Source organism: Ammodytes marinus, assembly GCF_949987685.1.
Source record: "Ammodytes marinus genome assembly, chromosome: 3".
Lineage (NCBI taxonomy): Eukaryota > Metazoa > Chordata > Actinopteri > Uranoscopiformes > Ammodytidae > Ammodytes > Ammodytes marinus.
The window spans coordinates 22815855-22887943 of NC_137232.1; the positions used below are offsets into that span (position 1 = coordinate 22815855).

The window sequence follows — 72089 nt, forward strand, 5'->3', positions numbered from 1 at the left end:
GCAGACCATTTCAGTAAGAGCATCCTGGCAAAACTCAAAAATTGAGTACAGCTGATGCAGACTCAATGTTCACAGAAAGGTCAGCAACAGACAGCAAAGTAATCTAATTGTTAAAGGTGATGCCAACATCAGCAGCAATAGCTGGGGAGCTTGGGCTAAATAGCGTGTACCAAAGCTACACACAGTGCTTTTGTTTCGTCCAGCCGTAGAACTCTGAACAACAAAATGAACAGAATTAATGCAGCTTGAATGCAATTTAGGTCACATTAGCCACTTTTTAACAGGAGGCCTGTTCAAAAGCTGACTTGATACCCAGGCTTTGACAAAAAAAATCATTAATCACACTTAATGGGAACTGAACGGCATTGGCGGCAGCAGAGTCATGTTTATTGCCGACTTTATTGTTCATGCTTTGAATATTAAGTTTATCATTGCGTCAATCTTGTTTTCCAGACACTGCAAAGCACGGACACCTTGTTCATGAGGTAACACCTTTATTGGCATTGATTTCAGTTTACAAACTGAGTTTTATGGAGTACATATGGGCTTCAGATTTCATCTCCCTCTCCTGTACATATTTATTTTTTCACCCAGGCCCACAAAAATGTTGCACACATGTATGCACATTCTTAACAAAAATCTTATTCACTTATATCATATGCACAGTTAACACACAAAGTTAGAGTGTGGAGCCAAATCATCATAAATATCACATAATAACATTAATATTAGCAGGCAATATATTTCTAATGTAGTCTAGGTGAAACACGAGACATGATACATGATAAAAATGAAAAGAAAAAGGTGTAGAAGCACAGACCTTCAATACTTGGGATACAAATAACATAATCACATTTTTTGTCTCTTACACATTCTCTTCTTGGTCTGTAGCCCATGTCTGGTGAGAAGAGTTCATTGTTCGGTCAGCTCCCTGAAGTCAAGTGTTTACTGTTTAACTATAACCAAGCCCTGTAACTACTGGTCTCAGCCTCCATGCATAACTCATGTTACGTCAGCCTATACTGTAGGTCTGGTTATGCCACTGCTGGCCTTTTCAAAGCTGCAAGATCTGCTTAGTCTCTACAGTATGCCAGAAGCTCGGCCGCCCCAAGACAAACACAGGGATCCCGATGGAGGGATGACTATTTTTCATCATCAAACTAAACTATGGTCTGGTCTGCATCTGCTCCTTTGCCTGTTAGTCATAAATGACCTTATTTAGCAACTCCTCTTGTGACACTGTAAAATAGAGGACACCATGTCTTTAAGTCACAAAATGCTGGCAAAGCATGAGAAATTCTAGCTTAAATGGATGTTGAGCAGTGTCTTATTTCTCCTGGACACCTAAGACAGGGACCATAAGGCATGAGGGGTGCAGGTGTTAGCTTGTGGGTGAGAACAGAATGTCAGGAAGTGCTACAGCAGTTGATTAATAGCAGGAACTGTCAGAAATCAGCTCCTGGACGTAGCTCTGGACACAATCTCTCTCTGGCGACATGGATAGAGGTAATCTTTCAGGTGCAGGCGCACCTTGCTGTGCAGCGAGGCGTAGATGAAGGGGTTGTAACACGCAGAGCTCATGGCCACTAAATGACAGCACACTTGTAAGACGTTTACGTAACGCTTCCCTATGATGTGAAAGTCTGGGTCCAGGTCCAGCAACAAGTTCAGCACCTGTGACAGGCAGAAAATATAGAGTATGTTGTTGCTGTGAATCTGTGATGACTCAACTTAAAGGCAACATTTCTTCTTGCTTGTTGTTACGCCAGTCATTAATCACAATAAATGACAGCTTGCAACCTCTTTAGCCTTGTAGGACTCGCACAATGTATCTACAATGAGCATGAAGTAACGGCAGTACTGTTGATTTAGTTGACACAATTACCTGATTATGAACTTCCGTGGTTAGGGGACAGTTCAAGCTTCTCTATTTTTCACTTAACTGCTACTGAGTTTATGATTTGCTGGCAGATACTAGCTGTAAACTTGATATCCCTCCCAAGCTATACTCCAAAATCAAGAACTACCTCAAATTCAACTGAACAGGTTAAAGGTGGAGTCAGCAATTCTGGAGAATGTTTTAGACAAAATCACCTTTTGTCAAAAGTATGCGGTGTATCATTAACTGTGTGTTTTTTGTGTGCACAGGTAGCGGATTGTGAGGAGATATTCAATGATTTTGCCCCCCAAAAAATTGACAACAAACAGTCTACAGAATTGCTGACTTAACCACCGTTAAAGAGAAGACAGATTTGAAACACAGAAGAAATGGCTGGCGGTCTGGCTTTAGTTTAGACTCACCTGCAGGGGCAGCCAACACAGGGCAAAGGCCAGCACTGAGGCCACTAGCAGAGAGAAGGTCTTCTTCCTCCTTTGGCTCCAGCGCTGCTGGCTATTGGATGGCTCTCCAGGTACTGAATAGCGCTTTAGGCTGACAGTAATGGCACAGTAAGACACGCTGACGGACAGCAGCGGGATCATATAGGAAGCTATGAGGATGAAGCATGAGTAGAGAAGCCGCAGGTTGCCACTCTTTGGCCAGAATTCCTCACACACTACAAGGTCCATGCCACTGGGTCGCAGGTCAAGATAGCGTGTGTAGAGAGATGGGGGTGCAGCCAGGGCAAGAGATAAGAGCCAGACACCAAGAGTCACCGCACCACAACCCCACGCTGAGATCCTTCTTCGCACTGGGTGAGCTGAGGCAGAGAAAGATAGAGACATAGCATCAGGAAATTGATCAAAGCAGTACATTATTGCACTTCACTTTTTATAGTTGTGATGACATTTTAAATTTGTGTTCTAATGGCATATATTTTGTTTTAAAGAAAAACAAATAAAACGTGAATTGTGAAAATAACTGCAGTCTCAGTGTTTATTTCAGCCCATTCAGCTCTGTTTTGCAAGGTTGAATATCAACGGCAATTCATTTTCATGCAAGTTAATAGGTTAATAGGACAGTATTTTTTCTATTCCCACACGATACACACAGTTTCATTCTACACACAGTTAATCAGTGACCCCTAATTAGTAGAAATATAACTTTAAGTCCCTTACCTACAACGATATATCGGTCCACAGCAATGGCAGTGAGTGACAGTACTGATGCGAACACTGTGGCACATTGTATCAAAGGGACCAGGTGACAGAGGGGTCTCCCAAAAGCCCAGCCGTGGCTGTCGAAGGCATACGACACGGTCAGTGGAACACAGCTCAAACACATCAGAAGGTCTCCAGCTGCCAAGTTGCCGATGAAAACGTTTGTGGCATTGTGGAGCTTCTTGTCAGCCAAGATGCAAGCCAATAGGAAGGAGTTTCCAACACCAGCCACCACCACTATGAGGCTGTAGAGAGGCAGGAAGAGGGGTTTGAAACGTAGAAGAAGCTCCATGCCTATAAACATCCCCATGGTGTCACTGTAGTTGAGTCCTTGGCCTTCGACACCTTCTAGTCTTTCTTGTCCTATTTCATGGCTGGTGTTACCGGTCTCACTGAAATCCTCATCCCTGAAGATATCCATGTCTCTGGAGGCCAACCTTAACATAAGGGAGAGCATGATACAAAAAAAAGTTTTACAGTAATCCTGTTTTTCTTCAATAAAGGCTACTTCAACATGGATAAAAACAGTACAAGTCACACAAATAGTGTATAACTTACATTTGAAATAGTTGTGGCCTCAAAAGAAGAAGATATATATGAGATTGTTTTGGTAATTTACATATTTTTTTAACCAATGACGGTGATGGTTATTTCTTACAATATTATATTACTGTTGTTCAGATCTAGCTTTGTCTCTTTTTTTCGGCCTTTCAACTGTCAGTCTGGTTGAACTTTAATGCAGTGTTTTGTTGTCCATATACAAAACATTACATACTCTTCATACAAAATAAATCCTATTAAAAGCATGAAAGACCATTCAACTATACAAAGTAGTTATTTCATTGTTCGATATCACATTAAATCAAGCTTTTGTGGAAGGTATTTCCAAAACATTTGCATGGCTACATACCCTAAAAGATAAACACTTAAACACTTCCCTGGGGACTGGGAAAACCAAGGCTGACAACAAGATAAGTGGTGTCTGTTTTCCATAGAAATCTGTGTGTAAAGAGGAAGTATAATGTTGTTATGAAGTAAGTTTGAAACTAGAGCCCTGTTGTGATGACATGATTACTCTCAGGAAAGTTCTGGGGATGGAGGCTATTTTCTATAGTTTCTAAGCAGAATTGTGGAAGTTTTTTGGCAATAGATATGGTAATTCAACTATGTCACTCTGGAAATGCAAAGTTAGACTAAACATATACAACATGTCAATGTGTTCAGATTTGAGTCATGACTCAGGGAAGAAGTATGAATGTTTACACCCACGTAGATCACTTTAAGCTGCAGCTGGAAAAGTCTGCTCCAAAACTCATCCATTTTGATAGTAATTAATTCTGATCTCAAAAGAACTCTTGTTAATTAATGTTAATAAATGCTAATTTCTACTTAAATTCCAAATACCACAAAAAAACACAAAATATTTAATTTAATTCATCATGAAGTCTCATCTGTAGAAGTTTTCTGAAACTGTTCAGGAAAGAGATACATTAGACCTTAACTTATTTGTTCACAGGGTCGTCATGGATGGACAATCTTTTTGCGCGCCACTGCCTTGTGTGATATATCATGTTGTGGAACATTATGCACCCTGGTCCCTTTTCCTTCAAGTTGCTGCTAAATCCAATTTCTGACTCCATCAGTGTAGCCTGATGAGGTAGGAGTCAACAGCTTAAACAATCTCTCTCTCTCTCTCTCTCTCTCTCTCTCTCTCTCTCTCTCTCTCTCTCTCTCTCTCTCTCTCTCAACTGGAAAACATAAACTGATTGTGACTGGCTCCAGGACTTTCTGACTGCCAGGGTCCCAGTCTGTCAGGATTGGAAATAGGACTAGCCAGCATCATCACAAACATTGGCATGCCACAGGGCTGCATGCTCAGCCCCATCCTCTACACCCTGTTCATTCATGACTGTGTCGCCTCCCACATAGACAACACTATCTTGAGGTTTGCGGACGACACCGCAGTGATAGGACACATCACGGGAGGGGACGAAGCGGCCTACAGGAGCGAGGTGGCCAGTCTGGTGTCATGGTGTGAGGACAATAACCTTACCCTCATTAACACGGACAAGACCAAGGAGATGATAGTGGACATGAGGATCGAGGAGCTTGAAGTAGAGAGGGTGAGCAGCTTCAAGTACCTCGGCGTCCACATCAGCGACAACCTCACTTGGACACTCAACACCACACAGCTGGTTAAGAAAGCACAACAGCGGCTGTACTTCCTGAGGAGGCTGAGAAAGTTTGGCATGTAGCCTGAGATCCTCAGAAACTTCTACAGCTGCTCTGTTGAGAGCATCTTGACCAGCTGTATCACCGTCTGGTACGGCAGCACTTCTGCTTTGGACCGCAGACCACTGCAGAGAGTGGTAAAGACTGCAGAGAAGATCATCAGAACTCCACTGCCCTCTTGCAGAGCATCTACCACCGCAGAGTCCACAGGAGAGCTGCCTCCATACTCAAGGACCCCACCCACTCACAGCATGGATTGTTTACACTCCTACCCTCAGGACGGAGGTACAGAAGTGTGAAGTCCAAAACAACCAGACTAAATAACTCTATCTTCCCCACTGCCCTCAGACAACAGATAGGAGTCTGTTGTTATTTGTATTATTCTACCTCAGGACTGCCGCCAATGTTTACATTTTTGTACATTTTGGTTATGCACAATGGCACACTTTCTTGAAATTTGCACCATTCCGTTTTATTTTATTCTAACTTAAATGTGTTGTTTTATCTAGTTGCTGCTCTTCTATTTGCCTTGTAAATTGTATATTCTGTATTGTTGTACAACCAGACTAAATAACTATTTCTTCCCTACTGCCCTCAGACTCTTAAACAACAGATAGGAGTCTGCTGTTACTGTTGTTATTGTTATTATTCTACCTCAGGACTGCCAACACTGTTTACATTTTTACATTTTGGTTAAATGTGTTGTTTTACCTAGTTGCTGCTCTTCTATTTGCCTTGTAAATGGTATATTCTGTATTGTTGCTGCTTTTTTTCTATTTTACTTGTATATTGCATATTTTCATGTTTCTTTCTTGGCATTCAGTCTGTGGAAAACAAATGAAGAATTTCATTGTGTGACTGGGAACATGTTTCTTATTGTGCATGTGACAATAAACACTTTGAATCTTGAATCATGAATCTCCACATACCAGAACTGATTTCAAGGACATTTGATGGTATATTTAAGGATTGCACAGGGAGGGAAATTATTATTGTGAGCAAATAAATGCAAAAAGGTACTAACTTGTATCAGATAGTAAAATATGAATAGCCGTTGATTACTTTACTGATTGAAACTGTAAGCCGCCTTACAGTTCACACACAAGTACAATTTTAATATTTTCACTCTCTATGCCTACCAACTTCCTTGAGGGAAAGCAAAGGGGTAAACATTACTGTTTTGTATTAATGTGAGCTAGCTCCAGGGCTGAATGAACAATGGCTACAAAGACAAATCAAAATATCTGCTGCAGTGGAAAGTTAAATGTCAAGTCCTCATCACTATTATAAAGATGAAGGCCTTTTTTTCGTTTTCGTTTTCAACAACACCACTAAAGCATGTTCAGAGGCTTTTAAACAATCACAGGAATAAAAATAAAAATTGTGAGGAATCCAAATGCCAGAAACTCTGTAAGTCATGAGAAAACCTATAGTTTTGGAGACGCTAGTGGAAGAAAAAAATAGTTTCAGCTTTGTCTTTGTCAGCACATATATTACAGAGTGGGACTATTATTGCTATCCAAAATCGGTAAACCATAAATCACTGAATGCACTTCAAAGGTTTTGACAGCAAATATTTTAGTTGTTGTCAACTTTTCTTTCTTCAAAAAAAAAAAAATCCTGGACACTTTTAAGAGCCAAGTAAAGGTATGGCTGAGAACTAACCAAAGGTGCAACCACCTCTAAATGTATGCTGTACCTTATAAGTTGGGTAGTAATTGTGTATTTGTTTAACCTACTAATCCTACTAATGAATTATCCTGTTTTTATTTTCTTTCTTTCTGTTTCTCCGTGTCTATATAGCAAATGTTTATATTGTATATCTTTTTAATTTTTATTGTAACATCAACCTGCCTAATGGACTACAGATGGAAATTAGCCCCGGGCTACAATCCGGCATTTTTACGTGTACCGCTGTACATGTTCATTATTGTGCATTGTCCTGAAATAAATAAATACATCCAAAGATGTAAGTGTTTGTATAGAATTGTGGACGGATTGATTTGCTTTTACCTAAAGGATCTTTTGTTGTTTTTTCCATTAAAGTTCTGTGTGGAAATAGAGTTGAAAGTAAATATTGATTGAAATGCCTTTCAAGATCCATTTCCTTTATATATTACTTAGTGGTTCTTCTATTCAGAAATAAGCTCATGAATGCAGTGCAGTTTTACAGTCAAATCTCTGATGTTAGATTAGTATTACAAAAGCACATTGAGAACCAGCAACCCCTGAACATTCGGGTCGACCAATCCAGCATTCCTAATCTGCAGGAAACAGGTGTCCTGTGTTTAAAAAGATTTATGATGAGCTACTGTAAATTGGTCTCTTGCATGAAGGAAATACTCTAATGTACTGTGGGTATTAATGTTGTTATATTTTTGAACCCCTAATAAAGAGGAACTGAAGCAGTATATTTAGCAAAGTGTGATGGAGTGTTAATGGTAGATAACATTGTCAAAATGGTTCGAGTAGTTTGTCATGTTTTTTATTCCTTAGAGGGAAACTCACATTCCCTTAGGTGCTCTTGGGGACGTTTTTGTCCTTTCGCACTTTTTTTACGCTCTTTTTTGTGTATAACTTTGGCTGTGCTTATGTTAACTGAAATATTTTTGGCCAGGGATTTTTTTTTTCAAATATTTTGTTTATTTCTACTCAGCAACTTTGTACCATCCATTATAAAGGCTGTACACTTTTTTGTTCCTCTCAGCTCCCTAAGGACGTTTTTGTCCCCTATTGACTCCCATTCAAAATGGCCTTTTTTCACCAATTTGATCCTGCTGTCATTACAGCATAAAATATTTTTTTCAATGATTTTATGCTTTCATCCTAGACACAAAGCATCAAAATTTATCATTTTCAACACCATCAAAATTTTTAGCCATTTCCCTATATTTGGCATAGGGTTGAATTACAAGCAATTTTCCAGGTTGTCGGTCCTGCCCCTCACAGTGCAATAGAAAAAAAAATTCAACCTAAATGGTGTGAGTGTGATGGAAGGGATGTTAGTGTGTGGTGCATATGTGTGTATTGAGAAAATATAGTGTGTGTGTTTGTGTACACACAGCCAAACTTTACAAACTCAAACGTGTATGGAAAAAATGGCCCAATTTAAACTTTATTTTTTCAAACCATAGCCATGATGACAAACACATGTAAATGTGATGATATTAGGCAATAATCTAACACTTAAGACACCAAAATTGCTTTTTTAGCCCTACCTAGCTCAATCATTTATTTTCTTCAGTTTTTTTTTGAGGATCAAATATGCTCCCTAAAACCATTTTTGTACTTTTTTGTAATTTTTTAGAGTTGCAGGCCTAAACATAAGAAATATGAGAAATTAATGGAAAGTGTGGATCCATATGGATACCTTAGGGTTGTGTCTGTGTGTGTGTTGTGAAATTACTGTGTGTGTATGTGTGTGTGTCTTTGTGCGCATGCATATGTGTGCAGCTGTAATGTGCAATTTGTGGGTTTTCAGGTGGCTGCAGGTTTACTTTGTTACTTTGTTGACATCATCAAAGAAACTGGAATTAAAAGGTCAAAAGCAACTAACAATGAATTAATATTTGATATATATGTAAAGAGGTCAAGTGGGATAAAAGGTTTTAAAAAAAAAGTAGAAAAAAATATTACTGTATAATGTGTTTAGGGCAGTTTATAGGGAGGTCATGAGAGGGAGTATTTATTTGCATCTGTGACTGCACAAATACTAAACATGTATCAAAAGCAGTTTTATTGCAAATCATTAACATATCCTAGAGTCTAATTATCCCACTCAAAAAAATCCACTTTGCATCTATTATATGAGAAATCTTTCAATTATTGTGTTTTTTTTAAATAAAACTGGCTCACGTCATCACATAAGCTTGCATGTAAAGGGTTAAAAGCAATTACAAATGAATTAATATTTGATATGTATGTGAAGAGGTCAAGTGGGGTAAAAGGTTTTAAAAAAAAAAGTAGAAAAAAATATTAATGTATAATGTTTTTATGGCAGTTTATAGGGAGAGGACGTTTTTGTCCTCTAAGGTCATGAGAGGGAGTATTTATTTGCATCTGTGACAGCACAAATACTAAACATATATCAAAAGCAGTTTTATTGCAAATCATTAACATATCCTAGAGTCTAATTATCCCACTCAAAAAAATCCACTTTGCATCTATTATATGAGAAATCTTTCAATTATTGTGTTTTTTTTAAATAAAACTGGCTCACGTCATCACATAAGCTTGCATGTAAAGGGTTAAAAGCAATTACAAATGAATTAATATTTGATATGTATGTGAAGAGGTCAAGTGGGGTAAAAGGTTTTAAAAAAAAAAGTAGAAAAAAATATTAATGTATAATGTTTTTATGGCAGTTTATAGGGAGAGGACGTTTTTGTCCTCTAAGGTCATGAGAGGGAGTATTTATTTGCATCTGTGACAGCACAAATACTAAACATATATCAAAAGCAGTTTTATTGCAAATCATTAACATATCCTAGAGTCTAATTATCCCACTCAAAAAAATCCACTTTGCATCTATTATATGAGAAATTTTTCAATTATTGTGCTTTTTTTAAATAAAAATGGCTCACGTCATCACATAAGCATGCATTTAAAGGGTTAAAAGCAATTACAAATGAATGAATATTTGATATGTATGTGAAGAGGTCAAGTGGGATAAAAGGTTTGTAAAAAAAAAGTAGAAAAAAATATTAATGTATAATGTTTTTATGGCAGTTTATAGGGAGAGGACGTTTTTGTCCTCTAAGGTCATGAGAGGGAGTATTTATTTGCATCTGTGACTGCACAAATACTAAACATATATCAAAAGCAGTTTTATTGCAAATCATTAACATATCCTAGAGTCTAATTATCCCACTCAAAAAAATCCACTTTGCATCTATTATATGAGACATTTTTCAATTATTGTGTTTTTTTAAAATAAAAATGGCTCACGTCATCACATAAACTTGCATGTAAAGGGTTAAAAGCAATTACAAATGAATGAATATTTGATATGTATGTGAAGAGGTCAAGTGAGATACGTAAAAGGTTTGTAAAAAAAAAGTAGAAAAAAATATTAATGTATAATGTTTTTATGGCAGTTTATAGGGAGAGGACGTTTTTGTCCTCTAAGGTAACCAAGGCGTAGTCAAAGTTAAGGATACCCAAGGGTTAATCCATCTTTGCCATTTATGTTCTTTGAATGAAGTATCACTCCGATTACCTTTAGGAATACTTTTGTACCTTCTGGCAGGAGCATATTTTTTGAAAAGCTGAAAGCAGAAAATACCACATGCTCAACTTATGATCTTTCACAAGTCGGTGATGACCTGCTCAGCTACTTATTCTTACAGCACAACCTGACTGACTCAAAGCCACATACCCAGTTCCAGCCACATATCTCTCTGAGCATACTGAGTGAAAAATCTTCCAGGGGGCCAGACATGTCAGGTCGGACAACAACAACAACCCAAAGCCTCCCTCTGTGTTCTAAAATGACACAGTATCCAGATGGGCAAAACTGTTTTTTTTTGGTTTATTTCCTCAGAATGAGAAGCCAAAACACATATGCATCATAAACATTACTGGTTATTTAGGAAAGCGACTGGTACTTGTGCTTTCTCTGGTACAATGCTAGTGTGAAGAAATCTTTCCTCTACAGTGGGGAGATTTTTTAGTATGATTACTGACGATAACTATTGGAAACTAAGATATTTTGCTTTGCTTGACATAAAGGAAACAAGACGCCTTTATTAAAATATTGCAACGGGATGCATTGGTTGGAGAATGTATCCTAAAGTGGCATGCACACACTACAATTCAATCCAGGAAATCCAGTTGGGCTTAGTGATTTTAAAGGCTTGTTAACACGATTTCCTTGGCTAATAAGCTATTAAAAAAGTACAGGCGAGGCTGACGGGAATCTCATTATTTTCTTAGAGTTCGTATGCAGCTGAAAAATTGAAAACATGACCTGATGGATAAGAAACAAATTAGTTAATCTAATTGTTTTAATTCTGTGGAAGGGAGGCATGAATGTATCAAAGTTCAAGTCAGGCCATTTAAAAGTTCAGAAATCTCACTCATAACCACAGTAGTCAACATCTTGGTGGTCCTAAAGGGAAAGGGGATAACCAAAACTATAAGGACTCGTCCTCTGATGGCCTTGAATATTGATTGCAGATGCTTGTAGGGCTGAATGATTTTATGAGTATGAAAGGGATGTACCTTCCTTGTCACCAGGGGCCTCATTTATAAACGTTGCGTACGCCCAGAAGAGGGCGCACGCCAATTTCTAAGCAAATATTGGGATTTATAAAAACCAAACTTGACGGGAGATGTGCGGTCCTCCACGCAAACTCTGACCCATGCGTACGCACAGAAAGTGGAGAAAGGAGAAACGGCGACTCCGTCGGCACATGTATGAAGTGCGAGAACGAATGTGTTTGTGTAAAATTTATCCAGATAGGCCTATTATAAGCCATGTAGGTCTATCATATATTGGGAGTTCCTTTGCAAAACGGATGAAGCCATTCTTACAACTAATGAACAAATGCCTCCACGGATTTTTCCATGGAGTGATACCAACAAAAACAAAACGAATTAGGATCTTAAATAGCCTACAAACGGAGACATATGAGTGCAAATAAAAACAAAATAGCAACGTTCGAATAAGCTCTGCAGTTATTAAAGAATAACCTATCTGCATGTTGTGGAATTAATTCTGATAATATTGAGGTGGAATACAGCCCATTACTTTTACACTGACGCTGTTCTCGATGCCTCAGTCAGGCAGACAGGAGTGCACCTTTTCATACACTAATGATAAGCCATACTGTACATCACATAGGCTACTGTGATTTTTTTCACGGCTTTTAGTCCGTTTTATTTATGTGTTTTTCTTTGTGTTTAAGCACGTCGCGATTGTGTTTTGAAAGGGACTGTGAAGTTTATTATTAACCCTCCGCCGCCCGTCACTGCCCCGGGATGAATTCTCCGAATCTGTACGTATCTCATGGGGGGGTCTCAGTGCCCCCCGCTCGTGGCACAAACACTGTTGTGTGAGTGAGGATATGCACTTGTTTGCGTCCACTTTTATGTCGGATCACTTCTTTTTATTTCGGCCACAGCGTTCACAGAGATCGCCACAGGCTGCACTCTATCGCCCTTACGCTCACACTGCCACCAAACTATATTTTCCCTGTTCGCCACTTCTCCAACGGCTACTTCGGGGTGACCGCAGTGATCCACACCGTGTGGAGTTTATTTTTCCATTTCCCTTTCAGTCGGCGATTGCCACTACCGCCTTCATGCACTCAGTAAATGATATTAATTCGGGCGTGTCGATGACTATGTATGGGTAAATATGGGCGGTACGTGAAGCCCGCAAAGGCTGCGCCACATTTAGAGTTGATTGTGATTTATAAAGGGAAACAGGCGTAGGACGTGAGTGCGCACTGTTTTATAAATCCGAATATTTTTGTTCGCACGTACATCCTACATTTCTTCCGTACGCCAGCTTCCACGTGAATCCCACGCAAAGCTTTATAAATGAGGCCCCTGGTCCCCACCCAATTGAAACGCAGTGGGAGACATTCAAATGGTCGATATCAGGTTGTACCAATTGTATCGAAATGTTTTTTCAGAAATGTTTAATTAATATGCAAATTTGGAATTATCAAATTCATTTTGCAAGTTAAAATCCGTACAGAGCAGAATTTGGATACAGCCTTTTTTCATTTTATAAATCAAAAAATACTATGCACAGATCTGAAAAATTTATTTTCTGCATTGTTTTTAAGAACAAAATGTATCATTAGTCAGACAATGAACAATTATGAACAAATCCATCGTTATAACCTTCAGAATAGTGCTAAAATATATTATGGACATTTCAGTTGATGTAAGTGCTTTATAAATCGCGATTTTTAGTTATAATTGGATAATTGGACAATTTAGTTAGTATGTCACCGGCGATAACTTTTAGTCAAATAAACAACTTAATATGCCTTTTGGACCTTTTTTTAATTCTAGTTTGAAAGAAGACATGGTATGGCAGCAAAATAGCCAAAAATTTACCTGTGCTTGAAAAAAACAAAATGCATATCTTGCCTTAATATGGGTTGAGAAATACTTCTTTCCATCCCAACACTGTTTAGATAAATTAGTGCAATAAGTTTGACGGGCATGTTTGAACATTTTCCATGACCAATTCAAAACCTGTTAGTAGCCATTACTTGCTCGGTGGCGCTCTCCGCTTCAGAGCTTGCGTCTCCCGATGGCAAACCACATTCAATCTCTCATTTGTAATTTGTTATGCAGGTGTTCTCAATCAACAGCAAGAATTAGTTTTCCGATCCCATCTGGTCTCGCGCTGTCTTCCTTATCTGACAGCTTGAAAGAAACCCACCCTTGCCTAGTAACGCTGTTGCCATGGCCTTTGTGGTAAACCATCCAGACCTTGCAGCTAAATTGTGAAGCGTGATGTGAATTGAGAACCCTCAAAATGCAAAACAGGGAGGAGCACTCATGATGACACTCTTTCAACCTTTTTCCATTTCTTTCAGTCTATTTTAAAACTCTCTTTGACTCCACTGACTTCTCCCAACACAAGCATTTCCATACTTCTGAGGTTGCAGAGGCACCTGGGGAGAGCTGGAGGCAAAGGCTGGACAATTGTATAGCTCAAAGGAGGTCAGCAAAGTTGACCGTATTCAATTCTGGGGAAGTGACCTTTTGGCACCTTATAATTTCAATTGGTAATGCAGGAAGCCTGCTGCATTTGAGTCTGAGTAATTCCCACATGAAATAAAAAAAGGAATTTAGTGTAGAAAAAGAAAAAGGACTTTGTGTTCTCTTATACTTTGAATAAAACATTTTTTTCAGCCAAAGTACCATCTCAACAGCTGAGATCTTCTATATACATTTATAAAGTACTGCAGTCATATGAAAGTCTGAGCCTGGTATACTGGGAGATTGGGGGGGATTCACTGCAGGGAGAATGTCTTTCCTAGTCTGCAGGGCTAATGATCAACTGCTGGCCAAATGTTGTTATCCCCTGCTGACCCTGTCATTAAGAGGTCAAAGTCTCTCTCTAATAGCACCGGCTCTGCTCAGGTATAAACCCCCACAATTTAAGTTGTACAGATTTGTACAGGTACAGGAAATACAAACAATCAGGTCAGGAAGTTGTTTGTGGTTGTTGATGCAGCGGGCAGCAATATGCATTCATGGGTTAACTTACACAGAAGAGAGAATAGAGCTTTGTGTCTCGGCAAACTACCGTTCTCTGCCTTTATTAATGCTAGAAGCTTCAGACTGTGTTGTTGTTTTACTTCTTGGTGTGAGGTTCTAACAACAGGGCTTATAAATGCAGTGGTGTCAAGCTTTCAGCTCTGTAATTCTGGCAGTGCAACCCTCCCGCCTGGTTTTCACATATGCTGACAGGATGCACACAGTGGCTTAGTGCGACAGATGCTACAGAGAAGCCTAACAAATTCCCTTGGTATACATTGGATAAAAGGTGTAACAATTAATAAAAAATGTAGCTTTAAAAATCTAGATAACTTCAAGGTTCAAGGATGTTTATTGTCATTGTAATACACAACAAAATACAGTTTGGCACTCTCTAGCAGCAGTTAGTGTTTAAATGGTAAATGACAGAAAACACAAAAATACAGAATAAAACAATGACAAATAAGACACTTGACACAAAGACAAGGACCAAATGACAGAAATTGTTAAAAACCTATATACTGTATATTAATAGTGATATGATTAAAAATGATCCCTGTACAAATTGTGTACATATATGCAATCCATATGTTGATTAAAAATTATGAATGGTTAAAAATTATAAAAAATGTAGATTAAAATTGATCCGTGTACATATTGTGCACGTCAAGTCCAATCTGCGATATGTGTGTGGTCACTTTGTGATCATTATGGTTTGGGCAGGTTACATAGTTTGAGAGGCCACGCCCCTCACACTGTAACTCCGATTGACTTGAAATTTCTCACTCAGGTATTCTTGAGGGTGCTCTAAAAGAATCCTCAGGACCATATAAATCTGCCAATGAATTTTTTCGCTAATTAGCATAAAATGAAAAACATGTTTTTAACCACAACTTTCTCAAATATCACTGTATCGGATTTCTCACAAAGCCTCAGGGGACCAAGATACACATGTCCATAAAAGATTAGTAGGATAGCTTTAAAAACATGGCCGCCATTGACCTAAACGTTTACGCAGGGGTGGGGCTTAGCAGCTAATTGGCCATAACTCGTTAACCATAGGTCCTATCATCATAACTCTTGCTGGATATGTGCAGAACACCTGTGGTGGCATGTGCCCCAAAGCTTGTTGGGATTTACCCATGGCCGACATTGACCAAAACGTCTTCGCTAGAGTGACCCTTTGCTGCTGCTTTACGACGACTGAAACTGTCCGATCGGCCCCAACTTGGGACTCGCATTCAGAAAACGAGTGGTGGCAGTTCTGCGAATGGTTTGGAGCCGGGCCGACAGGGGAGCGCCGCTGATGCGGGGTTGGCGGTCGGGGCCGGGGGGCCTGTACTTTTAAAATCTCTGCAGGATTTTCTAGTTTTGCTGTTGCTGTGTACCTCTTTGGCTTTGAAGACATTTAGGGATTGGGTCTAAATCTATGTCGGTGTCCTGCCCAAAAACCTTCATCTATGTATCCTTATATCCTATGCATTTTATTTTTATTCTGTAATTGTTGCCTGTCCTTTTTTGGTAGTATTTGTCTGTATTTTTTCTTTAAAATCAAACGTGAATTACTAATTGAAAAATCCTTTGTTGTAAAATGTACTATACATGAAAATATGAAAGAGACTGGGTTGAGATGTTGTCTTACATGATCACACAAAAGTGTAGTAACTCATATCTCTAACACATTTGCATATCATATATACGGATACACACGAGATGATTGGACTGATGCACCTGCAGCTTGTTCAAATATCCTTTTGTCTCTTGGTAATCAATGGTTGAGTTGATGCTCCTTTAAACACTCAAATCAAAGTGCTGATTGCCAGATCTCTCTCGTAGCCAACATATGCTGTTTATCAACAGTCATCCTAATTTCGTCCACTTTAGCAGTGTTTGTAATTGTTATTAAGTCATTTAAGCCAGTCATTTTCCATCCGGTGATACATTATTTTGCCAAGCATCTGTGTGTGAATCATAAAATGCTGCTTGTATTACATAATTCACTGCAAGTTGACACATAGATAATTATGCACATTACACCATGTACTCAATTGGACTTTTTAATGATAAACAATGAAAATGTATGTACAGAGTAAACATTTGACATTTTTATGCTATCTTTGTGTGCATGTCCTTACTTGTGTTGATGTCTCTCTTTAAATTGCAAAGCAGGTAATGAATGAGCAGACAGATATTAAGCATCTTACCTGCTCAGATGTTTAAAATCGTAGATCCTGTGAATATCCCAGATTGGTGTCTCTTTAGTTAAACAAATGCGCTTATTTTCTTCTCCTTTCTTTGTTGTCTTCTTTTTTGCTCCCCTTTTCTTCTATCTATATATCCTAAATCTCATAAAAAGTATCCTCTGTAGCCTTTATAGAAGCTCACAGTGGTATGAGGTGTCAGGCAGGGAGTCAGTGTTGCCTGAGTGAGAGGGACAGAGGGAGAAGGAAGAAAAGGGACCCACATACCCCTCTCTCTCTCTCTCTCTCTCTCTCTCTCTCTCTCTCTCTTTCAAAAGTCCTCATAATGGGCAACCTCCCCCAATTCTCCTTTATTTCGTCTGAATCCACATTCACAAGCATCCAAAAACACATGCTTTTGCATGAATCTCTTGCAACAGGCTGTGAATACCTGTGTAACAACCTATTATTTGACAACTCGGGGGAGAGGGTTACTTACTGTTTTTGCTTTTATTTGCTATATGAAAGCCTTTGATTACCTGCAAATTATTCCACATCTGAAGTTGAACAAGGAGCAACCATGTGATGAACAGCACATCATCATTAAGGGCATTGTCTCCACGGTGAGGAGAGGTGTGGATAACTGAGAAAGCTGCAGCTCAAATACACTTGCTGCCCCTGCATTATTAAATAATTTTTAGAAGAAATGTACATATCTTTGCAAAAAGCCAAAATGGTCTTAAATACAAAATCTACAAGCACAACATGAGACTGAGACTGTCTAGACCAGGAAACGCCTTTAATGTAACAGGCTTTTAACCAATTGATCTTAGTTCTGCCCTTTATAAGGTAATGCCACCCCAGAGGACCCCCTGCTGACACATCGACGCTTACAATGTAATCTCATCAAATCATGTTCAGATTGGTATTTCTCCTAACTTGTTCCCTCTTCTGACTCTCTCTACCTCACTCTCTTTGGTAAAGACTGCTCATTATCACTAATGTTGGATATATGATGGGGATTTGACAAGTCAGAAATCGGATCCCCAGGTTATTTCCAACTATTTCATATTGTGTCAATCAGCGGACAAATTGAACACAGTCAAGTCAGACCACTCAATGGAACCCACAATCCTGTCAAACCCATGAGAGCTATGAGCAAAGAAATTAAGAATACAAAGACACAGATAGAGGGAGAGCAAGCAGCAGATATGGATTGCTAATGTCAGGGGGGTTTTACGCGGCATGGTCTTTTTAGTAGGAGCCGGAAAGGAAAGTGAATATTTGATTGATTTGACTCCCTGGTGTGAAAGGGAAAAAGCAGAGGTTTTCAGGATATTTTGCTGTAAGTCTGAAAGATGAATTAAAAAAAAAGAAAAACACATGCCATCAAAGGTGTCACTGTTGGAGCTGGCACAGATGGACCCGAACGCATAGAAGGAGAAGAATGAGATAGTTTTCATAGAATCAACAGGACTTAACTGACTGACTGACTGACTTACTCACTGACTCAATCACTCATTGACTGACTGGAGCACAGGAAGACTCAGGCAAACAAGGGAGGTAAACTAAACAGGTAACATAGCAGTCAACACAACAGTTTCTGTTTCCCTGTCCCCACGAAATACGGATTTACAGTACAGAGATGTCTAAAATAAATCTTCACTTTTTAGTTACTCAGACCAGAGTTTTCAAAACTGTCTGGACACGTTAAAGGTCCTATATTATGCAAAATGCTCCAGCCAGAATTCTCTCAGTTTCTGATGTCAAAAACGGGAAAGCCACCTCCCCCCACATTAGTAACCAGAAACTTCCACCGTGCAGTAGTCTATAGCCCCTTTTACACAGCCAGTGAAAGCCGGGAATTTGGGCCCTCCGCCCTGCTGTGTAAATGCGACCGTTACAGAACGGAGGAAGAAAGGTGCGAGAGATTGTTCCGGGAATTTTACTACCTCGGGGGGTAGTAAGATTGCAGACACAATCTGTTCCGCCTCTCTGTCTAAATGCGGCCAGCTTGTTGTTGCGGAACAGGGGGGGCGTTTGACGTTCCATAGCCTACGTTCTAAACATGCGACCATGGTAGCAGTTGAAGGACGTGTGTTTAACATTAACCACGGCGGCCTGATGTCCCGTAAAAATCACCAAATAAAAGGAACGGCGTATAATCTAGCTGGTCATAAGGTCCGCTGCTCAATCCAAACCCCCGCGCTTCATTTTGCAGAGTTTATGAGTCTATTTCTGCCCAGGGAAAGTTGTACAAGGGGAAAGCTAGGCTAGGCTAAGCTAGGCTAAGCTAAGCTAGGCTGCGACCGGATCGCCGCCGCTATTATTATCCTAAGTCTGAGCGTATATCCACACTATATTTCTGTCTTTCTGACTTCACACACTGTATGTGTATGTCTGAATGGCAGAGCACTGCCCTCAAAGAGACTCGCTCACAGCCAACCTGTCACACAAACACACACACACACACACACACATACACACACACACACACACACACACACACACACACACACACACACACACACACACACACACACACAGACACACAGGTGAAGCAGTGAGCGGAGTGACTTTGTCAGTTTGGTTAACAGTGCAGTGATGTTGGACTCAGCGCGTAGCGAGATCAACAGGCACATCACGGGGACAGTAAAATACGGCCCTCTTAGTGCAAGCTCCAGCACTTCTGCTCTTAATTCACCGGCCAGTGTTGTTGTTGTAAAGCAGCTGACCGGCGCGGCGCTAAATGTTTACGTCACACCTGACGCTGTTTACAAGCACCTCTTTCATTCCGGAACGCTGTGTAAAATGGGCTACTGATGCGCCAGCAGGCCGGCGTTGCTTGGTTCTGTGTAAATAACACAGAAGCAAGCAAAGCCGGCATATTGGAGTGATGTTGTTCGTGACACTCACATAAACAACCAACGTGATAATGTTAAGTCTAGCAGTAATCATACATGCTCATGGTTTAAAAAAGCACTGCATAACATTTTGAATTGCACTACTCGTAGACTGTAGAAGAGGTGGGAAAATCTGCTACTACAACTGCTAATAGGGATGCTAACGGAACACGAGCGGAGAGGTGTGTATCTCCTGCTCTGACCGCAGCTGGGAGTGGCTGATGCGCGAGGACCGGGCCGTCTGTCAGTGCTCTGTGACGGGGGAGGGGCCCCCAAAACAGTTAAAAGTGATACTTGCTTTAGCGAAAAAGTCACCAATTACACCAGAAAAAAAGCTAGATTTGTCGCTGTTTTGAAAAAAAAGTCGCCAGGGGGGATGAAAAGTTGCTAAATATAGCGACAAAATCGCTAAATTGGCAACACTGCGTCAATATGACGCAATCTCTGTGTAAAAGGGGCTTATGATAACCAGTGTTGCCACAGTTACTTTGAAAAAGTAATCCGATTACTGATTACTAGTTACTCCTTAAAATAGTAACTTAGTTACTTTACTGATTACTTGATGTTAAAAGTAACTAAGTTAGATTACAAGTTACTTTAAACGTTACTTTACAGGTTTTGAAACCCATATATCTCAATTTAAAACATGCACATATTAAGAATCATTGAACATATATAAAATAAAGCTTGTAGGCTAGTAGCCTATAGGCATACTGTTTTCAAAATAATAAAAATTATGGTTTGAAAATTTTAATAAAAAAAAAACCTTTTTCCCCCCATGAAAATAAATGCATTCCTCCAAAGTGCAAAGACAGTAGCAGTGTCTTTAAACTTAACGTGCTTGGCCCTTCACTCTCATGCATTCATTTGACTTTTCTCTGCGATGTCTCATGTGTTGATAGACTGGGTGTGTGCGGCCACCGGTCGCCACGTGACTATACGTTTCCAAGTTTTAAACACTTCTATCTCTTCAACGTCACCGTACCCGAATCCTAAATAATATCCCCATAGCAGACGCCAGACGCTATATTTCATGGGGCGGGGGACGTTTGTTTTGTGCCACAGTTCAGCTTAGACTCGGCCGTAATGCTGCTGCACACACACACACACAGACACCACACACACGCTGCATGTAGAGACGAGGGGCGCTACCAAAAAGACGAGAGGAGCAGTTGGAGCGTTTAGAGACACATGCGCGCACATTTATTTACATTAAATCGCAATCGCAGTCATTTGTGCAGTTATGTAAAATGTTTCACTAAGGAAAATGACAGAAAAAGTAACGCACAGTGACTTTGATGAGTAACTTTAATCTGATTACTGGTTTGGAGATAGTAACGCGTTAGATTACTCGTTACTGAAAAAAGAGGTCCGATGCCGGTAACGCGTTACTAAGTAACGCGTTACCGGCATCACTGATGATAACCCTACCCCCCTATTTATCATTGTTCCACGGCCCCTAGATCCTCTGGAAAAATATTCCTTCCCCGCCATGTTGTTTTCCCCGCTAAGCGACAAGATGCCTGTAGTACAGCAAAGCATGCTGAATGTTGCATAAACCAACACAGAAGCCGATTGCTCATAATCCACTAATCTCATATCTTATCTTAACCACAGCAATCAAATGCCTCGTTTTTAATAACAATGGATAGGAAGCTATTTGTGCTTTTTTTCAAACGGTGAAACTAAAAGAAATGTTTTTATTAGTATTTTTGCCTGACTGGTGCATAGCTATTAGCTTTGGGACAAGCATCCAGATTTAGCTCACACTAAGCTGTCTAGTAATGCTTCGTTTTTAACAGGACAAAGTATTGGAAGCTAATAGTGTAGAAGTCAAACTTTGAAACTTATGTTTTCACTGATTTTTAGTGGTATTTTCTGAATGTTCAATATAATTAAACATGTATTAAACTTGGTTGGTGTTTCACAGCTATCTGTGTTTTTGACTAATTTGACTCTGTGAAAGGACTGCGTATTTTGTAACTGTGCATTAATTGGTAGAGTGTGTGTGTGTGTGTGTGTGTGTGTGTGTGTGTGTGTGTGTGTGTGTGTGTGTGTGTTCAGTTAACTTTACAATGAGTTATTATAAGGAGTTTGGCTTTGGCTCAAGATGCTCCTAATTATGAAAATGAAAACAACTTCCAAGCTCTGGGGTGAAAATGTTCCTATTGGTGTGCAGATGGAAAACATCTACAACAACAACACACACAATGTAGCCCATGTCCACATGTACACAGTTATTTAGTTCCATTTGCAGGGAAATTCCTGTACACAGGACGGTATTTTAGAAAACCTCTCTGTTCACACGACAACGCAAAAAGAGATTGAAAACGCTGATTAATCATGCCAGGCTATTAGGTGGAGATCATGTCCATAGAATAACATTGTGAGCATATGTATTGAGCGTCTCCTTGAACTAGGTTGCCGCAGGCATGCTCAGTAGATATAAACAACAATTGATGCCAGGGTTTCTCTAAACATTTACAAAGCCATTTCATAATACAGTTTGTGAATTTTTTTATTTTCATTACCTCTGAACTCCACTGTTTTGGGGGTGTAGCAGCACAGCACGTCCGCCAAACTAAATGTTGATGTCTGTCAAATTTTTATTCTGTGCCCTTCAAGGACACTGTTAGTTTAAAAAGCACTCACAGTAGATTAGCTTGACTTCAGGTGCCTTTGAGTGTATAGTAGAAACGGAAGATAAAGCAAATGGAGCGTAGCGTTAGTTCAGGGAGAATACGGAGTCAAGCCGGCCGTCAAACTCTCCATGTCAGCTAACAGCCAGCTTCCGCTTCCAGCATACCCCATTGGCCTTACACTCAAAGTGGCGTCTCATTTAAGATGCTCTAGCCTGCCTACTGGTGTTGCTTCCTCTGCACATTTCTTTCGCGATACGGCTCGATACGGCTCATTCTCTCAATGTCTCAATCGTGCCAAAACCCCTAGATGTAGTAACGCTGCATAGCCTATTACACAATGTGTTGTCAACATGAGTATGTGCAAATACTATCTGGAAATCTAGACCCACATCTTGGAACAATATCGGGGATGGCAATGAGCATAACCAAGGAAAGGCACCAACGCATGTGTGTCAAATACCACTGCACACAATTGGATAGCATATAACCAATCGGAGCAATGAACAAAGTGACAAAAGGGTAACTGGTAAATTAAATGTAGTGTGGGATTCCAACATATTTATGTTATATTAAAGAGAAGTTAGCAAGGTTAATGGGTTAAGCATAACTGCCTCACAACACATACCGGTCAGGCTGACTTAGGCCAGGATGACCTTTTAGCTCACAAACTGCCACACAGCAAAATATAGGAACACGATTGCAAGACCTGGCGACGAATAGACTATCATCTGATTCTATTTAGAAGCACACTATTGCTAATAAGGCTTGATATAAGATCTGTCACACACGCACTCACATGCACACTCTTACATACACACACACTCTCACTCACACACACACACACACACACACACACACACTCACACAGTCACCCACAGACACACATACACACACACTCTCACTCACACACTCACACACACACACACATGCACACACACACACTCACACAGACTCACTCACACACATGCACACACAGACACACACACACACACTTGCACACACACACACATTTACACAGACACACACACACACACACAGACAGATAGTGTATTTAAACCAACCGCCTTGACTAGAGGGGCGCCTTTACGCCCGGGGAAGAAAGCTGCTTATGGAAACTCTGTACCCCCAATTGTCAAGAGTAGGGCAGGGTAACTTAAGATCTGATCTATTGTAACGTATAGATAATACCTGCGTTGGATAGTACAAGTTGTCTACTAAGCTGAAACCTGTTATGTCAACCTTTGAATAAAGAATCCTGTTAGACCGATCTCCTTCTCCTCCGTGTCTATCTTGAAGCCTGTTGAGATGTCTCCTTCCTCTCTAGTAATATCAAATGTAGTGGAACAATGGCCCACTCGGCCACGGTCAACACCTCATTGTTTTATTACAGTAGCCGTATACGGCCTAGCATATTGTAAATACATATTCTTGCTAATGAAATATTTGAATGCCATCTTCTGTAAATTTTTTAAGGAAAGCTAAGTCTGAATCGTAAAGTGTCGAGTGATCTTTGTTGTTGGTTACTATCACGATTTCGAAGACGCAGCACTGTCGTCGGCCGCCCGCCCATATCGGATAGTACGATTTTGATGGGTGACAATGGCTTGTGCCCAGGGTAGCCAATTAAGTCTGTATTCGGCATAGATCTGCGATCTGCTGCTGCTCCCTCACTGTGAGGGTCACCAAGTCACTCAACTAAATCAGACTGTTTGTGTCTTGGCTCCAAAATGGTGGAATGAGCTCCCCATTGACATCAGGTCAGCTTCCGCTGCAGGCTTAAAACATATCTCTTTAGACTGCACTCTAGTATTTGCGTGATTCTTGCTGTTCTGAGTTTGTACCTTCATGGTTGAATGCACTTATTGGAAGTCGCCTGGATAAAAGCTCCCGTGTCAACGCTCAAAGCTTTAGGCTGTGGGTCTTCGTCTACCTATAAACATCACCTCCGGTCAGGGCCTCAGTATAATCTACGCTCAAAAGCATCCATGGGTGCCATGTTATTGCTGGCTCATTCAAATAATTAGGGCATATCAGATTTGTATTTGTGTTTCTCTCTGTTAGTCTCCAACTTTCCACCCTGTTATTCAATAACTGTTATCAGCATTTTGTATAGATTTAAGTATAGCCTCACTAAGGTATTTTAATCCATCTGTCTTCCTACTGAGTGCTCAGTCAGTGCCTCCTGTCGGCACTCTATGTAGCTCATGGGGGGCAAGGTGTCCCTGACTCTGGCTCAGGTTTGCTCATCAGCGGTGGGGATGTGCTGTACCCTCCTTAAGCCTGGTTGTCCACAGAGGGGCAGGGAGGTGCTGTCTCTGCCCGGGCTTGTGCACTCCTATAGTCAGGGAGGTTGCCATATGGTCGGGGGGTCCTTGCTGCAGCTCTCCACACCTTTCAGAATTCCAGAGGGATGGCTCTCTCTGCCTTAAAGTCTTCCACGTGTGGAGGGCGTGGAGATCCCAGATCAGAACCATACAATAATTACTGCAAATTACTCTGCTAATTGAAATAATTCTTCTATTTTGACTGAAGTATTCCTAACTGAAATTAATTTGAGCAACAATCAAAAAAATAAAACAATAAAGAAAGCACAACAGAGTTTGCAAGGGTCAGTGATTGACAACAATTAGGGGAAAGAATATTCAAAATAGATGAGAAGAAGATGATAGAACTTGTAAATAGAAGTAGCCTAAGTAATTTTCTCTCAATAAATCTTAATTGCAAGCTTGGATGTGGCTCTCATCAATCAAGCAATCCAGTGATATAAAAAAAGTCCATAGCCAGCCTCTCCTTTCTTGACTCAGACATCTTCCCACATTTTTTTGTTTTCCTTCAGAAAAACAACAAAGGTGATTTGAAATGGCTGATTGATTTATAGCTTGCTTTTTTTGCTGCCTATCAGTGTTGCAACAGTAAACCAGTTTACTGTACATGGACCCTTATCAAAGCCAAAAGAAGAAAATATAAAACTGTATGGCTCTATTGAAGATAAATTACATATTTATCCTCTTAAGTATTGACCTGAACAGTTTCTGATGTTGTTTGTGGTATCATTGTAATCCCTGACCATGAAAACATAGGGGTAGACATCACTAGTTATGTGTTATTATGTTTGGGTGTTGTGATGAAAAATGCACAATTAGGCTATAGCGGGAAAGTAAAATGGTCGCCACGGCAACCATGATTCAATTTTGCAATGGCTAAATATCTGAAAATGTTCAGGGCCCCAAACTGTATAAGTGTACCAGGTTTCATGCTTTTCTGAAAAGGTTAACAATTTGGCACATATCACTTCTTCCATAAAACAGTACTTTAGGAAGCCGAAAATTGGCATAAAGAAAACCCTTAGAAAATAACTTTCCACCACATGGATTCCTTAAGACTTTTATTATGTTATTATTTACATGTTCACGAGTTAAAAATAGTTGGAATGGTTTCTGTTGAATTTATTTTAAGGTCAGGACTGCCTGGACTACTAACCCTGAATCCTGAAGTGCTAGGGTCAGGCTAGGGTCGCTATCTCCCACTTGGAGAGTCTTACAAGACTAGCACCTTCATCAATCTCTAACCTGAAACATGTGACAAAATAATATCAACGGCCATTGATATCTGTAATCTACATGTTTTCCTTTATCTTTATGAACCATGATGTACCTGACATATCTATCAGACTTTTTAAATCCCTGTTTTTATTAGTAGTAGTAAAATGTGATGTAATGCAGTTATACTAACCATGCTATTCAGAAAGGGAGCAGAGTGTACTGCACTTTGATTTGATTTGATTTGATTTACTGCACTTTGTTCTTGTAATGCACTGATCAAAATACATGGAACTTTCCTTTATTTATGCAAGTGTGTTATGAAGACAAAATAATATGTAAACATCCTCTAACCATTTGCTTGAAATACAGTGACTCTTAATGATGAATAATGGATGGGTTTGTATAGCGCTTTTCAAGGCACTCAAAGACGCTTTACAGGGTTCCAGGTTCCATTCATTCACACACAGTCATATTGGTGGTGGTAAACTACCATAGTAGCCACAGCTTCCCAAGGGCAGACTGACGGAAGTGTGGCTGCCATTCAGCGCCTACGGCCCCTCCGACCACCACCTCAAAACATACAGCAGTCGCACACATTCAAACAGCAACGCTAATGTATAAAAAGGTAGGCTATTGTTGCTGATTAAACTGTCCATTTGGATGATATTTACTTACAATAAAAGACAGTGGCAGTGACAGTGACTTGCAGTAACTGGACAGTAACTGGACAGACTTATTACAAAGTGCTTAGAAAAAGCAAACACAAGAATTAAAAAATGACTAATAAACAGCTCCTCTAGTTGACCTAAGAGCTACTGCAGATTGTTTAAAGCTCTTCTTCCAGGCTTTATACTCCCAAAGTAACAACACCATCTTGGAATACATTTTAAAATTGAATCAATTTTGAAGGCACTTCATTGCCTGGCTGTTACTAGAATTTAATTTGCTTTATGATTGTATAATATTTTAATGCTCAATACATGCTTTCTACCTGTTGAACTTTGTCCCAGTAAACTAACAGCCCCAAAGTGTTTTGCTAAGACAAAAGTTGTTGTTTAGCCTTGAAGAAGAAACTGCCTAATAAGATTTTGGCACATACAAAGGTATGACGCATTCATGTGCACAGTAGTTGAGGAGAAATGACTCCCTTTATTCTGTTATCAGACATTGTATGAAGAATAACACCAGCTGAGATGAATTTCTGGGAATATCTACCTAATTAAAAACATTTCTGCTTTCGCCAGCAAAACAAGGGCTGGACACACCAAACCTAGTATGTGTTTGCGCACACACCACCTTCTCTTGCATATAATCCCATGTACACTGTTCATTTCTTTGTATTCAACCATGTACCACCCAGATACATTGTTGATTCCCTTGCTGCTGTCCGCAAGTAAATTTCACCTGCTCTGAAGCCTGCCTTGACTCAAATTCTTTTATTACAAACACTTGGTTTTTAATAATTCCTTTAACAAATGGTCCTTCGAGCCGGATCCAATATCCTCATCCTCTGGACGAGAAGAGCCTGCACCGTGAACGGGGGAGTCCAAGATCTCTCGACAAAAGACCTCCAGTAAACAGAGCTACAAAAGAGGCTGTCTGCAGACTCGACTTGGACGGAGGAGGGGTGACGGAATCCAGAGCCAAAACTGAGCGAGTCGAGGCTTTCTTCGAATCAGGTGAATATAAACAGCTGATTTTGTTTTGTTTTGTTTAGGAATTCCTTTGTTTTATGTATTAGATAGATAAACTAGTTTATTGATGGTGGTGTTTTCCATTTTGGTTTTGGGCCATCTGTGGGAGAATTCCTGGTAGTAGTGTTTTCCACCTTGGTTTTACCTTCTGTGGGGGAATAACTCATTGTAGTTATTTTCTGTCTTGGTATAGTCCATCCGTGGGAAAATTACTGCTTTTGGTGTTTGAGAATTTACACTGTCAAAAACAAAAGTCTCACGTACGTAATATGATCATTAGTGTGGGAACCAGAGAGTATTCCCTTTTATTCAGACGTTGATATCTGAAAAAGCCACGTCTGGCAGTTATCTTTTGTTTCATAAAACTAGGAAGTTAGAATAAAACTGAGAGTTTAATTTATGAAAACAATTGGTTGCGGCTGAAAAAGCTACTGTAAGACATCATATTAGTGTTTATGAAGTTTCACTGTTTAGGAAGGACAAAAAGCTGTGATTAGTGTTAAGGTGGGTCACTAAGTATACAAAACTTGTCACAATTTTTACTAGTGTTTTTGAGATCTTGACACTAGCCAAAGAAATAAGTCTCACCTCTTTGTTTTGTTTGTCACAATTTGTACTAGTGTTTTGAGGTCTTAACACTAACCAAGAATAAGTCTCACCTATTTGTTTTGTTTTGTTATGTTTGTCGATAGTCTACATCTGCTGAGTAGACTTATTTCTTTTGTTTAGAATACATCACATAGGGTGTTCTAGTTTTAAATTGGTGAATTTTTTTAATCAATTGGAGGGAATAGGGGTGTTCGCCCTGTTAAATTGATTAGATTTTACATTTTAAAAATTTAATTACATAATATGGATAATGATAAGATAGACATTAGAAAAAAAAGGAGACTGGTGAAGAAAAGTCTCCTCCACCCCTTCCTGTGTCTCTTTCCATTGAGACCCAAAACCCCGGCTCCTCAGCTGCTCTTCTGCTGGCAGGTCCAGAGAATCAGATAAAGAACAGTAAAGAGAAAGGTGGTGGCCAAAGAGATGAATAAGAGAATGTTGTTGAAAGTTGAAGAGGAAAAAGATTGTTTGGAACTGATTGTTTGTAAGGGCAAGATGTCAAACTGCATTAACTTTGTAAAGATTGATGTGAGTATCTTGCTCATAGATGGATGTTATAAAGAAAGAAAAAGTATGTAGGGGAAGGGAGATAAAAGGTTTTAGTAAGTGTGCATACAATTGTTATGCTGTTATGATGGGTTATAAAATGCTCGTCTCCTAAAGATGACCAGAGTTCTGACTAAATTGCTAAATGCTTTAAAGTTTAGAGCTAAATATCTTGCCAATCCAAGCCCCATAGTCAACCTTAAAGATTAAAGGTGTAGTCAATCATTTGAAGTCCCAGCATAACTTAAAAAAAGCGTTCTTTTGTGTTCTTTTTATGAAAATGTTCACTGAAAAGAATTGTTCAATGCTTTTGATTTGAATTACAAGTTAAAGGGGATTTGTATGCTAAAATATGATCATAATGTGTATTGTTGATATAAATTGATTCAAAAACTGGTTAACTGTAAAGACACCTATACTTAACCAAGATGTTAACTTTTGTTATTTGAAGAACAAACTATAACACCATGTCAGATTTGGAGAAGTAGAGAGCTTCTCAGGAATGTGGTGTGTGTATGATTCAGTCCCATGCAGAAAAGGGAGGGCCTGTCTCACTGACTGTGTATGTGTGTAACTGAGCCCAAACACAGACAAAAATGTGGAACTAAAGAATGAAATCAAACCTATCCTAAAATGTTGTTATGCGTTAATTGTGACATCTAGAGCAAGCAATGCGGATAGGATGATGTTTTAGAAGCTGTTTACCCAGGCAGAATGAGGAGCATTTGTTTTGAAAAACATGATACTGCTCTATATTCATTCTGCTTTCAGGTGCAAGGAGAAGACGAAGCTGGCATGCTTCAATAAGGACACATTGGACACTGAGGAACAATCTGAATAGGTTATGGTAATGCCTAACCATTCCCCCAGTGACTGTGATATGAAGGACACTTTGCGTCAAAATGCCACAAAGGGACTTGTAGACCATCAAGACGACCTAGGTTCCTGTTCCCTGGCTTCTGCAAAAGACTGTCCTCTCTGAAACTGTACATAGACGATGTTGCACCAGTACACAAACTTGCATTTTCACAACTGTAATGTTGAAAGTACTTGATATTCTGCTTGAATGAAATTTATTTACTCATATGCTTTAACTTTTTGCTTGGAAGTGTATGCATAGATGTTGCATTAAATATTATACAAAAGGGTGGAATGTTACTAGAATTTAATTTGCTTTATGATTGTATAATATTTTAATGCTCAATACATGCTTTCTACCTGTTGAACTTTGTCCCAGTAAACTAACAGCCCCAAAGTGTTTTGCTAAGACAAAAGTTGTTGTTTAGCCTTGAAGAAGAAACTGCCTAATAAGATTTTGGCACATACAGAGGTATGACGCATTCATGTGCACAGTAGTTGAGGAGAAATGACTCCCTTTATTCTGTTATCAGACATTGTATGAAGAATAACACCAGCTGAGATGAATTTCTGGGAATATCTACCTAATTAAAAACATTTCTGCTTTCGCCAGCAAAACAAGGGCTGGACACACCAAACCTAGTATGTGTTTGCGCACACACCACCTTCTCTTGCATATAATCCCATGTACACTGTTCATTTCTTTGTATTCAACCATGTACCACCCAGATACATTGTTGATTCCCTTGCTGCTGTCCGTAAGTAAATTTCACCTGCTCTGAAGCCTGCCTTGACTCAAATTCTTTTATTACAAACACTTGGTTTTTAATAATTCCTTTAACACTGGCTCAGAGCACCATCAATTTAGGTTTTAAACCCTTATGACCCTTCACATATACAGTATAGCCGGGATCCATATGGTCACATGTTTTCATAGGATCCAGCCTAAATACCAGAGGTGGCCTTTGTTGTCAGGCTGTAACCTGTCTGAAGAAATCTGTCCAGTTACTGCAAGTCACTGTCACTGCCACTGTCTTTTATTGTAAGTAAATATCATCCAAATGGACAGTTCAATCAGCAACAATAGCCTACACCTTTTTTTATACATTAGCGTTGCTGTTTGACATTTGACAGATGAAGTAACTGTTGAATTGCTTTTAGTAAGAATAATTAATATTTGAATAGAAATGCCCTATAAAAGTAAATTAGATTGACAAATAAATGGATACAACAGTATAGCAGGTCAGGTTTGAAATACAGATATAGACACAATGAAACCATGTTCTTACATCTCAGTGTTGAGCTATCAGGGATTCTTCCATCACACATTGTCCTCTTGTGGATTTCACAATTTGACATATACCTTTACGGGGCGACCGTGGCTCAGGTGGTTAAGCGGGTTGGCCATTGATCCAAGGGTTGGCGGTTCGATCCCTGCTCTGCCACCTGTGTCATGGTTGTTGTGTCCAAGACACCCACCTTGCCTCGTGTGAATGTGTATGACTGCTGTATGTTTGAGGTGATGGTCGTAGGCGCTGAATGGCAGCCACGCTTCCGTCAGTCTGCCCCAGGGCAGCTGTGGCTACTATGGTAGTTTACCACCACCAGTATGACTGTGTGTGAATGAATGGAACCTGGAACCCTGTAAAGCGTCTTTGAGTGCCTTGAAAAGCGCTATATAAATCCAATCCATTATTTACATAATTCATTCTTCTCCTTTAATTACATTGATATGGATAAATAAGTATATCTTGTACCATAAGAAAAGAAAAGGATCCTGTCTTATAGAATAATAGATTCTGTGTTACCTTTAGCGTTGCAAGTGTGTTGATGTGAAAAAGTGAGGCACAGACAATAAAATATCGGATTCACACACAGGATAAGATATTTAAAGGAAAATGTTTGGAATCTGTAGGATGCCCAAAGATACCATGTTGTGCACTTCTGGAGTCCACACATGACCTTTGCTTTGTTGGCAAGAATAAAATAATTGAAAATACAGTTTGTGATATTAAAAATTACATGTTTAAGTTCAGATGAAGTAAAGAAAGAATTTTTATTTTGATGTTACAGTTGTTTTGTCATCTGTTAGTTGTGAATGCTTGATAATATCTTAGGAATCTACATTTACAAAATATTCTAAAACCCTTTTTTACAGAAACTGCAATGTCATATTAAATATATATTTAAAAAAGGCAAATGACAACTACAAATCAGCTATCATTATCAGGATAAATCCATTTGATTTACTCTGAACTGGATCAATACAAGGTATAACACAGGATATTCCTAATACCAGCACTGTCCAGTGAGGAAGGCCTCCTTCAAACTGTACAATGCCTCCTCCTCAGTGATGATCTTCCACTCGTCAGGAATCTTTGCTGGCTCCAGCTTGTATTGCTTCGAAAATCTGTCATTAAACCTCGCCAACACATGCCTGTAACACAAAGAATGCTTAGTTTATCTGGAACATTAACATAAACCAATTATAATATTATTTTTAAGACTTAAGCCCAGTTCAGACCAAAGATTCGCCTCGCAACAAGACACAACTGCAACTGCTCGCAACAACCTGGGCTGGACGTTCTAAAACTGGACCTGGCGATTTGAAATGTTACATTTTTGGTGACCGCTTGCAACGGCTTGCAACACGCTGCAACAAGCAGTTCAGACTGCTGCGACTTCTCCCCTGCGACGTTCTAAAACCGTCTCGTTGCAAGTCGTTGCAAGGCGAATCTTTGGTCTTAACTGGGCTTTAATAAACCACACAGTACCTCCAGTAAGCATTGGACATCTGTCCATTTGAGTCCTCAGGGGAGCTCCAGTCTGGGAAGAGGGAATGGAGGTCCCTGCATGCCACAGTAATGTCATGTGTGTCCTTGTTCTGGCCTGCGTTGCCCTTGGCAATGCTTTCAGGGCGGCTGATACAAGACAGAGAACAGGAATCAAGGGGCAACATGTCTTTAGGCCTGTGGATCAGAGCCCTGTGAACCTCATGCCCTTTCTCCTCCAGATCACAGGGTGCTCTACAGAGAGGGCATTGCTTGTCACATCCTTTCACTTTCTTAAATATGTAGTCTTGGGGCTGAATTGAAACGCATTGAAGAATTTGGGTGATCTCTACCTTTTGGGAGATCTCTTGGGATAGTTCCAATCGCATTGCAGCCAGTAACTCCATTAAACATGTGACAAAGCGATCCCATTCTGCGGTGATACTGAAGAGAGGTCCATCCAGAGCGGCCCAAGGGACATCCACATCTCCATCTCTCTCTAAAGTGAGGCACACTCTCTCTAGCAGCGGCTTTGTATCGCTCAGCACTCCATTAGTACCTTCTTCCGTTTGGCTAACCGCTGCAGCGATTTGTCCTACAATTTCTCCAAGTCTCTGTTGCCTCAATTTATCCAAGTTGGTTGATTCAAAGAGGTGAGCCTCCACTGCCTCCCGGACCTTCTTCAATCTGAAATTGTCATAGGAAAGCAAATATTCCAATAAGCTTTGAAAGCAGTCCTCCTTTATAAGGTCTTCCAGCAAGCTTTGATGGAAGGCACGTGGGGAATCATACTGCTGGGCTTGACCTTTGATCTCATCTACAATAAACATCCCCAGTGGTCTATAGATGTAGTCTACTACAGTAGGTCTGAGGACCATGGAGGTGAACGCTTGAGCCACCCTTTGGCATTGATCTCTCTTCCTGAACTCGTAGATAAACTCAGCCAAGTAGTTACTCTTGGTCGCGGTGATACATGTCAAAAGCTCTTTGTCCTTGGCATAGCGATCATGTAGTTTTTGGAAGTCTTGGCATGCTGCGCTACAGAGATAAGATTTCAGATCTGCTTCAAAAGCTGATCTGATTTCCATAGACTTTTCCTTCAAAGCTTTTTCAACAATTTCTAGCAGTTCAGTAATATAGCTATCAGAGAAATCTGCTGTTAAGCTAGATTTATGTGCTACAAACTGATTGTATTCTTCTATGACATTGTATGCTAGCTGTTGGGCTTCTAACCTCTGTAGTCTATTGTTGTCCTCAAACATGTGCTTCAATCTACTACGGTAACCAAAATGCTCATCATAAACTTGAAAGCTAGATGATTGGTTTTGGCTAATGACTTCAAGTTTTTCCAAGTGTTTCTGTAGACCACGGCTGATTAGATTTTCTTTTAGAATATCGGTCACTCTTGCAGTGATATCCTCTGTTTCCGAAGGCCTAAAGTCAAAGTTGGACAATGTCTTACTCCACACACCCTCAAACTCCTCTTCAAGTTCAGTGTCTTGAAAGAGAACTTTGGTTGACTTGCTGGTCTCCACCAGTGCATGTAGCTTGGATTCCTTTTCTTTTTCCAGTAATGTCTCAAAAATGTTCAACTGCGTGGAAGAACAGTGTGTCTCTTTCAGTGCCTCCAACCTTTGAATTGTCTCTTTACTTACTCGCTCCTGGAGGTCATCCATGTTGCTCATTAGGATTGGCTTGAATTTGCTCATTTTGAGAAGGTTGTCCTTCATCAAATTGGCCTCTATTTCTGAACGGAGTTTGCCCACCTCTGTTTTCACTTCTTCTTCTGCTTCTTCTTTCAAATCACTCAGAGGGTCATTTTGGGTCGTAGTGTCTAAATTCTTTGCATTTGTGGCAACGATTTTCTTTGTTGCCCCCACAAGCCAGCTTTCCATGTTTTCCAGGAAACTGTCCTGCAACTGGGAAAGCTCTGTGCACAATAAAGAGAATGCTGAAGCTATGTCAGTGTTTTGAAGACCAATGGAGAATGACTCTGCTCTCACTGCATCCCAAACAGCACACAAACGGCTCATAAATTCAGGCAGACCGGTTGCTTCCGATTTAACTGCAGACCTCTTCAATGCCCCAAAAAGGTTTTGTTTAAGCTTTAACACAGCCTCACTATACTCTGTATCAATTGGCCCTGAGAGGGACATATTATGACAAAGCCCTTTGACACAGTTGACAGAGTTTGTGGTATTATCAAGTTTATCAGCATTGCTAGTTCCTATGTCACCAGTTTGAAGAATCTCAGAAACACGCCTTAACTCTGAGGCTTTTAATACGTTGTTAATGCCTTCATCTGGGGCCAGGATTTGGCAAATGGGTATGGAGCCACATTCTTTGACACGTAGTAAGGCATTGACGATGACAGTGAAGTTAGCGTCAAACTCAGAACCAGCATTTGAAGAGATGTTCTGCATTAAAACATCACTCAGTCCTGTTGCAAGAGTGGCCATCTCATTGTCATGGATTAGCGTATTTTTGTTGTTGTCAAGAGACACTGAGCAGAGACCTTCTACATCAATAATCAACAAAAAATCACACTCCATTTCCTTTCTAAGGTTTTCGGGGAGACACAGAATGACCATGTACACCCCTCTTGTGGATATTTTCCTTCTTTCAGGAAATTGTACCCCAAACAATGCAGTAAGAACATCAGCATTCCTTGCATTATGTACTCCAAGGTTTGTCAGCACTCGGGTCCTGCAGTGTTCTTGAGGTAGGCGACGTTTGAGCTCTGCAAAGACAAAGCCCAGCCATTGGATGGGGATGTTTGAGGCATCTCCATCCATTAGTTCAAGAGGAATCCCATAGAGAAGAAGGTCTGTAGCTAAGCTAGGAAGACGTAGCACATTGTGGCTCCCACTGCCAGGGCCGATGTGTGTTAGCTCAAAAATGAGACCCATCTCACGCAGAAAGTGCTCAAGGACCAGTGAAGATGAATCATGTTCAAAGGAAACAAGTGGGGAAATTTGTGGTTCGGCAAAATAATTGAAATCTGACTCAGGTAGTGTCAGCTCTGGTTTGTCTTGTTGTTTCCCTTCCAAATTATGGTTTTGGTCCTCAGAGACTGAATCTGAAGTTTGTTCCTTAAAACATACATTGTTTTCAATAATGTCTTCATCATGAATCTCTTTTTCATTTGATGTCATACATAACTGCTGCTCTTTGACTAGATTATGTGCAGACTCGGTTTCTTCCTCTTCAAAGGTTGGATCTGTGCAGAAACTATCACTGTCCCCTAGGTTGACCTCTGCTACATCTTTGGGCGTATCAGAATATTCGAGTTTGCCATTGTTATTTTTCATCTGCAGGTTTGTGAATAAGTCCTGTGACCTGTTTTGTATTTCAGTTTGCATCAGCTGAAGCTTGAGCTTTATCCAACTAAGAAAACAAGTCCTCTCAACTTTATCTGTTGTGGAAAGCGCATCAATAAAAATCTTCATTGCTGGGGTCATTGTGTAGCTGGACAGTGCTACCAAGATGTCTTTCTTTTCTTTTTGCAGTTGGGGGTCAATTTCCTTTCCTTTTTTCATTTGTTTTATCTCTTCCTTTCCAATTGTAGACAGTTTGCTCCACAAAATCCCCTGCAAAGGAAGCTGTTTCTCCCTGAATTGAAAAGATCCCTCGTCTAAACCTTTCAAAAGGTCCTCCACTGTGGCCATTGCCTTTTTACAGACAGCCCCTTCATCCACATCAAGGCCTAGCTCCTCTGCTAAATTTGCTGCTGCCTCAAGTGTAACAAGTTTTACTTTATCTGGTATGATGTCTTTAAGGGTGTCACACAACCTACTAGCCAGATCCTTCTCACTCAAAAGGCTCCCTTGTAGCACTGATCCTCTGGGAAGCCCAATGGCTTCTTCAAGGTTATCGTCTACAAACCCCACCACTCGGTTCTCAGTGTTCTCAGTATCTGATAAGTCAATCAATATAAGCTTGCTTGCCATATCCTTACAAGATGCAATAAGTTGTTTTTCTCTCTCCCGAAGTCTCCCACAGAAAATAACCACAGCTGAAGACGCTTGACACAGAAAGCTGAGGTTTTTCTCATGTGTACTGGCATCCCCACGTAGGTTAGAGATGACAACTGGGACAGGGAAAATATCTCTGGACTTGTCTCCAGTGGGTAGATACCATCCAATCTCTACTAGGCCATTGGAGAGTCTTTGGGGTAGCTGTCCTCCATCCATTCCCCTGTGGAGAAATGTTTCACTGGGGGGCCTGAGACCACTTATGACATTGTTTAGCACTAGTGACTTGGAGACACCACAGTGACCAAGTTTCACACAAGAAATCATTGGCATATGCGTACTTGCCAAATTCCCCTCTTGTACTGCCCTGTTCTCAACTGGAAGGATAGACCTCCACTGGCTAAAAACACCTCTCAAAGGCCAAAGAAGGAAGCGACTGGGTTCAACTGGATTTACGTTTGGTAGAACCAGAGGCACAGCAAACCGGCATTGCATCATGCGTACAGTAATCTCCTGCTGAAGGAAAGTGTTGGAAGACATAAAGACAGCTGTAACTAGATCAAGGGGATTGATCTCACAAGAGCTTTCTCCTCCAAACCCATTGATTATCTCCTCTGTTTTTTTGGCATTGTTCGGTACATATTCATGTACAGGTTTGCAGCAAGGACTCCGTGCATCTGGGCTAAGTAGCCAAAGGCGTTTGAGGAAAGCATTTGGTAGATCTTTGGGCTCCTGAGGAGCTTGATTCTCCAGAGTCCAATTGCTGATATCCAAAATAGATGCTGGTTCCAGTGGTGTAGTCCCAAAGGCCTCCAGGCCCAGCTTATGTAAAACCCCTGCCTGGGCATTGTCCTTAGGAGGTTCTAGTTTGAAGAAACAAGGCAATTATTTAGGCTACATTTTATTTAAATGATGGTATTGGTAATACACCGTTATCCAGTTAAGTGAATAAGCCAACTAACGTATTTAATTTGGCTAAAAGGGGTAACAATGTAGTACTTTGCTTAATAATTGCAAATAAACAGGTTTTCAATATTTTAATTGTTTATACAAGTTTATACAAGTTCCATTTCTTGACAAAGGAGACATGATATGATTATCTTAATCATAAAATATTTCTTGTGTAACAAGAGGCTTTGCTTTATAAAGTAATTGTAAACAATTATTGATAAAACTGTTGATTCTCTTCCTATATTTGAGAGAGCAATAACAGTTGTTTTTTTAACAGAAAAGTCACAATTCCCCTGTATCTAACTAGCCCATATATTTTAGCTGAGGGACAAAAACAGCAGTGTTCCCCTTAAATACACCATTAGAACATTCTGCAATGTTTTGCTTTTATCCAAAACTATCCCTCCGACCAGCAGATTATAATTATTTTTTTTTTAAATATTTTTTGGCATTTTTATGCTTTATTGATAGTGTAGAGACAGAGTTGAAACGGGGCAGAGAGGGGAGTGACATGCAGAGAACGACCGCGGGCTGGAATCGAACCCGGGTCCGCTGCTGGCCGAGGCCCATGGGGGGACGCCCTACCAACTGAGCTAAGGGCGCCCCACGACCAGCAGATTGTATCTCTTTTAATTTCCAAAGCCAGAGCAGTCACAGGAGGCTGCTGTATTGGTCAAACCAAATGTATTTCTGCCTCCCTTAATGGGAAATTAACGAACACCCCAAAATGAAACTAAACGCTATGCAAAAATTTGTTATAATAGAAGTTGTTGTACACACAATGGCCCTCATTTATCAAACTTGCGTGGAAACTGGTGCAGATTCTGGCGCAAATACCTCCCTACGCCAGGTATCGCGTGGGATTTATCAAACAGTCGTATCTCGCCAATCTCAGCGTACGCCAGGCCATTATTGATAAATGCGGCGGCTGAAAACGATCGTATCACGCCCCTATATTTTCTCAGTTTAGAGGCCTCGCCCAGAGGTTTTATGGATATGCGCATTATGGCACAGAAGAGGAACTTCTCTGAAGTAGAAATTGACAGAATAACAGCGAAAGTAGAAAAAAAATGAGTTTCATTTCGGAGCATTACAAGCGGCATCAAAGAACGACAGAAGGCAGCAGTTAGGAAGGAAATAACTGCTGCGGTCAACAGCGTTGGTGTTGACAACAAATGATCTCCAGCTGAGGATTTTGCATTTTTGGTTTACATCAGTAGGCTTCTATCGCTCAAATGCTATAAAACAGCATATACAATTATATGTCGCCATTTCTTTACATAGATGAAGAAAAAGTGGTCTGACTCAAAAATCGCCACTAAAAAAAGCGTGTTGCTGTTCTGAAATGCAACCAACTGAGGGTGCGGGCATAATATAAGTGGTAGAGGAGAAACAGACGCACCAACTGTCCGGTAATGGTCCCCATAAAATAAATACAGGTCTGCAGAGATTTGAATGATTAGAATGTATTGGCCCTTTTAGATAGCACTACTCAAAAGGGTTGTAAAAACTAAAAATAACACATTTTGCGTTTTACTGTATGACAGCACGAGTGGTCAGCCCGGCGGTCAGCTGCACAAGCCGACCCGGCAACGATCAGCTGTGAGAGCGCCCACTGTCCTGCTCCACCAGCAGATCGGAAAAACGTGCCGGTTAACGGTGGAAATAAATCGCTCGCTTAAGCGATCAATGACACATTAAAAGAGGAACTAACATCTAAAAAGTGCGTCAAATAAATAAAATGTTAAGCTGAATGTTGTGCCGTGTATTTTTTATCATAAAGAGCAGTGTAGGCCTACTACATATTTAATACTGTGACTAACATTTTGAATGAATGCAGCCCCCGTGCCTCAGTGTCCCCCCAGCTGCTCCAGACGGAGACAACTGCCCTTACGCAGTCCCATGCAGCGCTCCTAAGTGGCCAGTGTGTGTGCACTATTGAATCAGTGCTCCTACTCAGTTGCACACCATAAGCTGCACATTTTTAAGTGATTAATATCTTTATTTCGGTCTGAGCAAACACTGCATTTGTATTATCTTCTAATAATTGTCCAACAAAGTAATCGGCTACCCGGCACAGCCTGTACTGCGAGTCCATGCTGTTTACAAACTTGCGTACACGAGCTGAGAGCTTATATTGATAAATGCCGAGGTTTGTGTGGAAATGTGCGTACACCCACATTTCTGGTCTACGCAAGGTTGATAAATGAGGGCCATTGAGCGTTCATATTCAATGCATTTACTTTGGGGAAAGAGACTTCAGTCCGAGCAGACACGGATGTGTTAGGACTACATGATGTCTAAAGTAAGCGAAGATTATCGCGAAATACACTCTATTTGGTTTTGTGAATGCAGATACAGAAAATGTGTTTGAAACTATGAAAGAGTAATACATTTGAATAAGTTATATAGAAAATAAATATATTGTTTAATGTCTAATCTTGAAACTTGATGTATTTTTCTTTGTATTTACTACCTCTTAAATGAAATTTCTGATTTATTGTATCCCCCTGTAAAGCACTTTGAATTGCCGTATGTCTGAATTGTGCTCTATACAGTAAATCAACTTTGCCTTGCCTCAGTTGAATGTGAATGAATTAGAATTTCCTGAAATATCTGATTTGTCTTCCGATCATTAAAATAGGGAAAAAAACAGATGTTAACAGATGATTATCCCTACAGAAACAAGCCAATACAATACATTACTCTATCAAACAATTTCATGTTGATAGAGAAAAATTAAATATCTTTTGAGTCCCTCAATCATTTAAAAAATAAATCGTTATAATTCCCACAGCTTATCCAGTAAGAAGGAGTAAAGTGTTAAATGAAGCCACAATCCCTGATAAACAAAATAAAAAGAAACTTACTTTTCTTTTTGCTGCTCAGCCTCTTGGAAAGCTTGAGTGACATGCTAAATCCGGATGAGTGTCTCTCCTCTCCACTTCAAATGCGTTTTTCTCCTCTGATCAGCCACTTACAATGTGAAGTGTTTACTGGATACCTGTGATTAAAATGCATAACATACACATTACTGGCATACAAAAGGCAGCACCACTTAGCCAAAATTACATCCAAGCTTCGTAACCACTTATAGCACATGTGTCTACAAATGGATACAATGGATGGGAATGTCCTAAAACCTGCTCACAGGGGACAGCTGATTGTGGATTGTTAAGAGGAAACTGGTTTGTTCTGAAGTGTATCTTCTCGAAACGCTTCACTGAAGCAAGAATCTCCTCCCTGTTTCATTTTTCTTTTCAATGTAAAACTTGATCCATGACAGGCTGAACACTCTCCTCAAATCAGGAGACTGTCAGAAAGACAAAGTACAACACTGATGTCTGAGGTGAGTATTGCTCAGTTTTATCACTTCTCATCTTGAGAGATTTATCTCAGCTATGAGCTTGGCTACTTTCCAGTTCTGGGCAGTGGCAATATCTTTCTGTAGAAAAGCTGCAATATAACAAAATACGGTTGGTGAAAGTAAGGAAGAAATTAATTTAATTATAATTTAATTAATTTTGTATAGCTAACCATAAAATACATCGGTTTACTAGTTTGGATATAGCGCAATTTCTTTTTCTTAATACTCAGTACTCATATCCTTTACCTAATGTACAAGTACAACTAGCAATATCACAGTTTCAAAATGCTCCCCTAGAAAAAAAAGTCCTACATTTAAAATTCTTCTTAAGTAAAAGAACAGAAGTATTATCAGTAAAATTTACATAAAGAATAAAAGGTAGAAGTAGTGACTGTGCTGTAAAATGTCGATTTACAACTTCAATGCAAAAAGTGTAAGTAGCATTTTACTATAGCAGCAGAGGTGGAGCTAGTTCTGGTACATACACATGTATTAATGTGCATAATTTATTTGAACTTCTCATGAATTTTAGCTTTTTTATGAAATATTGGATAATTTCACCTATTTGGGCCTCAATTCAATCCGGGAGAAATTTAGTGGGGAACATTGTAGCCTCATCATAGATTAAGATTTTTTTTATCTGACATGGAACGAAATATTCCAGCTGTCAGACACATTTACTGTAGAAAAACTACAATATTTCCTTCAGAATTGTTAATATTAATATGAGGATCATTAACTTGTACGATATAAAAATATTCAAGTTGAATACAATTACCTCAAAAATATAATTAAAAATACTATTTGATTTCATGTACTTACTAACTTTTCACCAAATGATAGATGATAGTGTTTATCAAATACATAATACATATTTCATATTAATGTAATATAAATAATGATTTAACTTCTGATTCATGTATTACAGTAAACAATCGAGTTATAACAATTCATTTTACAGAGTAATTACTAAATAAATACTTCATAAACATGTTTAGAAAGTAAGTATTCATTGTGTCAAACTTTTAGTGGTGTATTCAGTTCCTGATTTACTTCTGCTATACAGCAATTGTACTTGTTGTGCACCCTAAGTGTTGCCCTATTGTCTAATACACAAAAATAACTTGGTTAAGAAGAACAACTAATACATAGGCTATAAATGCAACTATTTATGTATCTTTGTGATGCTGGCTGTGTTCCTTCGTAGAATTTGAACTTAAATCATAATGTTCTTACCTGCTTCTCCCCATTCAAATGCTTGGTAAAAGACAATGAGTATCCAGGAGGTTTTGTCTCTCTGTCTTATACCTGTCTGTTCAGTGATAAGACACATTCCTTGACCACTATCTAATCCCATAGCTACAGAGTGAACACCAGTCACACGCAATCATTCTCTGTCAACATCAAGGCACGTAGGCAAAAGTAAAACATTTTAAAATATGACAAAGGTGGTTACGTAGTTAAAGACACCTGCCCGAAAGATTATCATTTGTCTGCAAAGGTCAGAGGCGAGGCTCCAAACAATGACGCACACAAACCCTTAGTTATGTGTGCTTTCTCAGATCTGATAAATTATAAATCTCCAACATACTGATGCTCCCTTTTGTTCACAACCTTTTCTTCTTGCTATAATTTGCTCTTATCAGCCTCACCTCCGAGCTATTTTACTATAGAATGTGAGTCAACTGTTGTACTCCAGCCATATTAACTAATGCGGTGTCTGCTTGTTTCAAAGTTCAGATGGGCCTCAGCACTAGCCTGGCACAGCCCGCCTACCTACTTCCACTCAATTTTCATTTCCTTTCAGTACTCAGTAGTACTTCTGTACAAAAGAAATATAGTACGAGTGTCTGGTAGGACCAGGCTACCTCAGAGAAACCAGTTTTGACACCTTTGCAGATAAAATGTTGGTTTTCAGTTTGAAAATGCAGGTGGATTCCAACCTGATGCAACCCTTCTTTACTTCAAATTTTGACATAATATTTCCCAATGATATTACTCAAGTCAAACTTACCAATAACAATAAAACTGCATGATTATTAATAAGATAGGGCATGCTTGGTGCCACTTTCTAATAATGCACAAATTATCAAAGATTTAGCCTAAGTTGTATTTCCTACAGTTAGAATCCATGACGGAGAGTACTTTTAGGTTGCAAGGTTGTGAACATTTGATTAATACTGATCTTTTGGAAAAGAGTTGAGGAGGACCAAAATTAATTTATTAACAACTCAATACTTCTTTATTAATGGATAACCAACATTGAAAAAAACAGCATTATTATCAAATTAAACCAGGCACAAGAATTGTGTCACAACCCGGCCACCCCATCTGTGTTCTTGTAAATGGCATGTACGTAACTGATCTATATAGCAAGTGTGAATTATTTATTAACCATATGAAATTCATTAGTAACTATACCATAAAAAAACATGCCTTGAAGAATGTCTTATTAGAAAGTGTTACTTTCTTAAATTAAAAAATGTCAACCTGTATTGGAACAAAGGATATGCAAACCAAATCATCAATAAGGTGTATTTCTGTTGCTAATCCTACCTATCTGAATCTTACCAGATCTGTCTCGACTTCTGGAAAGGTGACATAACACCTGAGGGATAAGTGTTTTGCAGAGGAAAAGATTACAGCTTCTCTATTTCTGTCCGGCAAAGCTCTTTAAGCAGTCTTAGCCCCGTGTGAGTGTGAGAATAGTGTGTGAATGTGCGTGCACATGTTTGGGTGTGTGTGTGAGCTTGTGTGCCCCTGGGTGAGTTGGCATACTGTGTGTTCAATTGTCCTCCCACTGAGCAGCCATTTGATGCATTCCTGATTGCTCAGATCTGTTGCTGTGTGGACCTTTCTTTCCTTCATCTGGAGTTAGGAAAACAATTGAAAAACAAGGACAACATTGAGGATTAATAGAGACACTAAAGGAATAGCAGTCAAGATGATTGTCACCATGCTAACAGCCATGTATATCATGGTTAAAGTCGTAGAATCGGTAAGATGATTTTAATGAAATAAGGAATAGAAATAAGTAATAATATTATTGCATTGAAATTGGATTAAACATCATTCAGTGTGTCAAGCTAATATCCTGACTTTGTCAAAATGTCACTAGTATTAAAATATTTGTAAAAATCCTTGATTTCATAAAAAAATATGTTTAAAAGTAATGAGTGGTGGTTCTCTGTGTTTTTGCTGCAACCATAACATTGTAGTTTACCCAACCACCTAGGTTTACAAAGACAGCGTAAACATGTGATTAGGGTGATGTGAAAACATCACATGGATGGATCAGTGTCCAATTGTGGACAGTATTCAAATTGAATTAATGTGACTTTAAAACAGACTCTTATGGTGCATTATTCCTCGCTCGTATTCCTCTCTTCTTATTATGTAACATTTGATGCTCATGTTTAAAAAAAAATTCAAAAGTGAAGTACCATCGAAAAGGTCCTCAGGCCAAACTGTATTAAGTATAAGTAAGTGAACCGGAGGCACCTTGACCTGCACAATGGAACCTCTAACCCAAACTCCTTTTAACTTTCAGATAGGTGTACAGTTTTCACGGCAAGAGGACCCTTTGCCTTACATGGTGTCCCAGCCATTGCCTTGGCAGATTCACTCAGTTTCGCACAGTCGGAGGAGCAGCAAAGCAGACGAGGTTAGTTGTAACAAGATAAGTTGTAATGAGGGGATTTTACCTCAGTATAGTTGCTGTCTATCACAGCAATGCTGACACTTCAAGGCAATTCATTCTATACAGCAAACACATCACACATTCATTCTGCACATGGCCGATTCAACCACTGGAACCTAATCCTCTATTCTGGATATGATCCACTGGGGGTCGTCTGTTGTCTTTTGTCTCATGTAGAGACAGAGCTCATTGGTCAAGCTTGACTCAGCATGGGAGCATATAAGCTTGGTCACATGTTTTACTTGTAGTGTGTCAGAGGAGAAAGAAAGAGGAAATAATTTAAAAGACAAGAATGACTTTTAGCGCCCCTGCACTCAAACAGTAATAGCCAAATAATATAATAAAAAATAAGATAAAGGTGAGTTTAACTACATACGTTTTGCCATCTCTGAGCCAATAACAGTGAAACAATCAATCTATGATCATAAATACACACTGTCCAAAAATGTCACATTTGTGCATCCTTCTGAAATAGGTGTGTTTATATATGTTTACTTATTATGCCTTGTCCTTAGTTTGAGGTAGCTGGTCTGAAGGTCACTTTTGAATGTTCGAAGATGAAGCTGCCTATTAAAAAAGACAAAAAGAGGAAAAAGAGCCAGACAAACTTTAGTGGTTAAGAAATTGCTGAAATGATAGGGAAAAAGAACACATCAGCAAAAGCACAGACTAAACAGAGGCAGACAGAGATAAAAAGAAAGACCCTTTGTGTATTTAACTATGTCACTGCAACAACTTTGGTAAAAGATGAGAGTATAGACCTTATTGACGAGGTCATGTGTGTTGGATTCAGCTACGGCCCACAGCCAAGGTGACGGGTAAGCAGGCTGAGCAGGTCCAGTTCTCAGTCCTCTGGCTTCCCTGCCACTGCTCTGCTTGAGCTGTGATCCCAATCAAGGGGATTTGTGTTTGAGGTCATTACCTTAAGTGTAGAAAGAAAGGACACAAAATCACACAGGCACATTGCACAGTCATTACTTAAGCACTGTACATTTTGTACTGCCAGAGGAATTTGGCCAAAGCGCCTGTTTGACTATCTGATTGCATATGTCTGGTTTTGTAACGTCAGTGACTTACGTTTCGGCTAAGTTACTGATACGACTGTAGCATTGATAATGATCATACCTGACCATTATCTCATGCCTGGGTGCCTCACACCCACACAACAAATTAATCTGTTTTTGTTTCTCTGCATGTCAGCAGGTCTGTCTTTCTAACACTCAGCTACTCTGTTTCCATTACAGTTTGATGGCTTGAGGAGGAACAGCATAGGCGTGTACAGAAAGAGTAAGTACCTCTTTGAATGCAGGCTATTTTTTTTTGACATAATCAATGTCACCTTAAAGCAATCACTAGGGCTTGATTCGAATCCAATGTCAAACCCAGCTCAACCTAGAATCAGAAAGAAAAGCCCGCCTGAATCAAAGCTAATATGTAAACCATGTGTTTGGACTTAACCATTGCTACAGACTATGTCTCCATGGCTATTGCAACTACCTCTCTGGCTATCCCCTGTGTCCTGTCGTGCCCAGGCTCCAATGCCAGCAATGGGACATGCATTCCCCCCGCTGCTCCTCCACTCAGCCCTGTTGAAGTCGAGAAGGCCGCCGCCACCATCCAGACCCATTTCAGGAAGTTTCAACAGAAGAAACAGAAGAACGGCAAGTAAATGGACAAAGACGGCTGGTTGGTGCCAATGCAGCAAGCCCGAGAGCCAAAGAAAAGCAGGTGGAACGTATGCCCATTCTCCAAAGAATTGGATCTGTGATGACATACACAAATTCATATATACAGTCATATTCCAAATGTACATATATTCAAACAAAAACTAGAACACCTAGAATAGTGACACAGTATGAACACAGTAATATACGGCCATAGAGTACATCTCAGATAGCTGTTTGAAATATGTATTTAAAGTCCAATGTGATCAATGTATGAGAATATACGGTACGTGTAAATGATTGTTAGTTTTGATGTGCTGTGATGACCGAGTGACTGTGTGAGTGACATCGAGTATGCTGCTATGAATTTTGAGTATTTAAATATGGAAAAAAAACACATCAGATAATTTGTTGACATTATGGATCTTTCAAAAACAAACGTAGTTCTAACCTATTTCAATAAACTCTCCTTTAAGCTTGTGCAGTATTTCATTGAAGCATGATGCCCTCTAGTGTTTTGGTCAGGTTCGGAATCCTATTATGAATGAGCCACATCTTCAGATGGTTCATCTATAATACGACAGTAAAAAGTCCCCCTAGGAAGTCTTTTTGTATTATTAATGTTGTATTTTTAAGTGGCTGCAAGACCTGAAGTAGTCAGAATAAAGTAAATAATGTATTGCATGATTAAAATACAAACATACAAATAACTATCATAACCATGAAATTGTGAAATGATCAAAAATAATAGAATTTGTCATTCCACTCACCCTGAATAAAGCAACAGCCAATCACAAAACTGCCTCGTTCTGTCTCATTTCTCTCGACAAGGAATCCGTAATGAAAAGTGTCAGAATAAAATAAAATGTAAAAAATAGTTCTGTGACCAGCAACACATATATTGTCATTATAGTGAAACATTGCTTGTTTAATTTTGAACACTGCGGGTCTCCTACTGGGCTAAAAACCTGAAGATAATTGACAAATGACTGCTTTTTTGTTTGTTTTCCACACATTAAATCTTGACTAATCCCAGGGGCATCATAGTGGTATGTAAAGTGGGAAAAACTATCCAGGGCTCCAATAGAATGAAAACTTAATTGTCGTTTAATTTTATTATTTTTTTATTTCTAAATAATTAGCATCATAAATACATTTAAATTGGTGGAATAAATCACTTGATTGACTGAAGTGTGCAATATGTAAAATATATTGCCTCCAGAACAAGTGTGTCCATTGCCTTGGAATTGACAGACATTCCTGTAATTTTTTTAATTTGAGCCATTGAACATTCTGCCTGAAGAAATGGTCCCAGTAAAATCTAACAGTTAGGTTTCAAATAGATGAATGAGCAAGACGACTCTTTCACAAACAAGTCTAGCCCTTACCACCTTCCAACTGCAGTAAAAACTTGATCACACAAGTCCTTTATGTAAAATGCTACTCAGGCTGAAATAAATGAATAATAGCATCACAGTTCATAAAAAGATAGCTTTATTGCACAAGGTGTTGAGTACTCTTTTTCTGTTTTTGTTTGTTTTCATAGAAAAGAAAATGTAGAGTTAAACACAAGCAATTGCAAATTGAAGCAACGTTTTCCCCATAAAAGTTTAAGGAACCTCTGCATTTTAAACTGTCTTAATTAATCCCTGTTTAAATGTGGTCAATTCACCTTTTACCCTCTCCTATTATAACCAGTTTAGTTTTCCGAACATGCAATGCTGCTGTCCTCCTCCCCCCAAAGTGAAATAATAATAAAAAAGGCAACCTTAAATCAAGCAACCTGTGAAAAAATAAAATAAGAAAGAAAAGGAAAAAATATACTTTTTAAATGCAACCAAATGTCCTGTAAAAGAAGAAATCAATATTGTCAATTATGCATGGTCCACTCTGACATGGTTCAACTGGTCCATAAATGAAGATAAAGCCGTGTCTGTATAATTCTATAGTTTTTCATTAAGTCCTCTTCTGTTTAATTACAATAACTTCAGTTCAAAGTTTACATTGTGCCCTGGTTTCTAGTGAAGATGTCGAAAATAGTACTCATTTATACAAAACACTTTCCTATGTACACAAATCTTCAATTATGGAGTAGACATTATGTTGTATAGGTGGGCAAGGGGGTAAAGTGAGAGGGGGAAGATCTGATTGGTTGTGTAGACGTGGAAAAGGTTGGGAAAGTAGTTCATATGAAGTTGGCCTTAACAACAGAGGCCAAGTCAGTTTGGAAAGTATGTTGTTGTATTTTAAGGGAAAATCCACCTTTAATCAATCATTATTTATTTGAACACTGCAGATATTTTGTCAATTGTTAAGTCATGCTGCAGCTAAGAAATCGGCTGCTAAAATAGATACATCAGAAAGGAATTAACCTGATTGAACAGTACGGTTAGCAAATGCATATGGTAGTATGTTTGCAAATTGCCCAAAGCAACTAGTCAATTTTAGTTTTTAGTATACAATAACAAGATTTATCATTTCATGTTTCTTCTCTTTTTTAACAATAGACTGAAGAATATCTGGATTAATTTTGTGGGGCCAACAAAATATTTCCTGTCATTTTAGGATGACAAAAAAAACACACAATCTAACGACATACACATACTGTACAAAAAGCACACTTATTAACAATCGTATTTGTATTGTTGATATTCTCAGTAACAGTGTCAAAATATCAGCGGATTGAATTTTCCTTAAAAGGTGAAATACTTTGAGCAAACTGACAATAGATCATGGTTTTACCCTAAGAGCAACTTCACTAAAGAACTGGGGAAAGCAGGTTGGACAGGAGTTTACTTCATCACTCCATCCAATATCCATACAGCTGGAGTAAGGAAGCCTCCGTTTCTCAGTTGCTAAAACAGAAACTTGTTTCCCTGAAAACAAGTGTGAGCACACCTCGAAAACATGAGGGCCAAAATGAAAGGCATCATAACCATTAACAATGAAAAGCATACTTAATTTCTCTCCTGTCTACTTGTAAAATAAAAGGGAGCACGGATACATGTATGAGCAATTGTAACTCGTGTGGTATGTTTATCGGCCTGAAGTACCGGAGTTTGGGGAGGACTTGTTATGACACAGATAAGAAACATAAATATTTGTTGGTCTGTTTGTCTTCGTTAATAACTGTCAGGTAATGGCATCAAGTTTGTGAAAACACCTTTGGAGGGTACACTACGACATTTTACAATAGGCTCACTCACTGTACAGGCTGTCCTTGTTTTTACCGTTTTTCTTTTTCAACACCACACTTTCTGCACTGAGCCATAGACCACAGGTCACAAGCAACACAATCTCACACTATAAATTGACTTTACTGTGCTTGTCCTTTTAGCTCCTACCTTCTGCACAGGCGCTGCAGCCAAAACAATTACACAATCACAAAGGGGGTCACTGTATCATTCTTCAAACCTCAGTTTCACCACTGAACTTTCTTTCATACCACCTCCTTTGCTCTCTACGATCTCCCGTCCATGGTTGTGCTACCCGTTTTAAGCCTCCTTATTCTTTTTCCTTCCTTCCTTCTTGCAGTTTTTCTCTATGAGCGATTGTCTTGTGATCTTTTATATATATTTTCAATTAGAACGGCTTTTATATTTCTCTGCTTTTTTCAATATTCATAAATTTACTATATATTTTGGATAGAAATATATATGTACATACTTTTGAAAACAAACATATATCATATCTTTTTCTATTGCGAGAGCCCTGATGTTACGTTTTACCATTGCAAAACATTTTGGAGCAACTCTACTTTTTTTTTGGAACGATCTTTGTTATGGGATTAAGCTTTGGGAGAAGAAATGGGGAGAAAATAAATTAACTTTAACGGATACAGTATCATGCATAAAGCTAAAGTAAATTTCAGTGAGGTTGCGGGTCTTGAAAACACATCTTTTAGTTTTGAAGACAACTTATTTCTGAAGAAAAACTTGTATCCATCTGCTATGTAACTCTATTCCCCATTTCCCTAACAGAACTGCTAATGCTATCAACACTTGATCTCTCTGTCTATAATTTTAAAGTCATGTCCGTCCATAAATTCAAAACAACTTGATACAAATAGGAATTTTTCCTGTATACATCTCAATACATTTGCTGTGTGTTTGCAACTTGTCTCTCCACTCATTGAACTTCAAATAGCATTTCTGCCTCTCTGTGCATATTAGACCCTTTTTGCTCTGTCTGTCTGTCTGTTTTCTTTTTTTAAACTAGCTTGTATGCTAGCATTAGGTCACAGTGACACTGTATGGATATGATAGGGGACTGGTGGGTAGAAGTGACAGTCAGGAAATGATAGGGGAACAAGTGGCTACAGGTAAAATGAGTTAAACAAAGTAGAATAGCATGTTGGTGCCAAGATGAATCACAAAAAGGTATCTTCCTGCATTGTTTTGAGGGGGGAACAAAACAATAAAATGTAACATATTTCTTATCATCTGGCATTGTTCTCATTGAACCCCACATCATCTTCAGTATTTACCATTTCCTAAACAATGCTGTCAATGACACTCAACAAAAACAAAGGACCAAATTAGGATCATAGTGTTACATCATCAGCATCATTGTCGTTACTGTCCCCCAAGTCCCCTTTCCACGGGTACAAAATGAACAGTGTAGGTAGGGGGTAGTCCAGTTAGGTTGCAGACATCTGCCTGAGAGGTCAGCATACAGATTGATTTTTAAAAAGGTCCACTGTTGGTGTGTGCCTGCCACTTGTATACATATACAGTATATATTTACACATATACACCCACACACACACACACACAGACACACACACACACACACACACACACACACACACACACACACACACACACACACACACACACACACACACACACACACACGCAGGCTTATGAAGGTTTCTTTTACTTGGATCCATTCTAACTTTTTCTTAGTGCACATTAGATTATATTTCCATCATCAGAAAATAAAAAATTAAACTGATTCCCTTGGTGATGCTTGACATTTTTTTCTGCTTTGAGTCTGTTTATAAAAGCATCAATTAAGACCACTATGCTGTATCATCCATATACAGCATGTATAAGAAACTGCTCCATGTCTCAAAACTGGTATTGAGGAAACAGTCCTTCCATTGCCTCTAAGGTATGAATCCATGATGGAGTAACCTCTCAGAGCCAGTGTAAAACCAAGGTTGGTGTTGTATGCATACAATAAAAGCATCCTGCCATGGCACAATGCTGTGATATGAGCTCCTCTTCCATCAGAGACCAGAAAAGTATCATATTTAAAAACCTAAAAATCTCAAAAACTTATTCTGTGACTGTCTTGGTCCAGAAAACAAGACAGTTCACGTGGAAAGAATTGTGTGCATAAGTACTGTGTCCTTACCAGAAAATGATAATATGAAGTGAAAAGATTCATCATTTATGTTTTGGCAAGTGATTTCCAGGGTGATAAAATAAGAGATACAGAAAGATGACACAATAATAATAGAAAGCAATCAGGCAGAAAGAAAGGCAAACTGCTGTGCTGTGGAGACCCAACTCTGACCCCTTCATACAGCAGTGTCAATGGGAACCCAACCAGCCCCCTGCAGCCTGGCACAGTGCAGGCACTGACTGGTCAGCTGTGCATGTGTATGTTCCTCATCCCACTTTTCCATAGAGGCTCCAGGCAAATGCTGGCTTGACCAGCATGCTATTATGAGTTACAGTGACAGGCCTCAGTAATGGCAGGCTACACCAGTGTGTATGACTTGGAGTAGGCCCCTGCCCCTCCATCCCTCTGCTTCTGTAGTCTGCCTAGGCCCGAGGAGCTGCTCTCCAGGAGAGAGTCTCTGGATCCTCCCATCTTGGAGGAGGCCCCTCCAGGAGTCCCTCCTGTGGCCCCTGCTGCACCAGAGGAGGATGAGGCAGCTGCAGCGGTAGCAGCAGCGGCTGCCGCTGCACTCTGGGCCAGAGAGGCAGAGGAACCAGGCATGGTGAGAGTCCTCTGGGGCAGTGTGGAGCTACTAGAGCTAATAGAAGCCCCTCCACTACCTCCTGTTGCTCCCGAGGAAGCCCCAGAGGAAGTGAGATTGGACAGGCCAGAGTGGCCCATGCTTAGGGCCTGCTGCTTTGCAGAGTCCATAGTCACATGTCGGCCCTGGGTGTGGTACGCCCGCTGGGCCATGCCACGAATAGAAGCTTCACGGGGTGGAACCACTGGACAAGGGTCATGATGCTCTGACTGCTTTCGGAAGAAAGGATCTGACTTCATGTAGAGGGGAAGGTTGCAGTAGTCACCTGGAAGAGAAAAGTCAGAAATTAATGTGACTGCTAAAGACTTCAAAAGCAAAAGTTGATGAATGTTTGCACTGTGTTTATATCTTAACCGCTGATTGCACTGGAGGCAATGTTTTGAGTAACACACACGTTGAGTTTGCATGTTATCATATAAGATTTAAGAATTTACAAATGTTCTGAAACCTGCCCCAAATCAAATGCATAGCACTTGATGTATATTTTAAGCGAAAAGTCACGATTAATCAACGTTTAGGCTTTTCAGCAGCCACTCACTCTTGGCGCGGTGTGGAATGGGCACGGCTACATTCTTGCCCCGATCGTAGTCCTGTGGTTTAGGTGGCGAGGCAGTGAAGCGGCAGATACCGGGCTCTGAGGGCGTGCTCATGGACGTCATGCTGTCTGCATTGTCGTTGGTGCCGGTGGTCATCTGGTCGGATGAGCTGTCAGAGATAAAGCACTCGGTAATCTCAAACTTGGCATGCTGCAGGTGCTCCTCTAGCTTGGCGTGCTCATAAGCTCTCGCCAGCTCTTCGTAGGTGGAGGAGGCGCTCTCTGTCGACACCATGCTGTTGCGACCCTTATCTATGGAAGAGAAAGAAAAAAAAAGAAAAAAAGGCACATTATTCCACACGTTTACAAATGCTTTTTTAAAATTGTAGCCAGTGGGCGTTTCACCATGTCACAAACCTGTGTCCTGTGAGAGGCTGGCACTGTAGCTGTCACTCTCTGTGACAGTGATGCCGTGCTGGGAGCCGACTGTGCGCCAGTCTGAGGTGAGGGTGCGTGCTGGCGTGGAGGACTGGTACTTGGTCAGAGTCCACTGACTGGAGTAGCGGTTCCTGATGCTATGGGCTGACTTAACGCTCTTCCTCGACACTGGGTCTGGAGGTAAATGGATAAGGATAAAAGAAGGTTGTGCATATGAACAGAGGTTGAAGTAACAGGCTTATATCTTCATGCTGTGATTCCACAATGGATTTGAACAGATTAAGAAAAAAATTCAATATGTAATATGTAAAGATGATGGTATGACCAAGTCATAATTATTCCTGGCATTTGGTCAACAAGCGAGAACTTCAGCGAACATGCACCAACTTTACATAATTCATGGTTTATTTATGCAGCGACTTCGTACCTTGGAATGAGAAAATAATTCCCCCCACATGCTACTGTACTGTTTCAGTTAGCTTTTACTGAAAAAATAGACAAGGAAAGAGAGAGATGGATAGGGAGCACTTACTGGTTCCTGGTCTGATGTCTGACATGTCAATCAAAGGGCCGGTGTTCTGGATGAGGGCAGGGTGATGGACAGACACACCTGTGCAGAAGCTCTGAGGGTTTCCCGTTTGGTTGAACTCTGTGTCAGTCACAGGGATAGTGGCTTTATCCTCACCTGTGAAAGGGACAGAATGAGTACATGAAATTAGCAGCTAATGTTGGTCAATTTGGTAATTTGATCAAATGCTCATGCAATGCAGAGACACGTGAACAACACACAAAACAATCTCTTTCCTTCTATCACTCACCGATTTGCTTGATGCCTTCTTTGTCCTCAATAAGCAGCTGCACTCTGGGGATGTCGATGTGCAATCGTGGGCCCTGCGGAGGTCCCTTTACCGGGGTGTCAAAGCTGCGGTTGTTTTTACTAATCCATACATCCAAGACAAGCACAAACAAACACAGAAGATAAAATGCTAAATGTGTGGATATGTGAATTACATTTTGAGTTACACTCAATCATATTTCTGATTTTGTGAGAAAGGACTAGGAACTTGTACCTGATCAGCATCTCTGCCAGGCTTTTGGCATCTAGAGGGAGCAAAGAACATAACACATTATTTTTGCCACACAAATCAATATTTTGAAATAAATGCAACTCCAGAGACTTCAATCAAGATTATCTCTTTTTCTGCTTCGGGAATCTCTCAGAAGATCTCTTTGTTCATTTCTTGATAACTTCCTCCAACCACGTGTCTATTCTCACCTCTTAGTCGCTTCAGCCTCTTTTCTTTGCGTTTCCTGCGAATTATGAAGAGCAGTGCAACACCCAGGGTGACCAAGATCACCGGACAGCCAATGGAAAACAGCTTCTTGACATCATCGTTCTTTTCCAGGGGGGATTTGATTGGAGGAATTGTGCCTGTACACATCCAAAGATGAGTTTATTCCCTCTCACGACAATATTACATGGTACCCAGTGTAAGGAATGTTTTTATTCAAATGGTAGACAAAGAGAGTCCTGTACTCACTGCCATCATAGTCCAGTGTTGCAAATTGGGAGCTCTGGTTGCCACATCCAGCGCTGTTACAGGCTTTCATCTTCAACTCATACCAGGTGGCCTCACGCAGCTCTGCCAGGAACACATCTGTGGTTGCATTGGTACGTACACTCTGCCATGCCCATGTGCCTGCAACAAGTACACACACTAATCATGAGTACAATCCTCTTTGCGTATTGGTTGGTTTATTAAAATAAGGAACATTACCTCACTGCTAACAATACATGCTTTATTAAACTTAAGGCCATTTCTCCCCCTCCTTTGATTTGTTTGGCGTTATATCTCCAACTATTGACAACATATTGATAAAAGCAATGACTCACCTTTTGGTCTAAACTCTAGGGTGACAGCCCTGATTGGACAGCCTCCACTAGCCCAGCCTTGCAGGTTGAGGCGGGCGTGGCTAGAGTTAATGTGGGTGAAGACCGACTGATCCTTGTTAAACTGTGGTTCTGTAAAATAAACAAAATCATCATGTATTTGTCTTTGTCTGTTCATGTGTCAGGCCCTATGAGGTAATCGTGTTACATAGCACAACATAGCAAGGTCTTGGAAAACTCAATATTGTAATAACTGTTAGAAACAATGGGTTCAAATGTTCTTAATATTTGTGTCATTTTGAGCATGTCGTCATACCAAAATTATGTCCAATTCTTTGTTGTGAATTTTTTAATTTTTGTGTTTATTCACTTTTATCTACCCACACTCATTTCCTTCATTCTCCATTTCATGCTTCTCACCTCTCCCATGGGTCTTGGCCTCAATGATCTCACTGATGCGTCCAGCTCCAACACTGTTCTTTGCAGCCAGCTTAACTTTATACCAGGTGCCACAGCGCAGATTTTCCAATTTGAAGGAACGCTCAGTAGAACTGATGAAAACATCTTTCCATTCCTCTGTGTTGTCCACGGAGTACTGCAGCACAAAACCTGCAAATACACAAAAGGATACGCACGCAAACATGATTGTCTTCCTTTCGTACATATTTTTTTTATTTTACAAATTTAAAATGAAGAACTGATTTTGCACAGCACAACCCTACTAAACAATTGATACCAGTACCGCTACTGTCCACTAGATTGCAGTATTAACCAGGAAATCACCCATTGTTCTAGCTGTTTTCCGTCTATGCCGCCATTAGTTACCTACAAACCCAAAGACTGGGATGGTGCTGACTGAGCATCTATGCAAATGAGGGTATGCAATGTGGTGACTGTTTTTATAATCAGCTGCCTTGGAAAGCCAACTCCCTCCTGCTCTGAGAGGCGTCCCCTCAAATCCTCCATCTCTGCCATGTCTTCCCTTCTGTCTGTATATAATTATGTATATGAATGTCTCCCTCTCTGGTTCTTTGCACCATCTTTTCTCTACTCCCTCTTTCATTAACAGATGGGGCGTTAGATTCCAGAATATTAGAGGGGTTACCATGAGCTTATCCTGCAGCAATTGTTGATGAGTTTTAAGGACATCCTCTTCAAAGAACTCAGCAGAAACAAAACAAAAAATAGCACGGAGAAAAGTACAGAACAACACAATAACAGACTATTGTAGAACAGATAAGTCAATAACATCAGATCTCACTGCAGTACTAGCCTACAGGATTTGCTCATTTAGTATACATTTCGTGTTTTACACACGCAACAAAAGGGAATCATAACCAGCTGGGCTTTTTTATGAAAACATCCTACTGTGTCTTCTCTGTAAATGGATAGACTGTAGATGCCACTGCAGCAGTAATGCAAAATAGATACTTGATGGAGGATTTCAGCAAAGAAAGACAGCCAGTCTGCTATGCATACAGGATGTACAGATAGTTTTCACGGATGTATGAGACACTGGATGTGATGCATGCAAATACTGATTGGTTGCCCGTCATTATTTGAATACAAGGCTCAAGGCTGAATGCATAACACACACTGGTTTTGCAACAGTTTATATTACTTCCTACTTGCATGATCTCACTGCATGCAAATGAGTGTCTTTATGTGGGTCCCTCTGGACCATGGCTGCATGCTGATTCACATGAATAACACAAAGTAATACATTTTTAAATTTTAAGTTGCTTTCTAATATACTTGGCGCAATGGATCAAAGATTTGGCTCCTAGATTTGATTCTGGGTGCCAAAATGGTCACATTCCTGGTTCTTGGTAAAGAGGTAAAGAGCAACATTGAGTCAGTCAGAGGATCAAGCAACACCCTTGTGCTAACAGCATGGACAAAGAAAAGGGATTTAAAGCACATATAAATGCAAGTCCATTCAAGCACACACACCCCTTTTCACACAGAACATCCCAAACAATCAGATGATCAGATAGACACATAGTTAACAGGGAAACCTAAAACCAGAAGGCAAATCAATAGACTAATAGATCTGTACATGCTCAAACAATGTGCCAGATAACAGAAGGAAAAGACAGAGGTCAACTGGACATATTTTATGGATAAACCTCAAATGGAATTGTGTAGACAGTAAGACACTGTAAGACAGCTTCATTGTTCAGGGCCACACACCTCTGATAGAGCTGCCTCCGTTGTCTCCTGGTATCCAGGCCAGAGTGATGGAGGAGGTGGACGTGGTGGAGACGGTTAGACGAGGCTGGTCAGGAGGGACTGAGGAAGCAAAGAGTTAACCTGCTTAGTGGTTTCTTTTTTAAGAAGTAAAGAAAATATATCAAAGTGGTTCATGTTAACTGTGCACTGTAGTTGTCATTTTCAGCCAGAATTCCGGAATGCCTACAAGTGGAGGTGCGGCCATAGTTGAGCAGATACCATTATACATATACCCTTTAAAAAAGGTGTAGATATATGTAAAATATGCCGCCATACTGCAATGTTTTCCTACCTTGTACCAAAAGGTTGACTATGATAGTGTCAAAACCCAGCGTGTTGGTGGCGGTGCAGGTGTAGTAACCAGAATCTTCGGCTTTGACGGAGCGCAGCACCAGTGTCCCATTGGCCATAATGAGACGCTGTCCATCTAGGGACACTGGGATGGCTGTGTCCTCGCTAAACAGAGAGAAGAGACACGGTAATGAATAAGAACATCACTAGATTTCGAATAAAGTGTATATTTTGCGTGAGGCTGCACAATTGTCCAAAAAAGAACAAGGTTTACATTTGTGTCAGGGCTGCGTTGCAGGGCGGAGGTATCACTCAGTTTTTACATAACATTAGGCTACTGGGGAGGATTCTCACCTATCTTTGGTCCATTTTATAGTAGGAGTAGGTTCTCCCACTGAGCTACAGGGCAGGCGCACCTCCTTCATCCAAGGAGTGGTCACTGTACCCCCGAATGACAGGATCTTTGCTGGAGCTGTTAAGAGGAGGAAGTAAAAAATGAAAGGTGCACGGTAAGAGAGACCATTAGAGCTATAGTGGCATTAACGCACACTCACAAGAAAGGCAATAGCCTAATTAATATTTAGCAATCATTTAATCTTACCGCTGTCAAATAAACAATCTACAAGCCCAATAAACACACGCTGTAGAGGTGTGAGAATGTGTTGTGAATCAATACAGAAATGTGACGGCTGATGTGAACTGTGTACATTGATTTGTTTTTCATTTGGGATTATTTCAATAAACAAGATTTACTAGTGGAGTGTGCAATGTACAGTATTTACCGTGAATAACACTTGCAGGAAAATAAACGTGTTAAATGTGACATTGTCCAGCAACGAATAGCACATGAATGTGAATGTAGGACATGACAAAGAATAAGCAAAGAGGATATGAAGAAATATCGCTCTGTTCGAGCCACATAACCCTCTTAATCTCCGTCACTCCCCCGACAACTCTCTCCGTCCTCTCCCTTTCTTTCTTTCTTTCTTTCTTTGTTTCTTTCTTTCTTTCTTTCTTTCTTTCTTTCTTTCTTTCTTTCTTTCTTTCTTTCTTTCTTTCTTTCTTTCTTTCTTTCTTTCTTTCTTTCTTTCTTTCTTTCTTTCTTTCTTTCTTTCTTTCTTTCTTTCTTTCTCAAGCTTGGCGCCTTAATGCCAGAGCTCTAGTGCACTTATGTTAAGGTTGAATGAAGTATTGAGTGGGAAGGCCTGGAGGACACTGCCTTTTTACAGCTGCCGATCAGCTGAAGCACCCAGCTCATAGGAGCTTGCACACACTCACTAACCTTTGCACCTTGCAGTCGAAGGTACAAAGAATAGATATACAGAAAAGAATAACATGGTGGGGAAGAGCACTCCATTCATTGAGACTCCCTTATTCTCCCTGTCTTTTAATCCAAAGCCTATTGATTGAACTGCCCTCTTCATTTTCTTCAACACTCTGCCTGCCTCTCTATTGTATTGCACATTAGTTAGCTCTGTTCCTGTCCTGTCACTTTCTCCTAATCAATAGCACACAAATATCCGGTAGTCACAAATAAACAGGAGGATAAAGTGAAAAATATGCAGAGAGAAGGGTTATTTAGAGAAAGTGACAGAGCAAGAGGGAAATTATTCATATGATTCACAGAGTCATGAGGGCAAGTTGAGTAAGACATCCTCTTAGGAATTGTGTTTTCAGTGCATGGCATTGTCAACAAGAGGATTAAAAGATGAATATTGCCCTCTAACAGTAGCAGTGTTGTAACCGTTCCACCCAACAACCAATGACTTGGTGATGTGAAAGTCAAACGCCTTCTAACTGTCTATATTTATATATGGCTGAATACCGTGAGAAAGTCAAAGTATTTAAAAAAAATTACCTCTGCATTTCAACGAGGATATTTCAATGTGGAGCATTGCGTAGATACATTTTAAAATACAGACATTTCAAAGAGTGCTCTGCTGATTAAGGATTGCATTTGGACAGATAAACAATAATTTAAATTGTAGTGACAGAACGAGAGATTGTCTTTTTTATTCTCCACATTCAACCTCATCATTAAGAACTTGCACCTAGATTAACCATAATGCATTTTGACTGCAGACAGTTTGGACAAAGATTTAGGAGCATCAGAAGCCTCTAGCCATTGGCCTCAAGCAAGAAGGAAGGGTGACAGAGGTTTGATTTTTTCCAACTCCACAACCCCAGATTTATTTTAATTTTTAAATGTATAATCCTAGGCCCCAACCGACGCTAAAGCAAAATTACATTACCCCCATCTGGGGGAAATGTCATTTGTAAACAGACACTTGATGTGTTAAAATGGTGCACTTTCCTTTTAAATGCAGTTGAAACAATGGTTGAATGTAACCTAGACGTTTAAACGTATCCTTTTTCTGCCCAGTTTTAACCTTGCCACCTTTTTGGGTGTGTCAGAGAAGTGAGCATTTTCTAAAGTATATTCTTCTCATAACTGAATAAACAAACTTTCCACACAGGAAGATGTGATCCCTGGAACACTGTTTGACATTAGAAAAGTTTTGTTTATGAAAAGAAAAATATTTACTTTGCATCCAACCTACTTCTCTACTCTGTGTCTCCTTATGAATCTCTCTTGGACTCACCCTTGGCCGCTGGCTCCACAGTGACTTTGTCGCTGTAGTTTCCCCGGCCTGCAGTGGTGACGGCGGAGGCCCAGATCAGGTACTGCTGCCGGTGGTTGAGGTGAGTGATTCGGTAGAACAGCAGCTCTGGATTGGCTTCATACTCGCTGGGCATCTAGGGGAAAGCCATGAAGAAGAAGGAAGGCAAAGCGTTACTATCAAAGTTAACTGCACATTAAGATTTATAATACAGAGGTGAACACTCTCCAAACATGTTGTGCGAAAAATCCTGCAAAGCCTTATGATACTTATTTTTCCTTTTTAAAACCATCTTTAAATCTGCTATTGTATAGGCTAAATGTGTTTACTTTGTTAACAGATCCATAGCAAAAAAAAATTATACTTAAAATATTAAGTATTGCACTAAAATATCTTCTCAGTACGAAATTGATTAGCCGTGGAAACGAGTGGAATCACAATAAAGACATTTTAAAAGGTTGCCAAACCACAGCTAAAAACATGACAATATACTGTAGATATATTATATTATATATTTTTAGAATTTGCATTGAGACTGAAAAAAATGCACCCTTAATAATTCCTTTTTTTTCTCTCTGTCATACCACGACTTTTGCATTGTATCATATGTGATGAGGAGGAGAACAAAGTAAAATCTTACAGGCCCAAAGGGAAGCTCATTTTGTCGCTTTGCTGGAGAGGCAAACAGATTGTGAAGGGCTGAGTGAACATCATTCTAATGTGGACCAAGCAAGCACTATATACTCTCCCCGGGTCAGTGCTACAGGAAAAGAGAGGAGGAGGATGGGGGGGATGAAGGTACCAAGGGATGGGACATATTCTATTATGATTTGCTGTGTGGAATGGATAGAGCTGGAGGGAGGAAATAGGATGGTATAGACTAGGAAAGAGTTGAGAGGGTTGGATTGGGGGGGAAATAAAGCCCACTTCCTCTCCTCCCCTGTTCTCCTCTGGGAGGGCAAACAGAGATGTGAGACAGTGGAAGACAGACAAATGAGTCAGTCATAGATATCATGAACAGTCATCCACTAATGAGGCCTATCTGCTGCAGGCATCAGCAATGACAGGGAGGCAGAGGAGAGGAGAGGAGTTCCATAAAACAGATATGAAGAAAAAGAGAAATGGATGCACACACGAGCGAGCGCAAATACACATACACAAATACACTGACACACACACACACACACACACACACACACACACACACACACACACAGACATCCAGTGGCATACATGACCTGGAGGTGGATGTGTAATTGCAGTGTGTTTAACCCAGGCATGTGTCAGCTGTCTAGACATATACACATCACTGTCCCTCCGACACACACACAGACACACTACCTCTTCTTTCAATGCCTGCCAGTCACTATTCACCTACCCACCAATTATAATCCGTATTCCCTCAACTCCTACTCTTTATCTACTCCTCATGTATCTCAAAACCAAGACACACACACATACACACACACACACACACACACACACACACACACACACACACACACACACACACACACACACACACACACACACACACACACACACCTACACACACACACACACACACACACACACACACACACACACACACACACACACAGTCTGTTTCTGAGCCTCCACTATGAAGAATAGAATATAAAAAAAGGGACGGAAAAATATACAATCACAAATTTACCACATACGCTGTGAGATAGCACCCAAAAATTCAATGGCGCACTTTCAATCAAACCTATTACTACAGTTTGACACGGACTTGCACTTGTGACTGGCAGCCCTGGCCTTATGCACAGATGAAACATGGACAGCAATACCAGTGTAACATATTTTTTCTTAGAGTCAGTAAACGCAGCAGACCCCTAAAAACCCTAGAAGACACTGCAGCGTTTATAAGCTCTGTCCTAGCCTGCTGGGGTTGTTGTCTGCCGAACAGTTTACTCTATAGAGGCAAATAGATTCCAGTATTCATGTTTTCTTTTCACATATATGAGCAGGCCGTCATGGAGGGATCCACCGGGCTTTTTATTACTTCCTTGTGTTCCCTGTTTATCATCCATACCTCTTGTCTCTGTCCTTTCTGCATTTTTACTCTCTTGCTATCTTTTACCCCTCTGCGCTATCCTTCTTCTCTCCCACTGCCTTCACTCTTCATCCTTCTCTTCATTTCCCTGTCATCTGTGGGCCCACTCCTTGCTTTCGATTCTATCCATCCTTTAGTACCCCCCTCTGTTTTACATCCTCTGTGCATTTCCCCCCTCCCTGATGTATATCAATGTCTTCTTTTTCCTCACCCTGTACATTTGTCACTATACTCTTCACTACAGGCGGAGGTATGGCTGGATGGATGGATGGATGGATGGATGGATGGATGGATGTATGGGTGGATGGGTGGGTGGGTAGATGTTGGGGGGAGGGAGGGAGGGAGGGAGGGAGGGATGGAGGGAGGGAGGAGTGACAGAGTGTGTGTTGCTGTAACGGATATTAAAATATTCCTTCGGCGTTGAGATAGTGGTGATCCAGGGAAAGATAGAGCGAGATAATGAAAAGAGGAACAAAAGTACTCCCTGCGCGGTATGTCTGATCCCCCCCCCCCCATCCCTCCTCCCTTCTCTCCAGTCGCACTCATTTACATAGTAATCATCCCGAACTCTGCATGGGGGCTTCAGAGATATAGAGACAGAAAGAGAGAGACGGAAAGACATAGATAGATAGATAGATAGATAGATAGATAGATAGATAGATAGATAGATAGATAGATAGATAGATAGATAGATAGATAGATAGATAGATAGATAGATAGATAGATAGATAGATAGATAGATAGATAGATAGATAGATAGATAGATAGATAGATAGATAGATAGATAGATAGATAGATAGATAGATAGATAGATAGATAGATAGATAGATAGATAGATAGATAGATAGATAGATAGATAGATAGATAGATAGATAGATAGATAGATAGATAGATAAATGGATGGACGGACGGACGGACGGACGGACGGACGGACGGACGGGCGGGCGGGCGGGCGGGCGGGCGGACGGACTGACTGACTGACTGACTGACTGACTGACTGACTGACTGACTGACTGACTGACTGACTGACTGACAGACAGACAGTATTATGTAGTTTGTGTCTTTGTGTGTGGTAGGAATTATTTTTTTGCTTGTGAATTCACATCGTCATAAGAAAACAAGTTATATATATTCAAACCTCTATACACATGTGTGTGTGTGTGTGTATGTGTTTGTGTGTATGCAAGCAAGAGTGTGTGTTTGCTGTCGGCTTGTTTTCTGCCCTCGTTGATGAACAGATGAGGTTGTCCTGGCAACATGATGAGACGCAGATATGCAAATGAGGCTGGAGGGTGAGCTTGCACGCACACACACTGCAGTATAAAGGAGCTGCTTAGACTGCAGCACTGGACCACACACACACACACACACACACACACACACACACACACACACACACACACACACACACACACACACACACACACACACACACACACACACACACAAATACGACATCATAATTAAATCAATTTTCTTTAATCTTAAATCTAATCTTATTTCCTCAATAAATGTATAACAGAAACTATATTCTGCATAATGAAAAAACAAGATTATATCCCCTTCATCGCCAGCCATGTTTGGATGCTCCTGTTCTCCCTTCATCTCCCTTTCATTCACCTCTCCGCCCTGAAACTCTCTGCACCCCTCCTGTAACTTACCGGTTGGCCTGACCCGGGGCTGGAGCAGTAGATGGTGTACTTGCGGATGATTCCATTTGGCTTGTGGGGGGGTAACCAGGACACCACAACACTGCTGGCAGAGGAGGGCACAGCTTTGATGCCAGCTGGGGGTCCGGGGTCTGATTCATAAAGGGGAAAGAAAGAGATTTAATAGCTATACCAGTTTTGGGGGAGATTTGCCAATGCCAAAATATTAATAAGGAGATTGGTAGTGAAAAATAACCTGGCTCCGCTGGTTGTGTAGCTAGGTAACACGTGTAGTACCTTTATAATCCAAACAAAACTTTTGTAACAGGGATGCGTAATGTTGTGATACATGTTGAGCAGGTACTCTTTTATTACAATTTCCTCAATTCTTGTAAAACAGCCCTTCTCCTGTTCTTCTTTATTGCAATCGGACACATTTTTACCTGGCAATATTCAGTGTTCATGCGGGCTGGATAAACCAGCTTGTACTTTGTAAAATTGTAGGGCATCGATCAAAGTTTTTTGACATTTCATAGACCAAACAGTTAAATGAGAGAATGATTGGTAGATGAATTATGATGATGTTGCTGCACCTTTACTCAAGTGGGTTTGTTTGAGCATGCTATTAACCTTGGATAATGTATCGGGTTGCCATGTGTTGCCACATACACCTATGGACAACTCATTCTGCATTATTCTGCAATTTCTTTGTGTATGCTTAAGGGATTAAGGGCTTATTTTGATGTGTTTATTCTTATCAGGGGAAAAAGAGTCAACAAAAAGAGTCAAACATGTTTGTGTAACATTGATGATTGTGAACATCACGAAGGTTAGAAAATCCTGAGAGAAGTAGACGCCGTCACCTTACTGTGATGAACATTACACTCACCGGCCACTTTATTAGGTACACCTGTTCAATGGCTTATAAAAACAAAAAGCTAATCAGCCAATCACATGGCAGCAATTTAATGGATTTATACATTTAGACATGGTCAAGACAATGTACTGAAGTCAAACCAAGCATCAGAATGGGGAAGAAAGGGGGTTTAGGTGACTTTGAACATGGCATGGTTGATGGTGTACGGCAGGATGGATCCATACTTTCATGTTGTTTACGCCAAATTCTGAACCTGCCATCTGAATGTTGCAACTGAAATCGAGACTCATCAGACCAGGCATGATTTTTGAATCTTCTATTATCAAATTGGTGATCCTGTGAGAATTGTAGCCTAATTTTCCTGTTTTTAGCTGACAGGAGTGGCACCCGGTGAGGTCTTCTGTTGCTGTAGCCCATCTGCTTCAAGGTTGGTTGTGTTTTCTGTTCAGAGATGTTATTCTGCATACCCTGGTTGTAACGAGTTGTTATTTGAGTTACTGTTGCTTTTCTATCATCTCAAACCAGTATGCCCATCCTCCACTGACCTCTGACTTCAACAAGGCATTTTACCTCCACACACATGCTGCTCACTTGATATTTTTTCTTTTTTGGACCTTTCTCTGTAAACCCTAGAGATGGTTTGGAGTGAAAATTCAAGTAGATCAGCAGTTTCTGAAATAATCATACCAGCCCTTCTGGCACCCTCAACATTGCCATGTTCAAAGTCACTTAAACCCCTTTCTTCCCCATTCTGTTGCTCGGTTTCAGCCTCAATAAGTTGTCCCGTCCAGGTCTACATGCCTAAATGCATTGAGTTGCTGACATGTGATTGGCTGATTAGTTATATGTGTTAGAAAATGTACCGCTGCCTGTACCTAATAAAGTGGCCGGTGAGTGTATATCGGCAACACACACACACACACACACACACACACACACACACACACACACACACACACACACACACACACACACACACACACACACACACACATTCATCATTGGTTCAAATACACATGAGGTGGGTTTTGTTGATTTTTTAAGACCACGTGACCACCCAAAAGTTGTGTGGTTTGCCGAAAATCACATAAAAAAAAAAAAAAAAATAGTATTACAGAACAGTTAGTGGCGTTCGGAGCACAGAATCTAGGTCTACTATAGACTACTGACGTTTTCAGAAAACCCTCAGGCATTAAGGACATGCATCTTAGACTGCCATAGTCATCAATGGGTTAAAAGAAAGAGCATGAAAAATAACTGGATAATGAACCTCAGTCTTCTTCGCTCCTGTGCTTTACTGTCTACTGTCTTTGTGTCTTGGAGAGAGGGGCAGAGAGAGGCAGGCTGAGAATCTTCTGTTTGCACAATTCCACTGCAAACACTTTTCCATATGTTACAGACAGAACTGAAGGCAGAGGGAGGGAAGAGGCCAAGAGAAATGGAAAACACTAAACGTATGTGAAGAGGTTGCCCCTGGACACAGTGTCAACCCGCATCAGGGAAAGAGACACACTCAACTTACCCCCTCTGACAAAACACACACACACACACACACACACACACACACACACACACACACACACACTCTCGCACGCACTTAAACACTCACACAACACACATATTTGAAGAGCTATTGCAGCGAGGCCAGCTCATAAAATGGAGATATAGTGATGAAGAGAGAATAAAGGCCCTTTCTGAAATTACACTTCTTAGAAAATCTGCTCCTTCCCTCTTTCTCTCTCTCTCTCTCTCTCTCTCGCTCTCTCTCTCTCTCTCTCCAGCGCTCCCTCTTTCTTTCAATTTCTCCATTTCCAGACGCCTGCCTCCTCCTCTGCCTGGCCCCAGGGAGGGAGAGGAGAGGCGGATACGGATGTAATCCACAGCCCGCCAGTGTAAGCACAAAATTAATTCTCTTTAAGCCACAAAGAATTAATCCCTCTACTTGTGCTGGGTGCTGAGCTACACTCGCACACGCACGCACGAACGCACGCACGCACGCACACACACACACACACACACACACACACACACACACACACACAAATATATGTACGCACACACACGTACCTGCACCCCGCACACCAATGCTAAGACATTGTGCACATGAACACATGTAAAAAAACACACACTTAACCCACGCCAACACTTCTGCATATTCACATGCACAGACCCACACACCCTTAGGCTCCTTAACCACACACACACACACACACACACACACACACACACACACACACACACACACACACACACACTTTTTGGCTTCTTTATTCTCATTAGCACTGGTAATGGCATATCAGAGCGCAAAGAGGTTTTAATCAGCAACCTCAGCCTCACAAAAAAAATCCCCCCCCCCTGGCTCTCTGCCTCCCACACTGCAGCCTAAATCGTGAACAAAAAAACCCTTAGAACTGGCCCAAAGCTGCAGTCAAAGCAAATGACCTATTGTAGCATGTTACACCTATTAGCATGTTATAGGTCATTTAGTTTTATCGATGTTGAAAGATCTAGTAAGTATGCACTAAGTAAGTATGCACTCACAGTCTTCGCGGGTTTGGATGTACAGGACATTGCTACGGACCCCGTCTCCGGCCTGGGTGTAGGCAAGCACCTGGATGCTGTAGTTAGTGAACTTCTCCATGCCTCTGAGCTCCACCTGCTCTTTGATGGTTGTGATGTTTTGCATTTCGCCCCATTCTGTGAAAACAAAAAAAGGACACAGTGGTGTTCAGACCAAAGGGCTGAGATGTTGCTGCCATAGTGACTGTCCTAGGTATAGATGACAGATAACAACACACTTAACACACACACACCTCCGTCCGGGAAGACAGCCCAGAACACGACACGGTATCCCTTCAATACTCCGTGCAGCGTCATCCTGGGAGGCTCAGCCCATGTGATGACGGCCTCGTCCGATGTCACAGAAATGGCTCGCACATTCTGTGGGGGCTGACTGGGCACTGAGAACAAAGAGAGAGAGAGAGAGAAAAAGAGAGAGAAACGTAATATAACAAGCTATCTAAACCATGTATCTTCAGTTATCGACCTTATGTATTTCACAGTTGAATTCAATAAAAAGAGGCCTGTTCTCTGAAAGGTGGAAAAAATATTCACATTGTGTGATGAGCTGGATTAACTGGAGAAAATAGGGGAAATATTGTGAAATATTAAAAACCCAATAGTGTAGATGTATTGCGTGTGATTTTTACACATTTTCACACATTTCCACCAAGTTCATATTTTGCTTCTTTGGAAACTTTAGGATCTGGGCCCGCTGGATGGTTTTAGAGGTTTAAGCAGGTTTTATTTTTCCTAAAAGTTGCTTATAGATAATATACAGTATAATCTTATCACTGTCTGGCCATCATCTTGTGTGAGCTTATTACAACTAGTCATTTAGGCTTATTGAGTGTGGGTTTGTAATGACTTCTCCATCGCCTGCTCAGCTCGGTTGATATTTGTGAAAAAATTTATTTTACTTTAAAGCAAATGCCGCCATTGTTTCCTCGAAATAAGGACCGCATTGGCTATGTTATACATTAATTAATTAATAAATAAGCCCTCTCTAAAACACTACAAGGCATTTCTATATCAAACCTGAAGTGAGTAAACAGGCTAGCGATAGATGAAACGCTCCATAAGTCCAGCCTGATGCATAGGACAACCACCATATCTCTCTCTCTCTCTCTCTCTCTCTCTCTCTCTGTCTCTCTCTCTCTCTCTCTGTACAAGCATCCTTCTGTACCCGCCAGTCCAGGTGTCTCTTCTATTGACCACCGCTGACCATTAGTCTTTCAGCCTTTGAATAACGCACACTGTTGACGATGAACAGAAGTCAACTTGTGAGAGCGACGGAGGGGCAGGAAGAGAGGAAGAGAGCCCAGTGAAAGACAGAGCGCTATGAAAGAGAGAGATTGGGCCAAGTCCACCAGGGAGTTTCTCTGCAGCTGGTGAAGTGAGAGAGAGAGAGAGGAGGACGGAGGAAGGGAAGGAGGGAAAGGAGAAAGAAGGATTAGAAAACTGAACCAGGGTTTTGCATAAATAAACCTTTAGGCTCTTAGTCTAAATAATTACAACGCAACAAAATGTAGCCCCGTTCCTCCCTTCCCAGTCACACCTTTATGAGAAGAGAACATAAGGATTTAAAAGAGGATGTTAACAAAAAGGTGAGCTAGTTCAAGTGCCTTCACATTGCCAGCATTAAGGGTTTGAGAAAGGGGAAAAGTATGAGAAGGTTGTTGATGTATAAAATCACCCTATATAAATTAGTTTGTAGAAATAAAAGAAAGATAATAATGAAAAGGGCAGTTTTGGACCGTGGCCTCGGGGAGGAGGAGATGGGGATGAGGGGCAGAGGAAGAAGGGAGGAAGAGAGGAAGAGAGTTAAAAGCAAGGGGAGCGAGGGAAGGGCAGAAAAAGATGAAAAGAGGGAGCAGAGAGACAATGAGCTCAGCTGTGGATAATTACAGCAGGAAGCTAGCAAAGGGAGCGAGAGAGAGACGGGGAGAGAGACAGAGACAAGCTAATTATAATTATTTTTGTATGCTTGTTGTTATCACTATTATCATAATGGCCATCAATATCACTGTCGCCACGGTGACAGCCACTGGGAAGAACTGGAGGGCCGTGTCTGCTCTGGACCAATGGGGCTTAGCCAACTGTACGCTGGGTAGACAAGTACGTAGGTGACGTGTCTGTGTTGAGGCCGATGTGGGTGATGTATGATAGGCTACATAAGGCATGTTATTTTTTAATTGTCTGTTTTCTTAAGAGAAAAAACAAAAATTTACTTTGAATTGTTTTCTTTTAAAGATGTATTTTTCAGTGATTTAATGTCAACAGCTGTTGGTGAATGTGTTATTTATTTTGCTCCTAAATGGCCAAACGTCGATTATTGCAGCTTGCTTAAAAAATATATTATTTTCCAAGAAATTAATGAAAGGCCTCTTGTACTCCAATTCACATACAAACTACTGTAAACTAAGTCCAGTGGTGTAATTGTTCAACTGCTTACTATCCCTCAATCCCTCCCACAAGACTACATTTACCCTCACAAACATTTTTGCCTTCTCACATGTTTGATAATACTGGATATTGTTTGGGATGACTTGTGCATAACAATGCCAACATTTACTTTTTGAATTTCAAAATAATAAGTGTCTATCAAGGGGTAAAAAATAATTTCTTATAATTGTTAGACTGGGAATTGTTGAGATTATTTGCTTTTGTTTTGCTATTTTTGCACTTACCTTGATGACTTAAAAAACATGACAGATTTATTACATGCTTTTCTCTTATTATGAGCATTGTCTTGCACAGCCAGATGCAGTTTCAAAACAGTCAATTACTGTATATTAGTACTTTTTTAGTTCATTCGGTTATTTATTTATTAATGTGAATATTCATTCGTTCTCTATTAACTCAGTGAATATTTGGCCCATCTAACCCTGGCCTTCAGGATGCATTGCAGTATCTCATCATGTCTCACTATGCAGGCACATTTCAGTCTCCTCTGCAGTGCTCCTGAGTGTGTGCTTTGTCTACTACTACGTGTGTCCTTGGTATTTGCAAAAGAAGCATTTGGATTCCAGCAGCCCACATTTAATCTTGTTGAAAGAAAGGAGAGAACGCAGTAATTTTTAGGTTACAAAGCATGGCATGATTTGACACAGTTCATACAGTACAAAAAGCTAGAAGAACAATGACAACAGGAAAAAGTGTAGTAACTGTGACTCAAAAAGCCAAAGCAGGTAGAGGATGATATTTACTCTTGCAATGTACTGTATAATGCTGTTCAATCTATGTTCCTTGTTGCTGCTGGTCACTGAAGTAACCCCTGCATTTCACACATGCACAGAAATGTAATAATTTGACATACTTGCTGAGACATGCTATATTGTGTTTTCTTGTTTACTGATCCTCACCATCCTCCAGTGTTGTAGCATTGATCTCTGAGCTGGAGGGCCCGGTGCCGGCTCTGTTGAAGGCCTGCACCACCACACCATACTGGGCAAACTTCTTCAGGTTGTCCAGGGTGTAGACCTCGCTGTCTCCCGTGGCCTTCATCTCCACGATGCTGTACTGGCCGTTACTGCCCGGGCCGTTCTCTCTGTAACCGATCTGGTAACCCCGGATCACCCCGTTCTGCAACTCCTGCCTGGGAGCCTGGAAAATGGAAAAACGGACAGCACCAACATCAGAATCATGTATTCCTATGGTGCATGGACATTTAAAGGAGAAATAAGTGATCTTTTTTGTTAATATACGTGTTAAATCCTTCTATATTTCATACAGCAATCACTTAAACATGTGCAGTTCATAACACAGGTCTCCCAGTAATTCAGCTTTGCAGTAATTGCCAGATACAATTTTGAATATCCCGCTTGTTTTTTATCCAATCAGGAGACAGAGCGCTATAGAGAGGCGGGTCCTGTGCCTGTGAATGATGACTCGCTGCTCTCCATCGCGGCACTATCTGATAAAGACGGCTGTGCATTCATGTGGTGGTGACGTAGGGATGAGAGAGGGGACTGCTAACTGACTAGCTAAAAGGACCATATCACTTACTTCTCCTTTAACCATTATTTGGCAACTTTGCAAGCAGCAAAACATGACGAAGTGTGCCAACATTACACAAACAAATACATATTTGTTTTAAGTACATAGCTGTTCAGAAAGTCAGTCAATTGTAACACATTACCTTCCAGGTGACCCTGATACTCTGAGAGGTCACAGGCTGCAGGATAACTTCCATCGGAGGACCATCAGGCTCTGCATAGAGAGACAGACACAAACAATCCTTATAGCTATCATGTTTCCAGAAAGTCTTATGGAGTCTTAACTATTCCGCTGTACAACTTTCAAAGATGTTATCCCTGTATCATTGTAATATACTGTAGCTTTTAATACTGAATGCTCATTCAAGGACAGATGTAATAGCTAAGGGCTAAGTGCTAACCGTAGTCGCCAGCATTCATGTCAGTACAAAGCAGTGCTGTCAAAATACTTACGTGCTTCTTCTGTGCTGATGGTGAGTTCCTTACTGGCCTCGCTCTTGCCTATTGAGTTGTAGGAGTACATGCGGATGCTGTAGACGGAGGCGGGGTGAAGGTCCACAATGTTGGCCTGATTGTTAGTGGGGGAGATGTTTCGAGTGGCGTGCTTCAGCTCCCAGGTATCTGACAAATAAAGATCACATTTAGTACAGTGGACTATAGTGCAACACCTTTGATGAAGAAAAGGGCAATTCTGCTTGAAAAATGTAGCACTTTAAACTGACATTGTCCATTTCAGCCTATTCTTTGGGTGTTACCGTTAGCTTGGCATATTACACTGTCACGTTCCCTTTTCTATCTTTCAATCAAGAATACGCTTGTTTTACTTACCTGTCTTGTTCTTATACTCAATATCGTAGGAGCTAATGACGCTGTTCCCATCAAATCTCTGTGTCCAGCGGAGATTCATGCTGCGATCTTTGACTTCTCGCACCTCCAACTCAGGAGGGTCTGGTGGCTCTAAGGATTTAA

General features: G+C 40.3%; 3 protein-coding genes across 7 annotated transcripts in view; all 3 read right to left on the reverse strand.

Moving 5' to 3' along the window:
• Window positions 1-1452: 1452 nt before the first annotated feature.
• LOC307271370 (prolactin-releasing peptide receptor) lies at window positions 1453-3520 on the reverse strand (the record flags this gene model as incomplete). The annotated part of the gene is made up of 3 exons (XM_080053794.1): window positions 1453-1674; window positions 2302-2699; window positions 3058-3520. 3 exons carry the CDS (start codon window positions 3518-3520, stop codon window positions 1453-1455), a joined length of 1083 nt encoding a protein of 360 aa, XP_079909920.1.
• Window positions 3521-5374: 1854 nt separating this feature from the next.
• gvin1l2 (GTPase, very large interferon inducible 1-like 2) lies at window positions 5375-40142 on the reverse strand (the record flags this gene model as incomplete). Its single annotated transcript, XM_080024809.1, has 4 exons — window positions 5375-5456; window positions 31830-31970; window positions 32308-37141; window positions 40100-40142. The coding sequence occupies 4 exons, from the start codon at window positions 40140-40142 to the stop codon at window positions 5375-5377; spliced, it is 5100 nt and encodes a 1699-aa protein (XP_079880935.1).
• Window positions 40143-51669: 11527 nt separating this feature from the next.
• dscaml1 (Down syndrome cell adhesion molecule like 1) overlaps window positions 51670-72089 on the reverse strand; it is a gene marked incomplete at both ends in the record, with an annotated part of 89120 nt that continues 68700 nt past the window's right edge. For 2 of the 5 annotated variants that reach the window (XM_080052988.1, XM_080052987.1), the window contains 21 exons: window positions 51670-52217; window positions 52491-52799; window positions 52905-53099; window positions 53458-53610; window positions 53744-53862; window positions 53996-54026; window positions 54202-54357; window positions 54467-54625; window positions 54820-54948; window positions 55237-55425; window positions 57010-57108; window positions 57341-57504; window positions 57694-57811; window positions 59943-60096; window positions 63699-63838; window positions 67105-67260; window positions 67377-67523; window positions 70488-70728; window positions 71264-71334; window positions 71574-71741; window positions 71949-72077. In XM_080052988.1, coding sequence (XP_079909114.1) covers window positions 51670-52217; window positions 52491-52799; window positions 52905-53099; window positions 53458-53610; window positions 53744-53862; window positions 53996-54026; window positions 54202-54357; window positions 54467-54625; window positions 54820-54948; window positions 55237-55425; window positions 57010-57108; window positions 57341-57504; window positions 57694-57811; window positions 59943-60096; window positions 63699-63838; window positions 67105-67260; window positions 67377-67523; window positions 70488-70728; window positions 71264-71334; window positions 71574-71741; window positions 71949-72077 — 3575 coding nt within the window. Of the gene's footprint in view, window positions 52248-52490; window positions 52800-52904; window positions 53100-53457; window positions 53611-53743; window positions 53863-53995; window positions 54027-54201; window positions 54358-54466; window positions 54626-54819; window positions 54949-55236; window positions 55426-57009; window positions 57109-57340; window positions 57505-57693; window positions 57812-59942; window positions 60097-63657; window positions 63839-67104; window positions 67261-67361; window positions 67524-70487; window positions 70729-71263; window positions 71335-71573; window positions 71742-71948; window positions 72078-72089 lie in introns of all 5 variants that reach the window. The other 3 variants (XM_080052990.1, XM_080052986.1, XM_080052989.1) reach the window with 3 other exon arrangements.